Source organism: Populus nigra, chromosome 5 (assembly GCF_951802175.1).
Source record: "Populus nigra chromosome 5, ddPopNigr1.1, whole genome shotgun sequence".
NCBI lineage: Eukaryota > Viridiplantae > Streptophyta > Magnoliopsida > Malpighiales > Salicaceae > Populus > Populus nigra.
Genome location: NC_084856.1, coordinates 3,276,996 through 3,345,642, shown reverse-complemented (window position 1 = coordinate 3,345,642; position 68,647 = coordinate 3,276,996). Strand labels below are relative to the sequence as shown.

At 34.8% G+C, this 68,647-nt stretch overlaps 8 protein-coding genes across 13 annotated transcripts; 2 read left to right on the top strand and 6 right to left on the bottom strand.

The window, feature by feature from the left end:
* Nucleotides 1-5,490: 5,490 nt before the first annotated feature.
* On the bottom strand, nucleotides 5,491-10,457 carry LOC133693642 (type I inositol polyphosphate 5-phosphatase 4-like). Of its 3 annotated transcripts, XM_062114894.1 has the most exons (15): nucleotides 9,720-10,457; nucleotides 9,535-9,622; nucleotides 9,077-9,145; nucleotides 8,818-8,905; nucleotides 8,623-8,727; nucleotides 7,909-8,527; nucleotides 7,628-7,821; nucleotides 7,423-7,531; nucleotides 7,155-7,303; nucleotides 6,658-6,950; nucleotides 6,491-6,549; nucleotides 6,324-6,411; nucleotides 6,117-6,187; nucleotides 5,868-6,018; nucleotides 5,491-5,742 (listed from the first exon to the last, which is right to left on the bottom strand). In XM_062114894.1, the coding sequence occupies exons 1-10, from the start codon at nucleotides 9,747-9,749 to the stop codon at nucleotides 6,725-6,727; spliced, it is 1,677 nt and encodes a 558-aa protein (XP_061970878.1). In that variant the 5' UTR covers nucleotides 9,750-10,457; the 3' UTR covers nucleotides 5,491-5,742; nucleotides 5,868-6,018; nucleotides 6,117-6,187; nucleotides 6,324-6,411; nucleotides 6,491-6,549; nucleotides 6,658-6,724. The 3 variants fall into 3 exon arrangements, with proteins under 3 accessions (XP_061970878.1, XP_061970876.1, XP_061970877.1); XM_062114892.1 differs by lacking the exon at nucleotides 6,324-6,411; XM_062114893.1 differs by lacking the exon at nucleotides 6,324-6,411 and having other exon boundaries at nucleotides 5,878-6,018.
* Nucleotides 10,458-21,201: 10,744 nt separating this feature from the next.
* LOC133694473 (uncharacterized) lies at nucleotides 21,202-23,505 on the bottom strand. Of its 2 annotated transcripts, none has more exons than XM_062115992.1 (7): nucleotides 23,218-23,505; nucleotides 22,932-23,003; nucleotides 22,624-22,737; nucleotides 22,256-22,534; nucleotides 22,032-22,145; nucleotides 21,586-21,658; nucleotides 21,202-21,485 (listed from the first exon to the last, which is right to left on the bottom strand). In XM_062115992.1, the coding sequence occupies exons 2-7, from the start codon at nucleotides 22,995-22,997 to the stop codon at nucleotides 21,448-21,450; spliced, it is 684 nt and encodes a 227-aa protein (XP_061971976.1). In that variant the 5' UTR covers nucleotides 22,998-23,003; nucleotides 23,218-23,505; the 3' UTR covers nucleotides 21,202-21,447. The 2 variants fall into 2 exon arrangements, with proteins under 2 accessions (XP_061971976.1, XP_061971975.1); XM_062115991.1 differs by having other exon boundaries at nucleotides 23,296-23,505.
* A 139-nt stretch (nucleotides 23,506-23,644) lies between these two features.
* Nucleotides 23,645-24,310, bottom strand: LOC133694475 (CST complex subunit STN1). The gene has a single exon (XM_062115994.1). It carries the CDS (start codon nucleotides 24,248-24,250, stop codon nucleotides 23,750-23,752), a length of 501 nt encoding a protein of 166 aa, XP_061971978.1. The 5' UTR covers nucleotides 24,251-24,310; the 3' UTR covers nucleotides 23,645-23,749.
* Nucleotides 24,311-24,426: 116 nt separating this feature from the next.
* Nucleotides 24,427-25,683, top strand: LOC133694474 (uncharacterized). Its single transcript, XM_062115993.1, has 2 exons — nucleotides 24,427-24,633; nucleotides 25,012-25,683. The coding sequence occupies exons 1-2, from the start codon at nucleotides 24,519-24,521 to the stop codon at nucleotides 25,395-25,397; spliced, it is 501 nt and encodes a 166-aa protein (XP_061971977.1). The 5' UTR covers nucleotides 24,427-24,518; the 3' UTR covers nucleotides 25,398-25,683.
* A 63-nt stretch (nucleotides 25,684-25,746) lies between these two features.
* Nucleotides 25,747-30,394, bottom strand: LOC133694472 (homocysteine S-methyltransferase 2-like). Its single transcript, XM_062115990.1, has 7 exons — nucleotides 30,147-30,394; nucleotides 28,689-28,745; nucleotides 28,389-28,615; nucleotides 27,833-27,962; nucleotides 27,473-27,676; nucleotides 26,554-26,625; nucleotides 25,747-26,308 (listed from the first exon to the last, which is right to left on the bottom strand). Exons 1-7 carry the CDS (start codon nucleotides 30,321-30,323, stop codon nucleotides 26,150-26,152), a joined length of 1,026 nt encoding a protein of 341 aa, XP_061971974.1. The 5' UTR covers nucleotides 30,324-30,394; the 3' UTR covers nucleotides 25,747-26,149.
* Nucleotides 30,395-31,276: 882 nt separating this feature from the next.
* Nucleotides 31,277-35,779, bottom strand: LOC133695383 (serine/threonine-protein kinase STY13-like). Its single transcript, XM_062117357.1, has 6 exons — nucleotides 34,919-35,779; nucleotides 33,193-33,314; nucleotides 32,780-32,988; nucleotides 32,528-32,702; nucleotides 32,302-32,436; nucleotides 31,277-31,723 (listed from the first exon to the last, which is right to left on the bottom strand). The coding sequence occupies exons 1-6, from the start codon at nucleotides 35,268-35,270 to the stop codon at nucleotides 31,517-31,519; spliced, it is 1,200 nt and encodes a 399-aa protein (XP_061973341.1). The 5' UTR covers nucleotides 35,271-35,779; the 3' UTR covers nucleotides 31,277-31,516.
* A 4,216-nt stretch (nucleotides 35,780-39,995) lies between these two features.
* Nucleotides 39,996-49,134, bottom strand: LOC133694594 (methylcrotonoyl-CoA carboxylase subunit alpha, mitochondrial). 2 transcript variants are annotated; one of them, XR_009842310.1, is made up of 17 exons: nucleotides 48,598-49,134; nucleotides 47,817-47,938; nucleotides 47,505-47,652; nucleotides 47,031-47,168; nucleotides 46,737-46,832; nucleotides 46,595-46,654; nucleotides 45,601-45,693; nucleotides 45,259-45,370; nucleotides 44,388-44,492; nucleotides 43,896-44,032; nucleotides 43,253-43,487; nucleotides 42,997-43,163; nucleotides 42,786-42,902; nucleotides 42,249-42,491; nucleotides 42,070-42,165; nucleotides 40,799-40,903; nucleotides 39,996-40,420 (listed from the first exon to the last, which is right to left on the bottom strand). XR_009842310.1 is itself a non-coding variant. In XM_062116165.1 (16 exons), the coding sequence occupies exons 1-16, from the start codon at nucleotides 48,937-48,939 to the stop codon at nucleotides 40,895-40,897; spliced, it is 2,220 nt and encodes a 739-aa protein (XP_061972149.1). In that variant the 5' UTR covers nucleotides 48,940-49,134; the 3' UTR covers nucleotides 40,670-40,894. The 2 variants fall into 2 exon arrangements, 1 of the variants encoding a protein (XP_061972149.1); XM_062116165.1 differs by lacking the exon at nucleotides 39,996-40,420 and having other exon boundaries at nucleotides 40,670-40,903.
* A 10,814-nt stretch (nucleotides 49,135-59,948) lies between these two features.
* On the top strand, nucleotides 59,949-68,251 carry LOC133694657 (protein NETWORKED 1D-like). 2 transcript variants are annotated; one of them, XM_062116280.1, is made up of 5 exons: nucleotides 59,949-60,154; nucleotides 60,501-60,576; nucleotides 60,704-60,978; nucleotides 62,168-66,243; nucleotides 66,826-68,251. In XM_062116280.1, the coding sequence occupies exons 3-5, from the start codon at nucleotides 60,876-60,878 to the stop codon at nucleotides 68,005-68,007; spliced, it is 5,361 nt and encodes a 1,786-aa protein (XP_061972264.1). In that variant the 5' UTR covers nucleotides 59,949-60,154; nucleotides 60,501-60,576; nucleotides 60,704-60,875; the 3' UTR covers nucleotides 68,008-68,251. The 2 variants fall into 2 exon arrangements, with proteins under 2 accessions (XP_061972264.1, XP_061972263.1); XM_062116279.1 differs by having other exon boundaries at nucleotides 60,486-60,576.
* The last annotated feature ends 396 nt before the right edge of the window (nucleotides 68,252-68,647 follow it).

Sequence of the window (68,647 nt, the reverse complement as noted above, 5' to 3'; positions counted from 1 at the left end):
GTTCAAAATTAATGGTAGAAGGAACCGGTCAAATGATTTGCTTGATGGATTTTGGGAGGGCGAGCCATATCTTGTATTCCTTTCCTTCCCTTTTCCTTTTGATTTCTTCATGTTTCGACTGCTGAATGCAAAGATCCTTTAAAAGCAGACTGTTAGCTTCAGGAAACAGAAACCAATGTGCCATGCACCCACCACCCCCCATCCCCACTTGGATTTCCTGTCGCCTCCCTTCCTTTTCTTGTTACCATAACCAAGGCTAAAGTTTGCACTTCAAACTACGTCCAAAAGTTCAAATCCAGGAGAAAAACTGGGTCAAATGATGCTCCTAGCAGCTTAAATTAACAATAAACAATCATTTTGACAACCCAATATCTTTTCCCACTTGTTTATTTGGAAGTGGCAGAATTTTCAGGAAATTTGCTATAATATAAGCTTATTTCGATTGGATTTTCTGTTTAATATGAACTATCAATATTCCAGTGGAATTTCTTGATGATAGACATGGTCTCATCATCCATAATCTTTCTGACATAGAAATAGCATAACAATATCTTTAAAACTCACCGGTGTCCAGCGTAATTAATTACCACGGAGGATGGCGACCAGAACTATCAATTAATTGAGTAATAAGTTTTGGTACTATGACGACATAACTTCATACTCTCTTTGAATAATAGAAGTTATCGATCCATGTATCGGTCTTCCAGCTTGATGAAATCATTTCTTAAATGCAGAAAAAATGTGTCCATGCATGTTCCCTTGAACGAAACAATCTCAACTATACACTATTTTGAAATTGATAAAGGGTAATGGAAGATATAAATGTGGATCCTGGATTGGTTTAATCTGGACGAGGCATAAAAGGCCACGAACATCCGTCCATATCCCTGGATTTTCTGCCCAGTACATGATTGATCCTTGGATATATCGTCCAAAAAGTAGCAGATCATACGTGCCACAGTACTTTTTGTTCGTATCCCTTGTCAGCTTGAATTGTATGAATCATTTCCAATCATGAATATGTAATTCTTGCTTTTAGAAAATGAATTTAGGGTTTGACGTATCAAATGAAGAAGATTAAATTTGAGTTTTATATTTAGTAAAGCTTGCCGGATAATTGTGAAGTGGGTTGCACGTATCCTGTTCAGGAGGAAAGCAGATACCAAATATCTAGTGCTTAAAGCAGCAAGAGGGGTGAGGTGGAATGGGAGGCAATGTGGTCAAGTCAGGTCGGTGGTTGGCACAGAATATTTATCCTAGAGGAGCTTCCGGTGCTGTCATTTTGAGTATTATACGACCTTTGATTATTATTTTTTTACTGGTCATCCCCTTTTTTTTTGTTATCACTACATTAATTTACACAAAAAAACGCAGATTAAGAAGAGTAAATGAATTATTAATTATTAATGCATCACTTCACTCATGTACCGGATCATATTAAAATAATATTTCTGTAAATAAAAAGGGAAAAACAGAAGAGAAAAAGAAAGAGAGAGCATGGGAATTTCCGGGTTCCCAAGCAGAAAAAGAGCTTCGCCAAATGTCATGTCTGTCAGCTTCCAGGCTTTATGGGATTCTCATAAATGAACCTGTGAACGTCCAAGCATGTCGTTTTAAATCTTCTCAATTCCTCTGGGATACTAATGCACTTAAACTCTTACCAGCCTTGGAAAAATATTAATCACTGTGCTTTAATTAATATTAATTCGGGTTGTTTAAAGACGTAATAAAAATTATTTTTTATTTGAAAATATATTAAAATAATATTTTTTTATTTTTAAAAATTATTTTTAATATTAACACTTCAAAAAAATCTGAAAACACAAATAAAATTTAATTTAAAATAAAGAAAAAAATAAATAAAATTAAATTTTAATTTTAAAATAATAATTTGAAAATACAAAAATAAATAGAAAAGATTCAATTATAGATCAACATTTTGAATCCCGGGATTCCGAGGAAGAGAAACCTTTTCACAAATTTTCTACAAGACGGACAGGCCCCACGCATCTATCCAGGCAGGGCCCTTTATCATCATCAAATTTGGCTGTGGTTTTTTTAGAGCAGTATACCACCAGATTAAATGATATAATATAGGCAATTAGCATTCAATTTTTTAAAAAAAAAAACATCTTATTATATTCAATAATAACAATATTTAATAAATATTAGACAGCAACATAAAAATATATTATTTCATCGAGTTCCAGTTATATCAACGATTAATTAATTAAAGTATCCGATGTACAGCTCTTGAAAGATGCATCGATCTTCCGCAGCTACTGACAAATGTAGTTTATTATTAATGATTATGTAATTACATTGATTAGTAGCTGTACTTGTTTACTCTTTCTCGTGACTCGTAGACGTGCCATCCATGTTAGTTACTATTCAGCAGGAGCCATGGTTGATGGAGGAGGCAACATGGAAGGCATAAAAACTGTGTATAAAAGAGGAAAACATTCAAATAAATATATAAGATTTGTTATGGAATCACTTCTTGAAAGAATCTCAACTAATTAATTTATGAAATTTATATCCATTCATTTAATCTACGATATTTTACAAGATGTGATTTTAAATTAATTAAAAGAAAATGACATGATTAATTAACATTACTTGATAAATTAATATGATAAAAATTATAATTAATGCAATAAAAGAATTCAAGTATCACAAGTACTCGATAATTAATCAAATATGAAAAAACAATAATTGCTAGTCAGATTAATAATTTATTTTCTAGAGTTACAATGTAAATGTAATATAGAAGGAAGATATGCTAAACTTCTCAATGTTATCATTGCTCCCCTCCTCACAAACTATTGTTTATTGTAATAATATATATTTTTTATTGAATTTATTAAGAATTGAGTTCCATAATTTATTTTAATTTATTTTTCTTGAGGTTATCTCAATCTAATTACCTGAATAGCAGGTTTTTTTGGGTTAACCCATTAAACTAGAATTTTGGTTTTTTAATCTTTTTTTTATTGATTTATTTTTCAATTTCATTTTTCAATATTTGGGTTAATTGGGAATCAATCAAGGTTTTGGTAGGCTAGCCTGGGTTGACTCGGATCTTTTTTTCTTTTTTAATTGATATTTTTTCAATTTCATCTTTCAACATTGAATTGAATGGGATTTGAGTTTCATAATTTATTTTTATTTTCTTTCTATTAAGTTATTATAGTCTCATGATACAGGTTTGACAAGTTGACTTGGATTGAATAAGGTCCTTTTTCTTTATGCTTTTTTAATTGATTTTTTCAATTTTATTCTTCAATATTAGGTTGATTGAAAATTAAGTTACAATATATTTTTTTATTTGCTTTATATAAGGTTATCAGAGTTTCATGATCCAGATTCCAGGTCGTAATTTTTACATGTTAACATGAGTTGATCTGAGTTAATTTAACATATTATCATCTCAATATCTTTTTTTTAAAAAAATATTGTCTTGAATTTTTTTAATCAAACTATTTTTTTCGGTTGTCCATATTGCCTTTGGATTTGTCAAGTTGATCGGGTCAATCACTACATGAGTTTATTTTTTTCCCTCCGTGAAAACATGCAAGCGATACCTGGATTTTTTCTAAGTTTTTTTAAAAATTGATCTATTAAGATCTAATAAATCTGATAGCAAAAATTAAATAAATCATTTTCTAAATATTAAAAGAAGAGCTTGAAATCATAATTATAAGAACTAATCTAGGTTCAACTTAACACAAGGTTTGGATTGCTGGGTGCATTGACACGCTTATTGACAACTCAATTCAAATTAGATTGGAAAAAAAACCTAAAACATTATTTCAGAGGTTTTTTAAATAAAAATGATATCTTTTGAATAAAAATAAATCTAGGTTAGTCAATGAGTCGGTAGATGACCAAACTATTCTTACAAACTTGGTTGAATAGAATCTTATCCTTTTTTCTTACAACTTATCCATTCTTACGGGTTAGTACTTAGTAGGAAATGAATATTCCTCGGTACAATCGGGTCAACCCGTCTAAGTTACTTTAAAATCCATTATGAGAAGAGTGGAACCACGCTCCATGCTCGAGACTGGGATAGCTAGGAAGGTGAAAACGTAAGGCTTGCAGGCACAGAAAACAGCGAGGGATAGAGTGACGGTGACATGTCCTAAAAACGAAAAATAAAAGGATCATCTGGTCTTACGCATTCTGTTTACTGTTTCATTTCGGTTTTCACCCTTTTCACCTCGCCTAGCCTCGCCACCCTTGGCGGCGAAAACTAGTCATATCATGGCAGTGTTTGGTGCTGTATTCGGACTCCATTTAATATTTTTGAATAATTTTAATACATTGATGCTGGAAAAAAAAAACTTAAGCATGCTGCGTTATCAATAAAAAAACCGGGTTAATCATCAAGGCTTTGCACACAGGGGGGAGTTGACTTCAATGTGGGCATTCATGGAAGATCAAAAGAAGAAACCAGAGGGCAGTGGCACGTTGGCCTTATTTTTGCAAGGTTTAATTGCACAAACGTGTTGCCTATTAATGTACACGGGTGACTGTTTGGAAATTGAAGTTTTTCATAAATTTCTTGCTTCTGGCAATCCTGGGCAGGCTGACCAATAAGTTGCACCTACTTGTACAAAACAAGTGGCTAGCAGAGTCGAGGTATCATGGCAGTGTTTGGTGCTGTATTCGGACTCCATTTAATATTTTTGAATAATTTTAATACATTGATGCTGGAAAAAAAAAACTTAAGCATGCTGCGTTATCAATAAAAAAACCGGGTTAATCATCAAGGCTTTGCACACAGGGGGGAGTTGACTTCAATGTGGGCATTCATGGAAGATCAAAAGAAGAAACCAGAGGGCAGTGGCACGTTGGCCTTATTTTTGCAAGGTTTAATTGCACAAACGTGTTGCCTATTAATGTACACGGGTGACTGTTTGGAAATTGAAGTTTTTCATAAATTTCTTGCTTCTGGCAATCCTGGGCAGGCTGACCAATAAGTTGCACCTACTTGTACAAAACAAGTGGCTAGCAGAGTCGAGGTGCCGAGTACGAATGCTTCGACTTTGACCCCTAGCTCGTAGTAAATAGGGCGCAAATAAAAGGACTTTGCATCTAAAAACTTCAACACACTTGACATGTCTTTGACTTCTACCACACCTACAGCTATAGAGCATAAGCTCTCGAAAGCAAAATAGGGAGGACTACTTGTTCGGCTTGTCATGTTGGAGATTAGTAGGGGCAATCTTGTGCACAGAAAAGCTTTGTAGCCCTCACCGAAAGAGAAATACTGCTGGAGAAAATGGTAAAAATATAACCTGCATGCATGATGACTTACTGATAACCAAGCTGACATGCCTACAAGAAAGCACAAAGCTTGTGCTTTTTTACTCTCTTTCATTGTCCTGTTTAGTTTTCAGATGAGATATAAAATAACAATGAGATGATCAGAACGAGTTACTTTTCTTTTTCAGTAAAATCATAAGCTGCAACAGAGAAAGAAGCTTCATAGAAACTCAAGTTCTGCCTCCTTTTTCTTATTTGTAATGAGTGTGCATCACATTACCACTTCTTTTACCATCTTTCCAGAGTAGTATGGGAAGCAAAATGGAAGATAAAAAAAACCATTAACAAGTGACTGTTCTTCTTTTGGTGTGTAAGATTTTTTAATTTCTTGATTTCATTTATGCTTTTTTTCACAAATGAATTGTCAGCGAATTAGACCTCTAAAAAGCTCCAGGACTCAGCAAGTGCATCCTGCAAGACATTATGAAGGAAAATTTACTTAAGCAACTGGGATGTTTCTAGTTCTGTTTTGAAGTTCACAGACCAGGTGGTATAGAAAATACCAGTAAAAGAATGCAACAGCATTAAGAGATTACCTTTTGTTACCTTATTAGTATGACAAGGGTTGTATTGTTTTGAGCTACCAGCGGTTGCATTTGCCAACAAGGAATCGATGATGAGAAAAATATACAAGCTAATAGCAATATCGTGGAGTCAGAGATTATCGACAAAATGCACAAATTGCACCTATTTAGATGAGGAAAAAGGCATGGAGAGAATTAGATTAATAAATTAGGGAAGAAGTACAGCCAAATTGAGAATAGGAAAGAAAGTGAAGGACCAACCTCCATTTGGATTGTAGGTAACAGAATGTCTCCATCACTAGCAAGGCAGAGTTTCATAGCAGAGCGCCCACCTGCCAAAATAAGGAACCAAACCATGAATAAGAATAAGAATAAGAACAAGCAAGAGAGCCTTTTCAACCAAAAACTATAGTTCAGAAGAAGACAATATCTACAAAAATGCTTTCAAAAGTTACGCACAGTACATACTCTATTCATTTGGGTTGGATTCAACTGATCCATGTTTTTATAGGAAAATATCAGCTTTTGGTTTGTCCTAGAGATGGCATATAGTCACCTAATAATCGCACATTTTCGAGTTAATATTCTGTGTTCTTTCCACATGGACAACACAAGAAATCATCAGAGGAACTTACGCTAACTGGGGACGACATTATGGTTACACAAAACATCGAGCTAGAATTGGTACGGATTCCTGCAAATAGAAAATAAAAGCTTAAGTAAATTATAAGGTGAAATAATTCTCGAAAAAGAGGTGAATTTGCAAGAATATACTAGACACCATCTGATTGTTGCAGGTTACCTGGGACAGTGCAGTTAACCTGTTTCCTCAAACATACTAGCAATGCTGGTGACTTGTATATCCATCCTCAAAAGAAATTGAATTCGGTGTATCCATGTAAGTGCGGCAACAGCTCTTCTACCTCAATTCTAGAATTGGAACAACTCATGCTTTTCTTTATTCGGCTACGATTTATAGACTCAACCTCAGCCAAAAATACCCCACAAACTGGTCTGTGATCTGAGAACCTTGACTCCCCACGTACATAAGATAACTGGGTGAGGCCCCTTCCATACCATAATATACGATCACACCTGCATTTGTGTATAGCCTGATTATTTGTATGTCAGAAAATTAAAGCATATTCTATTCACATAGTCCCGTGAAGATGTTACAAAGTTTTTATTTAAATTTTCTCCGTACCAAAAAAAAAAAGTATTTTTTTGCTCACAATTTTCACTGAAAGAAAATTCTCCTTTTTTTTTTCCATGTTCAGAAGCAGAAAAAATGGAGATTACCATGCAGGAGTCCTTCGTTTCTCCTTCGGGTGCCTATCATCCCCTGCATATCTATCTGAGTTATTGGAATACTTGTATGTCGGAGGGAAATATATCTTGCCTTCATTCCATCCATCAAAAACTCGCCCTCGTCCCTGCTCTATCCGAAGCTGAAAGTAAGAATCATCAAAGGGGTCAGATCGAACCACTCTCATTGAAGAACCGCAAAGTATAACAGCACATCAATGCATACGCATCAGAGGAACATCTAAAATTTTAGGCGACATGCCTGGTCATTCTCTAACAACGCCCTCCAATTTTGCATCTCGACAAGAGTTTTCACGGCACGATAAGACAAGGCAATCCGATAATTCAAATCACCAAGCCAAATGATTCGACTGCCAAGGTAATGACGATTTAGACAGCATGTTGATTGGCCCAAAATAAAGAGCAAACGTTCTGAAAATGAACACAGAGAATCAGTAATGCCTTACTCATGCTCTAGAATTGTTTGAGGGGAGTTTTTGTCTCCTCTGGAATGAACTCTAGGAAACCTTGTCTTCCTAAGGATCTCCATAACATCAGAGTTTCTCCGCAGCTCGTCTCCCTCCTTCTGCCCAGATGTCAAATGGGTACAGATGAAGCAAAAGCTTGTTTGGTGCAATGACATGCTAATTGAAATCGAGCCCTGGAAAACCCAAAGAGAATAAGAGTGCAACTTTTTTTCCTAGTTCATCACAATTTTGCTATCAAATTCATAAGAAGGAAAATGTACCTTGTTTCCGAGATAACCCATCAATCCTCTGCCCACACAAGACACTTTGAGATTGCGAACATCATCTCTAAGATCGCTCTTTACCCATACTGTTAGAAACACTCCAACCATTTGCTTACAGGCCACCAAACAGTACCTTGACTGGCCTGTTTGTCTATCTCTATCCTCCATTGACAAGGATCCACTGTAATCAATTGGCGAGTGTTGAGTAGCCAATGGTGAATCCCCTGGTCCATTCTCATCATCAGAGGAACCCCATTGGTAATTGGGATCATAGTCACTCGGTCTATTCCCAAAGACAACCCTGTCACAGACACTAAAACGTCGATCAAGTTTAGGTTGTGGTATCACCATGTCACCATCCATTCTCATGCTGCGGCTCAGGGACTGAAAGGAACGGCGATGGAAGAAAGATGAGGCTTTCTGCCTCGATGATCCCTCAAAGTCTGCATCCAATTCTACAATTGGGTCAGAGACTGGTGAAGGAGTATGGTAACCCCAACTGGTACCAGGAAGGCTATTTAGAGTCTTCCTAATAAGAGCTAGCCATTTCTTGGCCGGTCCATTGTCTTCTGTGCCCAAAACATTTCCAGCATTCAAAGGCACAATTTCTTGAAACCTGAAACCAACGAGATGAAATAGATTAGCTAGTATTACAGCAAAGTTGCTTGCCTTAATCAAATGGGACAAAAAAGAATTGGTTATTTGACAAACCCAAGAACATAAATATCAGCAGGAGGTGAAGTATGAAGCCAATCCTCAAGGTTCAAATGACTTGGAGGAGATTTTCCAGCTACATTCCAAGTTGCTACAAATATCCTGCACTCACATATTAATTGAAACACAATAAAAAACAACTCTTAGCAAGAATCAAATAAAGGCAACGCCATGATTAAGAATTGGCCTTGCCTATAATTGTTCACATCTGTAACTTGTGCAGCATCAAGGTCAATTTTGCCTCGCTGCACTCCACCAGAGTGCCTCCTGTATGATGTCTCTGCGGATCAAAGTGAGGAGGGTTTTATAGGAATTTTTGAAAAATCAAAGGGGTAAGATATATGAAAAGGAACAGCATCCTCATAATTATCACTGTGCCTTTTATCAATACTTTGGAAGTTAAAAGAGGGCTGTGGTCCAGACCAATACTGGGAGGTGTCTGATACTGAACCTGTTTTGCTTTTCTTGATGGTGCATGCTTCTCTCTCTGAGAAGTTGTGCCTCCACTCTTCACCGCCACCTGAAAAAGAAATGCAATAAAGATGTTAAAGCTGTGCTCTTTTCACTGCCAAATGCATCAATCAAATATATTCAAACAGCACAAAAAACAAATACTACATTCTTTGTTATGAAGAAAAACAAAAAAAATGAAATGAAATGAAATTCAGGGGAGGAAAGGAACAAATTGGCAGATCTTGAACTGCAGATGGAAGGAGCCGGACCCCATTAACCCAAAAACATTTTTGTTGTAAAAAAACAAATAGTGATGCAGAAGTAGAAATAATGCAAAGTACTCAGGGTCTAGAAGAATCCAAATCCAAATCCAACTCAGTGGACAAGTTTCTTGGATATAAATGGCCAAGATTCCCCAAATCCAATCCAATAGGAGGATAGAAGACCAATAATCACCTCCGTAAAGGACATCATCTGCTTGAAATTCCTCAGCTTTGCTCTTGATATTGAACCACTTCTTGACCAGTGTCTTAGGCCATGAAAGCTTCACCAACAACAAACACACACATAGAGTTGGCAATTAGAGAGAGCATAAATGCATCGTAAAATCCAAAGATTTTTTTATTGGCATTTTCACAAACCTTGCTCTTCTTCGAGTTCTCATCTCTCATTGTATCACAAATTCATATAGCTCTCCAGATTATATTGCAATACTGGCAAGATATAAGTCCCTCTTTGTTAAACTATGGCTTGATGTTCTGGGTTTGCTTAGAATAGAATATGAATGTTGAAAGAAACGAAATCTCAGGAATTTCAAAGAATCCTGAAACAAGATTTTATTTTCCTTGAAGAATCCAAGAACAAGTTCAAGCTCTTGTTTTTCGCATAAAGGGAGAAGTCCAGTGGTTAAGGCAAAGGAGAAGGGAAAAAAGAGAGGGTAGCGCTCTGTTTCTCTGGTTAAGGAAGAGAATACGAGAGAGTCAACAAAGAAAGTCGCAGCTCCTCTGCATTTTATAGACAGAGAGTGAATAATAACCCAGTTTCCCACTTCCTCTTCTATGTCAGGTCCCAGACAAAAAAATTAAGGGAAGGAAAGAGAAGCAATTAAAACAGACACCAACAAAAGAAACAGGGAAAGAGAGAAGTGATGCGTGGAAGTAAGACTATGAGATTCTGATAGTAGAACAAGACAATGTAGAGAGTAGGGAGAGAGAGAGTGCGTGTGTATTTCTCTCCAATGCAACAAAAAAAGCCTCGTTCCTTCTGGGAGACAGGCAAAGCACCGAACTTGAAGAGAGAATAAAGTGCGAGGTGTTTTAGAGAGTTAAGACTCAAGATCCCTCCGCCCTCTCTTGAGCCTTTTTAAGTGTTTTTTAACTGACCCCAAAAACACTCCAGGTCCAGGGCCAGCCAATTAAGCTTTTAGTTTTGGGACGTGAAGGCAGGAGCCAATTGGAATCAGTCACCTACTCACATTACTAGCAACCAAGAGAACTGCTCCTTCTGTTTTTGCGCATTACTGTCTACGCCTGTGGTCAGTAAAATTAGGTTTGATTTATTCCAGCATGTACGTAAGTTAGTACCGATTCCTCCATTTGGTCATCTCATTAAAAAAGAGTAGTTACAGGAAGAAACAAAGATTAACAGACTGCATGTATTGATAGTTTGTTTTGAGTTTAATGTGTTCCTTTTCTCCTTGTCTTTTTTGTAAATTTTCTTTCAAATCTATTTTTTCAGGCCTATTTGGTTATCCTTTTTAGAGATGGGGGTGTATTTTCCCTTTTTGGTGGTGGGTTTTAGGGGATTTTTCTATTGGTTTGGGCTGTTCCTCCAATGTGGATTTTTGGGCTTTGTATAGGCATGTAGGTTTTTGGTATAGGGGCAATTGCCTTTGGTTACAAGAAAGAGGGGAATTTTTGTGTGAAGAAGTGTTTGCTTCTTCAAATTCTTGGGTTTTGTAGATTTTTATGTATAGGGTTTAGCTTTAGAAGCAGTGTATCTCCTCAAAAAAACCTTCTTTGCTGCTTTTTAGTAGTCATGTGATGGTAATTTTGAGGCCCTTTTTGACTCAATCTAGGCTTGTGTCCAAGAGAAACAAGGCAGTTGTGCCAATTTGAGCCTTCTTTATTTCTTCTAATTTTGTGTCTTCTAAAGTATAAACTCGTTTACATGCATGTGTTAAAGCAAAGTTTTGTGCTTTGGGAGCCCCCTAATGGGATAATAAGGTATATTTGCTTACATAGATGTAGGATCTTAGGGAATTAAGGGTCCCCTCATCACTAGTTCAACTTACTCTACACTTGCCCACGCGATCTCCTAGGGTTAAGCGCAGCAATATGTGTTAAGCTAGCTTGGTACCTTGCCACAACAAAGTAATTTCTTGGTTTAAGCTCTCCAGCCTTGATTTTCTTAATTGACGACTAAGCTTAATCCCACATGCTACATGTAGGAGACTGTGCCTAGGTCTGAGTACCCTTTAGCTTAGTTTTAAGTTTTTTTTTTCATTATTTCGAGGCTCTTAGCAATCAAGTAATGTGCGTGTTCGAGGATATTAAACTAATAGTATATAATATAGTTGACGGCAGATGAGTCCGGTATCTGTATACTTGATTATGTAGTAATGCCTCATTAGTCAAAAACAGGCATGGGACGTGCTATGCCGTGGATTCACTCTTTTTTTTAAAAAAGAAAAATAATGTCTAGATGCTATAAACACTGAGAAAAATTAATTACTCAAATAATATCATATAATAAGTTAGTTTTATTTTAATTAAATAATAAAATAATATACAACAACAGTAAACATGTATTTTTTTTAAAAAAAATCATGATATCTTAAAAAAAATATAAAAGTACATAATTGGATAAAAAATAGATAAAAAAAAGTTTGAGTTAACTCAAAGTAGTACGATGGACATGTAGCCTAGATAATATGGGGCAAGCTAATCATGGTTAACCTGCAAAATTCATAGTCTAGATCACGAGATCAAGATAACCGACAAAAAAAAAACTTAAAGAAAACCACAAAGGCATTTTAAGAAAAAAAAACTAATGTCGAACGATAAAATCAAAGAAAAAGATAAGTAAAAAAAATATCGACCCGTGTTAACATTTCAAATTCATGACCTGAATCATTAGATCGAAAGCATCATATATAGAAAAATAGTAGATCATAATCCCCAACAAATTAAACACTAAAGAATAAAATGAGGAAAAACAATTAACTACATAAAGGATCTAGAATAACATATGGTAATAAAAAAAAATAAAGGTGAAAATCAAAATAAAAAAATTAGACAACTAAATATTTTTTTTATTGGAGGGTTTAATTGTAAGAAAACTAAATCCAACATAAAGAAAAAAATAAAATAATGATGAACAAATTGAAAAAACATAACACGCCATAAACTTGAAAGAATGATGAAATTGAAAATCAATAAAATTTTCATGAAAGGGCTAGGAAAAAAAAACTAGAAATCAAAAGAATAAGGATCATGTTGAAAAAAATAATATATATGGCAATTTAGAATTGAATAATTAAATTGAAAATAAATAAAACTTTTCCAAAAATATAAAACAAAAGGGACAAGAATTTTTGATTGGGTGGTTATATTGAAAATAAAAATAACTTTAACAAAAAGAAAAAAAATAAAAGAATAAGGACCAAGTTAAAAAAATAACAAACCATAAACTTGAATTGAAGGTGAATTTAAAAACCAATAAAATATTTATAAAAGGGCTAAGGAAAAAAATCATAAATCAAAAGGTAAGGACAAACTTAAAAAAAAATAATATATAATTAACAAATTGAAATTGAAGAACTAAATTGAAAATAAATAAAACATTTACAAGAAGGTTAAGGGAAAAAATAAGAAATTAAAATGAACAAGACCAAAATATAAACATAAAAAACAAAGAACACCAATAAATAATTTCTAAGGGAGGAGAGAGAGAAAAAAACACCTCGTAGTGACAAACCGTCAAACCACCACCAACACGCGTTGCCTTGGAAGGAAGAGAACGCGACGTTGCATCCAACAACATGATGGAAGGTCAGGTCCAACATATGGAAGCACCGCATGTGCTACTCGAAGAAAGCAAGTGCCTTTAATGCACTAGTGCATACAAACTATATGCCTTCAACTTTTTAAAATTTAATATTGGTTAAAAGACCATAATGCTCTTGAGAAAACAATGAATAACAAAAAACCAAAAATAAAACCCTTGATCAAAGGTTTTTTTTTTCTTTGACTTTGAGGGGTATATAAGTAATCTAACTGTATATTGAAAAATAAAAATAAAAAACCAAAACAACCTCTAGACACTCGGCATATTTTTTTTTTATGTCTCTAATGGTATTTTAGTATTTTTATTGTTCATAAAAATAAAAAAGATCCCATCACCCCCATCAATCAGACCAAATATTATTTGATTGAGGGGCAAAATCATTATTTTTCTATTGTAATCCACAATAAACAAGTGTAGTGTTATAGTAAAAACACTATTTTGCACTACCTTTTCCTTTTAGTTTATTTTTTTATATGGCTCATAAAAGATATGAGGTCAATGTCATGATGAGTCACAAAACATGCTTTAACATCCAAGATCCAATATAGCTTTCATTCATTTGGGTTTGAGTATACCACATAATTTAGTGTTTTTCTAAAACTAGGATAATTTAACTCTTAAGAAAGTATTATGGCTAAACAAGTTAAAATACCTACCATTAAATTGGGAATTGGTGTCCATGGAGCCTAATAAAACAACATTCCCAGATAGAAAAACTCAAGGAGATCCTATGTAAACCCAAGCTTAGATAGTTAGGACACACCCTGAAGCCACTCGCTCTTTTATGATGCACCATCTATTTGTCAAATCTAATCTACTCGTTGCCAATTACGGAACAAAACATACATGTATTAGATAAAGAACACACAACTTGGCTATATGTTTCTCAAAGATAGATCATGTTATTGTTATCAACATTACACATCCCATAAAATCTAAAATGAATGTAGCTTTTATAGAAGTCTAATGTTACTCTAAACCCTAAAGTAAGTGATATCTCATTCATAATCTTATTCGTAACAAGAAAACTTCATCTTTTTCCTTTTTAAGCTTTGTTCTTTAAGCTTTATTTTATAAATACATACAACACAACCTTCTAATTTTCTTTTTCTTCACCACCAGTGTTAACTTAATCATCGAAAGATTTTCTAAACCTACAAAAAGAGTTTTTTTCCATGTGATTTATTTATCCAAATCCAATATTTTGTCTTTCAACCCATTATAACTTTAAAAAAAACCTATAATCTTTAAAGGATTTTTAGCAACCTCACCAATTACAAACAACCTCACCAATTACAAAATAATCTAAGCAACAACCACACTCTTAACTCAAAATATGGAATTCCTAACTACTACTTTGTACAGCCCCACCACTCTAATGAAGCTTTCACTGACATTATAGTCAATTTGGTTCCAGTAACATGTTGTCGAAGATTATCCTGAGTCATAGTGGTCCAACTAGACTCCTTTTTTTGTATGAACATGGCAACCCATTATCATGTAGACAAGAATATTTTCATTTTGTTCATTACAAGTGCTTAATTATGCATAATCTCAAGATTGGTGGTTGATAGTGGTACTTTCTATTCCATGAATCTCTAACAACATGTTCATGTTTGCTTCTTTTAAGAAGATGTTTAAGTAATAATTTTCATGCTAAACACCAATTAAACACAAAAAGGAACTTAACTTTGTTATAAAAATAATTAAGATTACAACACAAAGAAGCTATTAGATATCCAAAAATATGAGAATTAATAGGTCGGCCTAATAAGGTTTTTTAGCTACTAGTTCCAAACCGGAGATGGAAGGATAACATAATACATTTTGGTATCTAAAATGTTTCTACGGACGGTGTCTTTAAACCTTGCATAACACAACACATCCACACACACACTCACACTCTAGGTAACTATAGGACCATTGATTTTGACAAGTCCTAATCTCCATGATAAATCTCTCCTATTATTGAACAATTTATGTAAATAAAGGAAGATCCTAGTTCTAAATTGAAGACTATAGGGGCTCTATTTTTACATGCTCGTCTAAAGGGCATGAAAGGACGCTACCTAAACGACTTTTCACGTAAAGTTAATTTTTTCTATTTAAAATTAATTTTTTAAAATATTTTTGGATTGTTTTAATGTACTGGTGTCAAAAATTATTTTTACAAAATAAAAAATATTATTTTGATATATTTCTGAGTGAAAAACATTTTGAAAAATAATTGTTACCACGCTACTAAACAGCTCTTGTGTCACACATTACAACTTGAAGATCTTCCTTTTTTTATAATATGTGCAACCTAGCATAATATTTTTTTTATTTTTATTTTTTTAATCAATTTAATATGTGTGTTCATTTTTAATATCATTTGATTGAATAAAAATATTAATGTTAATAAACAAATTCAATAAACATAACCGGATAAATGTTTCGTTTATTAACGCATTTGAATTTTCTAATTTTATTTTTAATTATTGTTAATATATTTTTTTTCGAATATTAATTCATATAGTTATCAATTTATTTGATTACATGTATGCATGAGCCTTTTTAATTTACACTTTAAATTTTTTTATGTAAAAAAATGCATCAAAAAAGCATGCATGTACAATTATTATTTTTTTGTAAAAGAAAAAAATATTTGGCCCGCAGGAGACGCGTCGTCTTATTTACTTTCACAATTTTTTTTTAAAAAAATGGTCATTCAGGTAGGCCTGTGCGTGGGCCCTAACTAATTTTTTTTTTTATATTTAGATTAATATCTGTTCTCTTTTTTTAAGTTGTAGAGACCCTTTGAAAGTCGATCATTTTTTAGTTATGTATTTAATTTTTGAGGAGGTTTTTCTGATTCATCTATAATTTTTTTAATCTTTTGTATAGATGAATTTTATTTTTGAAAAAAAAATTATTTTCAAATAATATATCTAATATATGTAGTTTTGCATATTATTTTTTTCCTTTTATTTTATTCAATCAAATATCATTTGATTGAATAAAAAACATATTTTAATTAACAAATTTAGTAAATACAGTCACGTAAATATCACTTCTTGTAAAATTAAATATCTTGATTTACAATTGTCTCTTGATTTTTCCAGTTTTATTTTTATTTATTATATATATGATTTTTTTTCATTTATTAAATATATAATTTTTTATTTATTTGATTGCATACATGCATAAAAAATTTTATTTGTATTTAGAATTTTTTTAAATACAAAAACATATAAAAAAAATCTCTGTATAAAAATGGTGAATTACGGATGAAGTTTCTAGTGTGTGTGTAGACACAAACATGGTGTCATGCAATAAAGATATGATCGAATTAATTTATGATTCCCCCAATCTTTCTTTCATTACTTGTACCTTATCCCCTTGCAAATTGCCACCTGGGATGTAGAACATCGGCTGTTGGATTATGACATAAATGGATCTAGCCCATGACAACAAGAATTGATGATCTCTCTCCATCTCTACGCACATTTTCCTCTCCACATGTCAAAAATCAGGTCTTGCATGTGCTTCTCCAATAATGAACCTATGCTCCACCATCCGTAACTTTTGGAGCTCTATTACTCTTCCAAACTACGATTGCAAGAAGATGACCTTATTGTTTTTATTTTCTAAAAGCAATTTATTTGTTTGTTCTTTGCGAAAATAATATTACGAGCAATTTATTTACTTCATTTGAAAGTCACTGCCTCATGTTTTACAAGGGAGGATCACTTCTAAATACGAAGGACGTCTATACCAGTTGATAGAGTATTTTTATTTCCTCTTACCAGATGTACTATCCAATGCAACAAAAGACATATCTCAAAGCTGCCCTGCCCTAACGAGGCAGTCAAAGGATGTTCTTGATTTGTACTTTGGGCAAAATATCTCCTCTTGGAAGGAATTTGATTTTCCTTTCTGTTTCTTTTTGCCTTTTCAGCTTTAAAAATACCCCATCTAATTAAACCCATCTTCTCTCCTCTTCTACAGATTTCATCATAAATAATTTGAAGGATTATGTCAATTAGGGCCTTTTCTTCCCCCCCCCCCCCCTTTTTTTTTTTTTTTTTATCTTCTTTGGAATAGGAATAAGATGGGCTTTCTGTCCTTAGTCATTTTCATTACTACCTGCAAAAAGGGAGGTGTATTTCCAAACCACAGTTTCGGTGGTTCCCTGAACATGAATAATGTTATTGATAACTCATTCTCCTTCAATTCTAAAACATGTATTCGCTGTTTTATTATTATTATTATTATTATTATTATTAATGTAGGTGAGTGGATTAATTTGTGAGCATCCCAACTAATCTTATGATTTTTAAAATTAATGATTATGTAAGCCTCCAGTGATCATGAGAGGACTCGAACTCGTAACTATTGGGGAACAAACCCAAAATCTGACCAGTTAAGCTACCCCTCGGGATTATATATTTGGTATATCTTATGTACACATGTCATAGAACAACTATGAGGTCTCAGAAATTGAAGGTTGATTGCCCACCAATAATCCACTTCTGATACCGGCTTGATGAGTTGGTTCAAGACTTAGTTATTAAAAAACTCATGAAAAAAATAAAAAATCAGTTAATCTATTCAAAAACTCAGGTTGAACCGGTCAAAAATCCAGTCATCAATTTATTAGCTTTTTTTTTAGTTTTTTTATTAAAATAATTTTATTTTAAATTTTTAAATAAAAAATTAAATCGACTCTCCCAACCCTATGAATTTCAACTTGCTAGTTTTAAAACCATGCTTTTAAGTCCTTGTTTTCATTTATTGAAAGATTTGACGGGCCTTGAATCATGCAATGGAGTAGAGTTTTTTTTTTTTTTTGAATAAAAACCTAGTTAATGTATTAAAAAATTCAGGTTGAACAGTCATCAAAATTGTTAACTTTATTTTATTTTTTTTATTAAAATAATATTATTTTAAATAAAAAAAATAAATCGACCCTCCCAACCATTTGAACTTCAACTTGCTAGTTTTAAAACCATGCTTTTAAGTACTTGTTTTCATTTATTGAAAGACTTGACGGGCCTTGAATCATGCAATGGAGTAGGCTTCCTGTCCCTCTTAAAATTTGAATTCAAGACTTGCTAGTAGAAACTCCAGATGTGAACAGCTAAACATGCCCTTGTTTGTTGATTGTAGCAAGGATGGTCAAATCAAAGAGATTTTTGTACTGTTTGTTTTACCCTTCTCTGCATAATTGTATGCTAACCTATGGGCCTTTACGAGGGCCACAAGCAGTATCAGCCCATAGAAAGAAGAAGAAGAAGAAGAAGAATTATTGCAGTAATTGTCCTTTAAGCACTACTAGCTCCTACCTTTATCTCAATACTTTACTCAGCACCAACCAGGCTACCACTAACGACATCTCCATTACAGAGCTCTCCAGCTATAGTTGTCCAAACGGGAGATCAAGAACCCTTTTCGTTAGGTCCAAACTAGCGAACAAAAGTAGAGTCAATAATGGACCTAGTTCCAGTTGAAGATTGATGTTCTTCTAGCACGCCAAAAGGAAAATGAAAGGGATGGACTTCTACTTGCTGATGTGAAGGTTTTTACCTTTGGTAGAAACTGAAGAGTTGGGCTGTATTTTCTCCTCATATTTCCTTGGCATTAGCAGCTTTCTTGTCGTTGTCCTGCCTTTCTTGTTTTCCTAACTCTTCAAGTTTGCCATCAAATCACGAAGTCTATCTATATCTCATCAGTTATCTTCCTAATAATAATTCCAAACCAGACAATTATTGGCTTTTCATTGGCTACGTACCCTCCTTCCATCTGTCATGCTCTGGTTAGTAAGTCAATATCACACCATGTTTATAGCTCTAAAACCCAACACGTACTAATCATATTCCCCCCCCCCCCCCCCCCCCATCACACTAACTAGGAGAATGGTAAATGAATTCAAGCAAATACCTTGCTACTACACGGATCGACAGCGTTAAACTCGACCAGACTAGTCTGGTAAGTTTATCCATAAAAAAATAAAATTTAAAACCTATTCTAGGTTGGATTTTTAATTGAATTAAATAAGATATTGATATGGTGATATCGGATTATGCCTAGAGCTAAATCTAATGTCACAGTAAATGTCAAATCTGCGCAACAACTCCAATTCCATGCAAGATTAATGCTGTGTTAAAGACAGCTCCTAAGAGCATAAAGATGATTCATTTGTTAACTTACACTGATTGATTGGCCGAGGAGCATTGATTGCAAAAACCCTGAAATAATCGGTGAAGAAGAGCAGTTCCAATTCAATTGAACCAGTGGTTCCCTCATTGAAAATTGGGTGACCAATCTTGTGTTCAATTGCTAGCTATAATTAAATGCACTAACCTATGGATAAGTGGGCTAACTATACGATTGCGGCTTTGTTCACATGGAACAACAAATTCTTACAATCGACATCATCTAGACAACTACCAATTTGTCATGACTTGTTTTTGTAGTTCTCTGCCTCTTAAATGTCTGGCAGATGGATCCATATTGTTAGGTTAAACATCAGCTTCCGCTTCCAAACTCTCCATAACTAGTGGCATGTTATGCCTTCACTGTCGAAGGACATTAGAGCCATTATTCTCCTTGGCATTAGCAAATAGCAACTTCATACCAAACCAAAAAAAGAAAGAAAAAGAAAAAAAGCAGTTGCATTCGTCCCGTAATAGTCTAGTATTCCTGTCGTATTGTGAGCTCAAGGAATTCTTGTGGGATTTGCAGCCTTGCTGGCGTGAGCTGGGCAGGGATTTTGGCACGTAACAGGTGCATGCGTGTTTGGAACGAAGCTACTCTAAGAAGAAGAGGAGGAACAGGAACTCAGATGTTCTTGGTGTGGCATGTTCAGTGAGTCAGACGAAAAATAGGAGCGCCAATGTAAGGTTTTGTCCACGATGAGATATGGGCCTGAATATGTGGCAACGGACAAGTGATAACCTTAGGCCTAGCACCCATCAGCACTGCATTTGCTCTACTTGGATGAGCTTTCCTGGTGCTGGTGTATTTTTTTTATTTAAAAATATATAAAATAATATTTTTAATTTTTTTAATATTAAAAATATCCAAAAATATCTAAAAAATTAATTTCAAATAAAAAAATTCAAAAAATCACGAAACACTGTTTCAACACCAAAAATACAAACAAACAGCCCCTACAAATGAGGCCCCAGCAACATGACGTGAGGAATGCAGCATAGGAAAACCAATCCAATCATTGTTGAAACTCTTACCCAGAATGTTCTCATCTCTACCAATAAAACACGAAGGAATTATGTGGATTTCTCTGAAGATGAGGTGCGTCTGAAACAATGGGTTCAATTTCCTATCGATCGTTCCAATTTCCAAAGGTGCCTGTAGAAGTGAATAATGCGCGAGGCTTTCTTGGCGTGGTAGTTGGTGATCTCCATTTATGGTTTCCCGAAGGGCCACTATCACTGACCCTTACCGTCACACAAGTTCACGTGCCACATGGGACAAACGGGAAATATGGAATAAGCATGAAGGAAACAGTAACGATTTAAGCAACACATGGAGGAAACAAGGACCACGGTTCTCGACGTCTCAATTCTCACAGTACGAAAACCAAAAGACAAACACACGCAAAGGCATCTGGGCTAAGCCAGAGGAAAGGACTGCGACCTTTTTAATGATACTGAAATTAACGATGATACCTCAAAGGGTAATCATGGCCATAGATAAATAGTCGAACAAATGGTTTGGCTGACGCTGTAATCAGAGATTACGCGGGCACAGCAAACCAAACTCAATTTTGATGTTCATATCAAACAAAATGTGTGCTGTGGCAATAGTTGTGAGGAGTTGTCAGGAAAGAGCTCGTAAGATTTGAACAAATAGGAGGTAGGACAGTAGCACTGCAGAATGCCCCATAACTTCTACTTAAAGCAAAGGTTGTGTGATTCGCATCACAAACCCTCTGAGCAACCTAGTACACGATATGATATGTCGCGTTTGTCGCGTCAATGACCAGCTCAAGTTCAAAGTTTCCACCAGTCAACAGCTCCAACAACAACAACAAAAAAACAACAAAAAAAATAAAGATCACACGTAGCGATAATCATTTAATTTGGATGCCTCAATTCCTCTAACAGTAAACTGTCATGAAAACGAAACTATTGAACCCCTGGCCATACATGAAAACTTGTTTCATGCATCACAACTTGTAGGTCGATCATTACATATGCATAAGAATACAGCAGCAATATAAATTGTCATAATTTTGATCACTTTAACGGACACCTCTTTCTCTTTACCTAATATGGAACAAATAGAGGAAAAAGTTTATCCAATCATGGTGCGCTTTCGACCCCTTTGTCGAACTGTAATAGGTTATAAACAATAACAAAATGAGAATCGTACAAGTAAGAGAAAAAAAAATAGTAGTGGAGAAGTTGATCAATTAGGAGAGCAGGATTGTACCTTGAGCTAGCTTGTTCAACGTAGATGACCACTGCTTTGAGGACTTTCTGTACCCGGCGAGAATGCGGTCCATCTGTACAAGAACGTAGATCATGAGCAAAGTTCTATTTTGCAGGTTTCTATTCAGTTCCATGTTAACTTCGCACGGTAAAAGATAAAACTATAAGAAAGCACTTTAAGAACCAATGTTTCGGCAGTTGCTTTAACAAATTCACTATGACAATTTTGTAGAAACCTGGCTCCTTTTTGCATTTCTATTCCTGTACTAACTAAAAACATCAAACTCGTGCAAATTCTCAATGGTTTTACTGTTCCATGGCAAATTCTCAATTGGTCTCACTCTTTTATTCTCGATGTATTTAAAACTCCTTTTCCTCGCATCTGTCAACAATAAAAAATAGCATACATGAAATTAGGATATGAATAAAAATTTAGTCTTGGCTCACCACATTTCCACATGAAGAATGCATTGAAAGTAAGGCTCGTTCCAGTACATATAAATCAACAGCTTTGTCCTCAGGGAGGGTTGATGTGAAGCTAAGGCCGAAATCAATAAGGACCTGAGAGAAGATAGCTCTGGTCGTGATGCAGAGATATGGTAACAATCAAGTAAACAAACAGAGAAAACAAGGATTTCTTCGCCTCTACTATAACAGATAAAATAGCTCACCAATTGATTGGTACCCATCCGAAGTAGCATATTTGATGTGGTCAAGTCACCATGAATAAGACCACCGTCATGTAGTTTTCCAATTGAATCGCCAATCTGCATTGCGATGTCATCCAACCGTTCTTCCACAATACCATGTAACCCGAATTCAAGGAAGACATCTTTCACAGAAGGACCCTCCACATACTCAAATGTTAGAGAATGCAGAAGTGGATCCACAGCATACAACACAGGAGTAGACACCCCTAGTCGTCTTGCCTTTGTCATACATCTAGCTTCCTGCTCCAAAGTTCACGGAAAACACTCAACACTTGCTTCTGCAATATGTAAAGAAAACCAGTGAAAAAATAAATAAACTTGTGACTCACCGCATTTAAACGCTTGAGAGTAAGTTTAGAATCCAGAGTCGGATGCCTGTACTTCTTCGAGAAACGTTCCTTTACAATAGACCTCCTTCCAACAAAATTTGACTCAAAAACCCTCTGAAAGAGAACAACCCCAAACAAACAAACAAAAGCAATAATAGCGCGGGATATGCAAGAATTCAAACCAGAACAGAACATACTCGATAAAATTTGTGACTGAATATGCTGTGTTGGGGTGTGGGTGAAGTCATAATAAAGGGAAACGCAAATCATGTCGTCTCAGGACATAACAATGTTACAAGAGAACTCACCGCTTCAGCTCCTTGCTTGATCAAAATGAGCGAGCTATCTTTGACCTCTTCAGCATCTATCTCCATAATGTTCTGTACCAACAGAATTTACCCACCCCCACCCATATGTATAAAAATTAGCAACAAAGAATCATAACACACCAAAACACTATTTTCGAGGTTTGAGTTTTTAAATTTATTTATTTTTCTCTTCCAGCGCTGCAAATATCATGAGTGAGTGAACCTAACTTATGGTCAAAGCAAAAGCCCCGAAAGTTTAAAAAGGAAAAGCAACCACATCACTTACAAGAGACGAAATGGTAAAATTGAATTCCTTGCACGAACTCTAGTAGGTTATAGAAAAGAAGAGGAGACTGATACGTACCTTTGTACTGTTTAATAAAGTGAAAGATCAGCCGCCGCCGCCGCCGAGGTAACAGAGAGACAGGCACTGCTTACTGCTTAACCCTCTCGCTTCAACCTTTCCTATCCTTTCTCTCCGATTTTTTTGGGTCAACTTGAGTCTCTCGCTCAACACGATGCCGTTTCTTGCATGAAAGTAAGGAAAATAGATGGGGTCTTTTCGCAAGGACACCTAAAATCCATTTCACACGACGTCGTTTTAACAGCCACCTGTCATTGTTAAACCCTAATTTTAGATCCCAAAACTGCCTTTTAGTTCCAGAAATGGTGATTAATTTTGCAAAATTGGATTTAATTAACCAGATAATTAATTTGCCAACGTTGAAAACCGGAAGCTCTTATTTTTCTTTTTTCAGTCGACAAATACAGAATCACAAAGCACGCCGCTAAATGCATTGCTAATTGGTAATTTGCAATTAAACGGCGCCACCAGCAACCACATTATAACAATTACGGGCCAACCTAATACAATCCAACCAATGAAAAGCCTCCACGTTGGGATCCCTCTCGACCACAACATCAGACACCGTAACCTGCACCGCACCTCTGTATCCTGCAATCCTGCCACGAACTCTAGCCATGACTCCGATTTTAATCTCCGATGCAAAATGAGCAGCCATGTCAGCAATTAATTTAACATTAGCAGGATTACGGCGTGAAAAGTAAGGAGAGGTGAGCTGGTTGAGCCAGAGAACGCAGGTGACGCAGCCAGTGCCGTCGTCAATTGTGAATTTGAGAAATTTGTTTGGTTTTAGCTCGCGGGAGGTGATGACGCCTAGGATTTCGGTGCGGGAGATGATAGTGTTTTTGCGAGTGAAGGTGATCGGGTCGTAGGTGGAGAACGAGGGAGTTTGGGCTAGAGAAAGGAGATCGAAGGCTAAGAGCTTTACGTGTGTGTTTTGCAGTCTCTGATCCATCAGATAAAAGGGGTGAAAAAAATTAAAAAGGAGGAGGAATTAGTAGATATCTATCTAATTCTACGCGTGGTTTACTTAAGGAGAAGGGTATTTTTGTTAATATATTTTGAGTGGAGGGTGTTTTTGTTACTGACAAAACGAAGTCGTGTCGGCAGCAAAAATAAAATCAAGTGTCGGTCGGTCTCCTCCTCTACGAGATAGTTAGAAAGAGTAAGGTAAAAACCCTAACCCCCTTTTTCCCACTTAAAAGTGATTGCGATTTGATACAATGAAGAGGCTAACGCCGTGGAGTGATGAGGAGGAGGATTCCTCGTCGTCTTCGGGTTCAGATTCAGAGGGTGCAGCAGCTGACAAGAAATCATCGAGACAAAAGAAATCTAAAGGTAATAACTATTTCTTGAACTAACAGACCTATTATATTGCATTCTTTAAGAAATATTTAATTTCCTGATAGTCAAATAAAAGCATAATAACGTTAATTCATGTATGATGATTGAATGGAAGGAAGAAAGATGGATGTGTAACGAATGAATTCTGGTCGGTACTAAGGAAAAACCTAGAAAGTCCAGGTTTTTAAAGAGACAGACATGCTAAGAAGAATCTTAATGGGCTGTTTTTGCTCCCTCTGATGCTAGTTGTTGTTTTGTTAATTGTTCCATAACCATTTTGTTAATCATTTTGGTATCCTGTGTTCATTTCTTCTATTCTTGAGATTTGTTTTTGGTTACTATAGAAAGTTTTGAGATTACCCATATGAACAGGCAAGTCTGGAAAGCTCAAGAGTGGTGGTGCTGTGGACTTTGAAGCGTTGAGACAACATGGGTATAAAGGAGGGTTGTCAGTCCTGAGTGTGCCAGCACCAAAAGATGACACGAAACCAGACTGGACTTGGTCTTCTGGCAAAGAGCGTCGTGAAACCACGGATGTTGGAGAATCCTACCAAGAACGACAGAAAACAAGATATGCATTGAGGGATGGAGAGGCTTTGATGAATGTGCAAACTTCAAAAGAGAAGAAAAATATGTCATTCCAGCAGAAAGAGAAGAGGAAACGAGAGCTTGGTCAGGCAAGTAGGGGGAAGAATTATGTTGAAGAAGAGAAGAGGTTGTTAAGGGAAAGCGGTGTCTACTCTGGTTTTGATACGTGATCACTGATGCAGATGCTCCTTCTTATGCAAGGGACTTGAAAATCCTGTTAATTTAGGGACTTTCTTGCACCAATATGACTGGTTTGTACCATGCAATTAGATCTAGTGTGATTTACCGTGTGTTTTTTGATAGATTTTTGTCTGACCGGAAAATCAAAGTGGTAAATTGTTAACTAATATACTGCATTTTCTTGCCCTCAGCCAAGATTTCCTTTTGTGCTACTGGCCAGAGCTGCTTTTCCAGATCGTTTCAATTAAAATCGTGTGCACCTTTAATTTTTCAGCATCTCTATGTATAGTAATTATTCCGAGTAGGCTAAGCTTGTGGGTAAGTTGCCCGAAAAGTCTCTGAAAACTTTAATAGGGTGGAGTATAATCAAATAATCCAGATCAAAATGGTGTACAACTTTTGACTATTCCACTGGGTTATTAGTCTTATTTAACTTGAAATCCTGTCTCACAGCAATGCAGCTAACAAAAATGTAGATCCTCGGGTCAAGAGTCTTACAACAGTACAAAAAACAAGGCTGTCGATCTTCGGGTCAGAATTCAATAGCGGTAGCCTTTCCAAAACTAGTAGCTCATGAAATAGAAACCTCAATCTTCTACAAACTTCTCAGACCTTAATCTTAGATTTGATCAAACACTTCCCTCAATATCAGGGAAAAAATTCCATACCACGCAGGGCCTTTTTCAGCATCCATCTTTGGGTTTGGAATTACATGGACTCCATGGGAAGGCAAGCGTGGTCACTATGAGGAGGGAGCAGGAGATCTACTGGAAAGAGTCCTGTATATGGCTCTGATAGTATTGGGAGTTGTTCTGCAACAGCCTCCAACAAGAGCAGCCCCAATCTCACACCATTTGTTTACATATGATACAAAATCTTGATCTGATATGCCTGTGTTTTGCTGCAACAGAAAGCGGTTTGACACAGTTAATTGGCATATAAAAAAATAGAACCAGCCATGAAGTTGTAAGATACAGACAGAAAATAGTGTTCCGCAAGGCAAATTTGCTTGCAATTACTTTTGGAAGAACTTGAGAGAATCCTTTTCTTGAAATAACAAGGACTTATTGATGCCTTCGAATATTATTAAAAAACAATATGGAAATAATTTCCATGTGCTTTCCACAGCCATCAAAATGAACTCACCACCCATTCCTTTCGCTTGCCATCGTAACTCTCTCCACTGTTTGGATAAATAAGTATTGGTTTTGTAGTCACCTGATAAAATCATAATTTCATTAAGCCAAAGTGCCAGACACCTGTTAACTTTATATATATATATATATATATATATATATATATATATATATATATATATTAAGAACATCAAATCATTCTTGTTTTTTATCCAACAACTATTTTAACATAAAATAGAAACCATGAAGTCAAGGGGCAAGTGTTATAACTGTTGCTGCCATAGAACACCCACCCAAGTCATCTAGTATCAACTATGAAGTGATCTTATAAGCCAACAGCTATCCATTACCACATTCTTTATACCGAGAGTGCACAGTGGAACATAGTGCAAGACCATATTGGACTAAAAAAAGTATAAAACCATCAATATCATCTTAAATCTCTAAAATAGACAAGGAGCTTATCACGATTGTAAGATTCCTAAGTTGTGGTTGATGTTACTTTAGTTCATTCAATTCTTAAATTCAATCACGGTTCTTGACTTTTTAACTTGAGAAAAATAAATGATAATTGTAAGTTCAAACACTGTCGAAGAAATTAGGCTATTGTTAATTTATTGACCAAGAAAAGTTTTAACCCCAGTGTAATCATTGACAACAACTTCGACACAATTTTGTGGACATAGATGGCAAGTATTATTTTTCTGTTCTTCTTGCTTCATTGTTGTTTATATTTCTAGCATGGATAAATAAGTTTATTAACGGAAGAAAGAGTTTTGATGGTCAGTTATCGTACAAATGACATTGGTCTGAATTTGCATCAGGTTGAGACAAGTTATGGCCACCAATAATGAACACTGTAGTTCAGTGCTTCATTAAGAACATTTAAAAACGTCAACAAAAGAATAGCAGGAAGACAAAAAGCATACCTTCTTAATAGACAAAATCAGTCCATGAATAAATCTAGGAGGTGTGCAGTTGATCCCCACTGCAACTACATTCTGGCATGATTCAGCAATTGAAGCACAGTCAAGCAAAGAGTCACCGCTAACCACGTTAACGCCATCCTTAGAGTTAAAAGAGAACCATGCAGGAATCTTTATGTCTTCTTCCTTCAAGAGCTCAACATAAGCCTGAACAAACAGAGACAGAATCAATGGGAAAATAAGCACCAAAACGAAATGTAGCACCAGTATTAACTTCGTTTCCTATTCCTAGATTTGATCATGACTTTCCTCTATGAGAAAAAAATTAAAATGTTATGATATGAAAAAGGACCTGATCAATACCTGAGCTTCTACTTTATTTGGAACTGTTTCAAATGCTATGAGGTCAGCACCTGATTCTGCAAGAATCTGTACCCTTCTGCGATGAAAATCTTTCAAGGTTTCAAGGGTAATTGCATCGCCATAGTTCCCACTGTAAAGGGAGAACAACAATAAGAGGTAAAGAAAGAATAATTAGAAGTTTACTTTCTATTAAGGATAGTAGGACACCCTCTTTCTGAAAGGATATCAAACCACATTCTGATGCCATCAAGCTTAAGGCCATGTTCATTTTCTCAGATTCAATAAAAAAAATGAGGTGTAAGTCTCCACAATGCTTTTAAAACATGACTGTTAATTGGTGTTTGATAGTGAACCACATTCTGAAACCATCAAGCTTAGACCGTGTTCATTTTCTCAGATCCCATAAGAACTCTAAGTATTAAGTTCTCCACAAAGCTTTTAAAATTAAAATTAAGAGCACTAAGAGATATGACAGTTGATTGGCGCATGATAGTGATATAAATAGATATGTGCAGTGATGCAGCTCATGCAATTACTTGACTAGAGGTTGACTCACCTGTACTCGGATCCATCAGCTAAATAAGCTCCATAACTTCCAATGGAAGCTGCAACTAAAATAGGTCGTTGTTTCAGAACCCTACCATTATTGCTATCAGGAGAACCTTTTTGGCATCTATCATAATAAATATCCCTTGCCTCACATGCAATTTCCACGCTTTTCCTGAGCAAGGATTCACTTTCTTCACCAGAGAAACCTTTTGCCTCAAATCCCTGGATGGTGGCCTGTCCATATTCAAGTGAAACTGAGTGTAAATTCCGCGCATCCGCACATATAGAAAGAGATCATTGTTATTACCTGATAAGATGCTGTGATGATAATATCTGCACCAGCTTCAAGATAGTCAAGGTGTACCTGCTCGGTCAAGAAACTCATTAACCAATGGAAAGATACCACATATCAACATTTCATACGGTTTCATGTATAACCAAAACTTATATAAAAAAAAAAGATTGTGAGATAGAAAAAGATGGCAGCAATTCCTAAAATGGCATTTATTTATCTATTAGCAGTCTTGATAACAAATGAATCTATACATCAATTGCATTTGGTTTTCCACATTAGTACTTTTACCACTGGAATCAATAAAATATTGTTGCCAGAAAGACAAAAAAAAAAACTTGCAGTTATATGGCATTTTTCCTAAGATGAATGTTATTGTGATTTCTGAAAATTAAACTTGCTTTTCATGACACTAGTTTCTTTTCCTTTTTTTTATATGGTTGATTATATTTCTCATGCATAAAGTTTTACCGACGTATTTTTCTTGGCTAAACTGAAGAATTTAAGAAAGATGCAAGAATTTTAAGAATAAATATCAATGTAGGTTAATCAAATGTTTTATGTGCTTAATGTTTGTCTTTGTAACGCATATCAGTTTCTGTAATATGAGACAAATCTAGTTGATATATCTGTATCTATTTCTACTTAATGTTCTGAGGAAATACTTTACAACCCCCCACCCAAAAAACAAACCCTAACGCAAAAGGAAAAAATTATTAATAATTACAATTGCATGCTTGTCCAAGTTCAACCTCCAATCCTCAACCAATAACAGAGTGGTCCCGTTTCATTTAAAAAACCCATTGTTCAATAAGAAAGCAGAACGGCCCAAATCAAATACAATATACTATATGAAATACTCTGAAGTCCCTGCAGATTTTCAACCAACACAAAACAGCATAGCTGAGTTTTGACAAGTAAGCTCGAAAACGTGATGACCACATCTACATGGGCCATGGTCATGGGGGTGAGTCTATCCAGATTCCAACTTTTATAGTTCAAATTTGAGTTTTTGCACTACCAATCAAGAAACAAATCTATAAAGTTGATTCAAGAACACAAACACACACCCAATCATAGATAGATAGAACTGAAAACAGCCCACAAGGCCGTCCATACTCTTCACCAATTTAATTTACCACTGTCCTTCTCTGTTGTAAGCTAATGCCACTCATATACGCTCAAAATTTCCAATTGACCTCACGCACCCACCCCCTTTCTCTCAAAAGGGTTTGCGTGACATGAATTCGAAATTTCTGTCAGCGAAAAATGACACAGATTTCTTCCTACTTTATAAGTCTTGGCTTTTTTTTTTTTCAAGTTCTTGCGTTATAAAAAAGATTCAAGGGTCTAAAGGCACCATTTGCTCCACATTTAAAAGAGAAAAGAAACTCGAAAATCAAAGCAGAGACAGCAACAGAAACACATTATATATATATATATATAGAGAGAGAGAGAGAAAGGGGGGGGCACCTCACGAACGAGATGAGGAGAAGTAAGAAGACACTTGGCACTCCAGAGAGGATCATTGAGGTCAGCGCCGTGTCGTTCGAGCTCCGTCGCGAGACCACCGTCGATAATGGCGACGCCGCCTGATTGGCGGAGGAAATCAGTCATAAAGGACGAGGTCTCGGCGGCTGGATGTCCCATCTTAAAACTTGTGTCTTTCCTTTCCAGCAGAGGGTTTTTGTGTTTGAAAAGTTTCTTTCCTTCCCAGTTTATGTCAGTTGCGCTTTGGTTTGATTAGAGTATTTATAGAGTACAAAGGTTGTGGAGAAGGGCACCCATAAGTTGTCCAATCTTTGCAATAATATCCTTTCTACTTTGAATGTTTACTTTCCAACCCCTCATGTTTTTCAATTTTTGTATCCAATCCTTCGACAATCATTTAATTTAACAAAATAATGGTTTCGTCTTGATAATTGGTTATTAGCTTAGCTATATTGTTGAGGAGCTGCCTCTACTGTAATTACTCAAAAGGATTTTCCTTCCTTTTACCAATAAAAGTTTTCCATGTTTTCAGAAGAAGAAAGAAAATCGCCTCATCTGTCATGGTGTGCAGCACAAGAAGTCTCTTAATTCTTCACAGTAAACCCCAAATGGGGCAACAAGAAGAGTAATCTCTGATGCAATCCGTACACCACCACCTGCTAATCCAATAATATCACCATCAAAATAGCACAGGCAAAGATCCCAGGTGATTATCTTAGGCTGGTTTGGTTGCTGTCATATATACTTTGGCATCCTTTTGATTCTCATCTTCCTGGCCAAACTATTTTACAGTACTAATGATTTTCTTCAAATGCTTTAGTTTTCGCATAAACTCAGATGACTGCAAGCAATTTATTTTCAAAATCTGCATGGTTTGAGAAACAAAATCTTCTAACTTCTGTTTGGACGCAGAATATTACTAAAGAACGGCAGGTGTTTTCTGTCTAAGATTCAAAATATTCCGTGGATAATATTACATTTATTGAAATGAAAACTTTTGATTTCTTTTTTTTATCCACATAAACTCCTGATTTCTAGCTTCCATCCATCTCGATTTCCATAATTTATAGGCAAAACTACTCTCTGAATCACAACTATCTCACGAAATGATATACAAAATAAGCATGGAGCTCCAACATTTCCAAATATTATAATTCTGTGCAAGATAATAATTACAGAGATAAAAAAGCTAACTTTTAATACACTGAAACATTTAGTGAATCAACTAGAAGCAGAAATTCTCTTGCTTCTAAAGTTCTTTGTTCATATGGTTGAGAAAACTGTGATCTAGTGAATTGCTTCAATACTATATGAGTATATATGACCGGCGGAAGGTGGAAGGCGAAGGTGAGTTACGGACCACGAGCTGGGGTGAAACACAAGCAGCCAGTTGATTGATCTTCGGGTAACATGCCACCCCCTTTGCTTGTATCTATTGCTTCGAGCAGCCTAACTACCTCATCCATCTCAGGCCGCTTCTCTGAATTTGCATCCCAACATTTCCGCATGACACTTGCCAATGAACTTGGGCAACATCTAGGAATTTCTGGCCTCAAATGCTGTAAAGATTATTTTCAACATTGAAATTATCAACATAAGATGGCACGTTAAAACCACAAACAAGCTAGATTATAAAAAGGCAATGTCCAGTACAGCCAAATTAACAACATAAGATGTAAGTCCAACCGGGGTTGAAAAAAGTTGACACCAATCAGGTCACCTGGTCCGATGGACCAACATTATGAGAGCAGTGAAACGAACACAGCTTTAATGCCTTCGCTCATACAAATATTTACACTTCGCTCAGCATCAATTATCTAGTCATGTGAGTTAACCTTTGGGTCTACAATCTCAAGAGAACAGGAGATACCATTCATGCCTTTGCTCATTCAAACATCAGTACTTTCACTTTGCACAATAGCAATTATCTAGTCACATGAGTAGATATTTAGGTTCAACTCTGTAGCACATATCATAATATATTATGCGTCATATAATACCATATGTAGGTATTTTCCTCAGAATGTACTCTGAGACCTTATTGCAACTGCAGGGATCAAACTATGGGGCATTCCATATTATAAGAAATAAAAATGGGTTTCCCGCTACAGTTATCAAAATATAAAAGCAAACAAACCTGTCGAACAACTGCAGATGAAACTTCTGCAAAACTAAGATCTGGATAAGGCATGTCACAGCAATAGGTTTCCCACAAGCATATACCAAAGCTGTATACATCGCATTTCCTGTTGTAAGGCTTACCATCCAGGACCTAGACAATTACTTAGTTAAAATCTATTATCAAGATTTCAGATAAAGGGAAAAACTATAGCAAGAGAAAAGAAAGAACAGGGAGCAGGTACCTCAGGGGCCATGTATCCAAGAGTGCCAGTTTCCCCAGTCATGTCCCTTGGGTTCTGAGCCTCAACTCGAGCAACACCAAAATCAGCAATTTTCAAAGTTCTAGTAGCATCTAACAGCATATTTTCTGTCTTAACATCACGATGTACAATCTTTTTGGAGTGCAGGTAGCTCAAACTGCAAAAGTGGATCAAAGCAAAAATCTATAAGTAAACATCAAATAACAAACATTCTAATTGAAAATATTTACTTACCCCCTAGATAAGTCCAAAGCAAGTTGAATCACAATCTTAAAGGCAAGTTTCTTTCTCCTATTTCTGATTAAAAATTTCTTTAGCGTCCCACCTGGAAGGTACTCAACAACAACACAACACGCCCTAGCAGGAGGAGAATTGACGCTTTCACTTGAAGAACTTTTGGAAGGGATCTTAAGATTGGAAGTTCCCATTGAAGCTCCAACAAACTGTAATGGATGATTATAGTTATAGATTTTAATACTAGGATACAATGGTGATGCATCTACAAAGCTTGTGATGGAAACCTAAGGAACAGAAACTATCACAATAAAAAAACGCAAAAAATAACTTGGAGAGAACTTTTTTGTTTATCAATGGAAGGTAACTGAAGAAGACATCAAGCCATTGATGGATGATGGTGTACCCTTTACCTTCGTAACGTTAGGATGGTCAAGCTTATGCCAAACAGCAACCTCTTGCTTGAATGATGCCCGGAGAGCAGCCGTTTCAGCAGCAGTGGCAATGCCATCCTCTCCCCAGTCCAATACCTTCACTGTAATTTTTAATAGTTGGCAGTGAGGACTTTGCCAAGACAAATAATTATTGCACATATGTAGTGATTTTTGATGTTTTAGGCAGTTTTAATGGGTTGGGTGGCGAAGAAGACAATTCACAGTGTCATCATGCTTTTACATATACACAAACAAGCTTGAAAAATACCAGAAAACATAGTAATTTCTTATAATTGGACTAATTATAACAACAATTCTATCAAACAATTAGTGGTTAAAAAAACTTAACATAATGACACCTATAAACCACACAGCAACATCTATAACAAAGGAATCACACCCAGTCTTTTTCTCGTTAATTTGAAATAAGATTACGCATGTCTTGCTAGAAATGAGAGAAGATTTTGGAGGCTTGCAGGGAAACCTCACAAATGTACCAGTTTTTAATAAAAAGATACATGTCATCCAATACAAATAATCTGCTGTAAGTACAGCGTACATCATTGCACCTCTACAGAGCAGCATAATCGATGACTTAGCATGTAACCAAAGTTTTCAATGGCCGAGGAATGAACTTGGAGAATTTGAGAGTGGGAAGGAATCAGAAAGACATCCTTTCCTTCAGCAAAACATTGAGAACTTGAACAAATATACAAGTAGTCCAAAACTTCTTCATAGAAGAACCTCAGCCATTTACGTGACATCCTAAAACATGAGCAGGTGCTCTTACCATGACTCACTCAAGTGATACCTATAGTTATCTCATTCCAATCAATGATGCACAACCAAAAAAGACAAGAAAAGAAATTAACCAAAGTATTTACTCAGATAAAAAATCAAAAGAGATAAAAAGATAATTTAAGCAAAGATGTTTAGAAATGTTAATAATTGGTTCAATGAATCTGTGTCAAAGCTCAAGCCTTACTGTTTAATCTTAAATTTTACGTTCATCTTATCTAAAAAAGATATGAACTAAAGTCAGCTTTCCTATTAGCCAATGACGCTTCTGCATATTTTTAAGCTTCTTTGCCAAGCACTATGTATTGACAATGAATTTTATAAGCTCTCAAAAACAAAATCCAGACCAAAAGAAACCCTGAAAACATATGCAATAAGACACACACTATCGTGGTTGTAAACCAACATAACGTGCATGCACAGTAAATAACCATGTGTTCATAAAGTTATAGCCTCAAAATGCAATCATTAATACTAGATCTCTTAAGGCCATGCCTCAAAGTGATGAAATCACTAGGTGTATAATACATGCAGTTAAAGGCCATACCTTCCAACTAACATGTGAACCTTTTACTCTGTCTCATCACATAAGTGTTTAAAGCGTGTTATCAGACTTGACATAAGAAATTCCTTTACGACCTCTATACTTAACTGCGTACGAAGAGATTTATAGCTACCTATTATCTATCAAACACGAATAAAATATTTCTCAACTTCATTCAAATAAGGAATTCATTCATAATTATACTACAAACAGATCGCAGAGCTAATCTCACAGATTATTGAAATTTCTATAAGTCAGTGCTTCGGGAAAAAAAATATAAAAGAAAAGAACTTGAATTCCAAAATTGAATAAACATTTCAAAGGAAGCAGGAACAGGAGAATAATAAATAAAAACTGCAATACCAGCAACATCTTGGCCGTCATAATTGCCTCTATACACAGTCCCATAAGTCCCATAAGAAATAACATGCCTTATATCCAATTTTCCCAAATCAATCTCCCACTCTTCCTTTCTTGTTGGTTGCACTTCCCTATCCCTTGACCAAGCACGGCTTAAATGATTCTCTAGCTGAATATCCCAGCTCTTGAAATCTATTTTATCTGCTCTAAAGTACAGTTCTTTATTGCTCGCACTGCCCACTTTTGAGCCCAATTTCTTTTCTTTAGCAGTTGAGGCAGTTTCTGCTTCTTGATGGGTATTGCTTTTCTGTCCCTTCATTGCCCCTTCTGCTTCCTTTAAATTGCTTGATTCCATTTTTTTTTCCTTTTAAAATTATAAAGCAGAAAACTTTACTGTTATACAGTTTGCTTTTTTGAAACTATCAGAACAAAGGATCAAAATAACAATTAATCTAGCAAACCTCCAAAATCATTTAAATCATGGAAATAATTAACAAAAAATTACTACCCTTTATTTTTGAAATCCCAGTTCACAATTATGACATTCGAAAGGTTCGAAAATTAAGGAAAACTAGAGATTTTCAAAAAAATTGACAAATAAATAGAAGAACGAAGCAAAGCCCCTAAAAAAACAAAACAAAAAAATTATTGCAAAAACGAGAAGGGGCAGAGAGAGATAAAGAGGGAATTAGACAAGTAGGGTTTTGTGGAGGAGACTTTAAGAAGGGAAGGGAAAGGTCAAAGGAGCCAATCAAAGAATAATTCCCCCGTGTATATATATATATTGGAGAGAAAAAAACGAAAGGGAAGGGAAGGATTGATATTTGATAGTGACCTAAAATAGCTTCGTGACTGTTTCAAAAATCAAACACTTTTCAGCCTCTTTTCTTTGTTTATTACTTTGGCTGTTTTCTTACCTGTTTCTTTTTTTAACGGACTTACCGGTATTTTTAAGGATTTGCTTCGACTTCCATGCTTTTTTTTACTCTAAATTGGATAGCCAATTTGCTATATTTTATCTTTACTTTTGTTTCTGTTTCTATTACCCTTCAACATGTTGGAAGGAGGGAGGCAGGTGAGATGAATATGGTGTTTTATATGCTAACCAAGTTGATAAGCAATTAATATATATATATATATATACACACACATACATGGAGATAACGTAATCTACTAAAATATGCATAACTAACGCAGTTTAATTAATTGTGAAAGTCAAATATGCATAACTTGACGCGCGCAGATATTACAGCACGCTGCATCTCGTATGCATTTTTTTGCGTGTTAGATGCATGACAAAAACAATTTTTGTCAAGCCTGTGTGCCACACGCGACACACAAGAAATTTTGTTTTGCCAATCACCTGCCACATGCACCATTTAAAAAAAAACAAATGTTGTGAGAGGCGCTTGTGCTGCACCAGGAATTTTTTTGTGTCAGATACATGCGACACGCGCTAGCACAAAAGGATTTGTGTGTGAAAAGTGTAGTCTATTCATGTGTTACACGCGCTAACAGGGAGTATGTTGTTGTTTTTAAACAATATACTGAAAGTTTCAAAGTTAGGTTTTTTTTTATATATTTATAAATTTATTTTGTTGATATTTTTTTAATAGTAGTATGGGTGTCATTATTATTATGGAATTTTTTTCTAAGAAATGATGGAATAATCTTCTAAAAACAAAAAAGAAATAGATATTTTTTGCTCAGCTCAAATAAAGAAGTTTTTTTTTGCAAAAAAAACAAGTGAGATGATAAAAATAATAATAATGAACTGAATTTAACTAAATATAGAAATTTAGGGACCAAAAGCATTTTAAATAGAGAAGAAAGAAGAATAAATGGTCAAATAATAATAATAATATGGAACACACAGGTGATATCTGCATCTAGTCAAAACTATACTAGCTTGGAAATTATTTTTCAAAATGTACGAATTTCGAAGAGATAAAAGAGTGAATGCGTTGAATTCTATGATATCCGACGTAAGGATTGACTTGTTTAGGCGAGTAAAAAAACACAAAAACAGAAAGTCAAAGAAAGATAAAAAAAAAAAAAAAAAGCAACGGCGTCCTCAACACCACCTGTTGAGCCGTAATTGGAAAAGACACCGTTTCATGCCTCTCGTATCCATCCATGCCTAGTAGTATTTCTTTTTCTTTTTTTTTTGGCAGCCTGATATTTTGATTGCATTGCGCTTCCATTATGAGCAAATTGACATCCCTAATCCTCCACCCACTACAAGTTAGAACAGTCTCCGATTGCAAGACGGAAAAAAATAGCATTGTTGACATTTCAAATGCCGGTCCTGTAGAGCTATTGAAAAAATTGTGGCGGGGGGGTGTTATACACTGCATGTACCCCACGTCGAGGAAAAGCTGGGGGAATTCAGGCAAGGTGTTCGTCGGAGCTTTGACAATATTGGAGGCATTATTAGGGTGATATCGTATATAAGAATCTTATGAAAAAGATTTGATGAGTACCCATAATAATTAATCAACACGACACCCTTTAGCCAGCCCTATCGGCCGGAAAAAGATTGGTAATGTGTGTGATGTGAATCGTGATTATTATACCCCCCATCAACATCCATTTTTTCGGCCACCGGGAAGGAATTTTCTTGGAGAATATATAATGGATCTTTGACTGTTTGTACACGCGTTCTCAGAAGCAACTTAACATCAGAATTTACGCTTATTATAAAATTCTTGGTATCAGTACAATGTTTTTTAAAAATATTTTTTATTAAAATATTATTTTTTATTTTTAATATTAACAAATCAATATTATAAAAGAAAAATCAATTTAATATTTAAAAAACAGAAGCCGGCACTTACAGGTGGCCACCTGCCTATTACGGCTGCTTACGGATATGCGATGGGTTCATGGTTCATGCATGACAGTAGATGCAACGGGGAAGCCTTACTTAATGGAAATTTCTAGCTTAGTTCACGTTTCATTAATTAAATGAAATAAATTGACGGATTAGGAATATCTTAGGAGTTAAATTATGGGTTTAAACCCTCTTTTTTTTCCTAACTTTTTCAAGTCCTGACATGCATGAATCAGCCAAGAAAAGTCACCTAATAATCGCAGGCACATCTTGTATTTCTCGCGGCTTTTAGGAAATTCTATCTCTTAACTGAAACATTAAATATTTACCAAGCAACCATTTCTCACCATCACCTCAAATTCTATCCCAAAATCTAGTATATGTTACATATTATTATTTGAAATTTAAATAATGATTAATCAAACTATTTATATAATTACTTCTCTTCTTAGCTTAAAAAATATCAAATTAATAATAAAAATCTTAGTACCCATAAAAATAGTTAGTGAAACTTAAAGATTCTTCGATAATAAAATCAATAACTTTTTTGAGAAAAACAATAAATAAAATAATCTTAAATTATAAAAACAAAAGTGTTTGTTCTTGTTTTCATGGGTGATTAATGCTCTAAAATATATAAGTTTTCATAGTAAAAAAAGTTATAAACTTTTTATCTAGATTATTTAAATGATATTTATACTCCTTGAATCTTATCGTTTTAATAAAAACAAGAGAGCCTAAATGTCAGCTCCGCTTGGTTACATTAATAAGGGATAATGATTTCTTATAAATCATTAATGAGGAATAAATATTTTTTACATATCATTAATAAGATGAAAAATATAGTAAGTCATTTAAAATTGTCTATAATATAAGTAGATCATGTTATTAATCTATAATAAAGCTCTGTGGTCCGAATTTCTAAGAACAATAGGACTTTACATGTAACCAAACTAAGATAAAAAGGATGTGGATGTTCTTAAAAAAATTGTAATATCTTGGGTTTAGTGGATTTTCAAATCCAAGTACATTGAATCTGATATCTTGTCAAACCCACGTTGCATAGAATTCAGCTAACAATTGAACCCAAATATATTGGATATAATAACTTATCAGACTTACGATGCGTTAGATTCAGCTAACAACTGAATCCAAATGTATTAAATCTGACAACTTATTAAACTCAGGTTACTTTGAGTTCAGTCGTAACCAAGTGTATTGAGTTTAACAACTTACCAAACCCATATTATCTTGGGCTCTTTTAATGCAAAAATATTGAGTCAAAACAGCGGACTCATCAATTGGATTACTAGATTAATAAGACTATAAAACACATTGAATCAACACTAACCAGCATCTTCAATATTTATCAATTGCTAGTATTACAATGGAAGCAACAATATCCTAGTTTGACTGGCATTCAGGAGATTTGCTAGACAAGTAAAAAACCACAAAACAAAGTGAAGTACTTAAACACAGCCACCAATAGGCAGGAGAAAATACAAGGGAATAATTAACGGGTTGACCTGTCTAACCGTGTACCTATTGGATCCAAGAACAATTGTTAAAATCCCTATTTTGAACGAGTAAAGGTTCTATCTAGTATCATTATAAATTTCTTCAGCACATATCAAGTAGTTTAGAAAACCAATCTAACAGGTTCGATATAGTAATATATAATATAATGATTGCCTTCTGATGTCCGTAACAGTCATGCAAATGAGAAGCCACTACATGACAATTAAAATATATACAATAAAACTCAAAGTGGTATAGCTCAACTCGTAAGACTCTAATTTGTTCTCTAAAGATCACGAGTTCGAGTTCCACAAATCTCAGAGTTACTGAAAGTTTATATGGTTATGACATTTGCAAGCTGATCCGGACATCCTAGTTAATATATATATATATATATATATATATATATATATATATATATATATGGACAAACACATACACCAAGCATCTTTTGTTTAGATTAGAGCATATGCGTTGGGCCCTCCATCGAATACATAAAGGCTCAAATCTGATTTGAAAACGTACAAATCTTCAATGCCACAATAGTACAACGTGATGTCAAGCACTGGTAATTGACCATTTTAGAAATAATTTAGTTTCAATGTGAAAAAACCTAATCCAAGATGCTTTTATCCATTAAAAAGAAAAATATATTCAATGGGCACAAACTCGTCTGACAAGGCCATTTTAAAATTGATGCAAGCAAGCACACCATCAACAATGTAAGCATATCAAAAAATAGTAATTTTTTTATTCTTAAGAGAGAAGAAATTTATTTATAAACCATAGCGCAAGGCTATTCAGCTCTTTTTTTTCACTAAAAAGTAAGGCAATTCAACTTTGCATGTTAACACAACACGAAAAGGTAAGGTACAAACGCTACATGTTTGATATGTCAATATTTTGACTAGAAAGTTATCCAACATCTTCATATTTATTATTCACAAAATTGCATTACTTTTAGGCAATCCAATCGTCAAACTCAGAATTCAGGCTATGTATTTGTTGGAGCTCTGAGAGTGCCGGCAATTGTGTGACATCGTAACCCAGAAAGACTAGAAAAGTAAAACATTAACGGGCTGACCTGCCAATCCGTGGATTCCATGCTCATCACATCTGCTCAAGAAGATGTTTTCGTTTCCAAACCTTTGCAACTTGCAACATGATGACAAAGTTGAGCGACATCAAAAAGACAAAGTAATTTCCATATATCTGATGTTTAGCTAGTTGCTAACAGTCAAGTACCATTTAGCAATGATGACTTGTGTAACATTTCTACTTGCCTTGTTTTTTTTATCATGATTTATCTTTACCTATTTTATTCTCCATCAACATTCTTCCTCCTTTAGTGGTATGTGAGTGTGTGCATGAAAAATATAATCCACCATGAGGTTAAACTGTGATTGAGATAATTAGAAAATATTATTGACTTTACAACAGTTTCTGGATTACATGTACGGAGATGGGGAAGTTTCATTCTATGAACTAACTAATACACAAACAAGGCACTTATTACAAATTAATTTTCTTACCATTGAACCCACAGCTCAGGAAACTCCTGTAGATCTGTTTACGCCGCCATTTGTTCAAGCAGTTTCCTCATGTAAGGAAAACTTCACTCTGAGATTCTATTCACCCTGGCCAGGGAAATGATCCCATTCAACACTGGTTTTAGGAAACTTCATGAAATGGAAAATTAAAACTCATCTATCATGATGAATCAATGAATTTAAAGGTCACCAGCAAGTTAGCATTGCACAAGTTGAACAAGCAAACATGCCTATTTCTGAAAATTCCCATTTTGGATGACTAAAAAAATAGTGAGATATCTTTACAATCCCTTCTTCAGCACGCATCAAGTGGTTGGCTAGACCAACCCACCACATTAGATAATTGCCTGGTAAATATATTGACCCTTCACGATGTCCATAATTACATCATGGACTAGCAGATGAGAAGCCAATACCAAAGTAGTTAAAGCTGGGAGTATGTGCTATAAATGTTAGGAGATTACAGCAGCATTCAGTTCAACACATGGAAACTAGTATGCTAGCTTTCATGGTGAATAGAGCAGCGAGTCGCAGAGTATGAGCCAGGAAACTGCAAGAAACCAAATTATCATGGCACAGTAGCCTCCTCACCTTTTGTCTTACTTATGGGATACAGGTAACCTTGTAAACAATTTATGAAGAGAACAAAGAACCTCTAAAGGAGGTCAATGCCAATTCACTTTCTCAATTCTGAAATTGTTTGACGAAAATTCAATGGAGATAATAGGTTAATAAATTCTGTCTTCAATTTCAGTAGGGGAACTAGAACTCATTTCACATATATTCAAACTCCTGAGATGAATCTTTTATCTGATCATTTAGTACAAACTATAAAGCCATAATTGCCAATATGCAAGTATATCTAGTCAAATAATTGGCACAACAATGAAAATGAAAAGTGTAATGGAACATGATTATAAAGTAAAGTCGATAGGACAAATTGTCATGTAATATGAGGACAGATGTTTCCATGCATTTTGCAATGATATCATGTTCTGCTAATGAATGGAAATTCTGTTGATATTTGTACCAGTAGCACTGCACTGGTCTAGGTTTTAAATGATTTAACATGATTATAAAGTAAAGTCGATAGGACAAATTGTCATGTAATATGAGGACAGATGTTTCCATGCATTTTGCAATGATATCATGTTCTGCTAATGAATGGAAATTCTGTTGATATTTGTACCAGTAGCACTGCACTGGTCTAGGTTTTAAATGATTTCGACTTTATTCAAACAGCATTAACTAACCTTGACACTGAAGAGGGGACTGCTATCAGAAACCTGTTGGCCAGCTGTCACTTGAAGCCCATGAACATGCCCAGTAAATGGAGCCTTCACAACATGCTATTAAAATTAAAGAAAATATCATGAAATGTTCTAGCACATCAAATAAATTGACTAAGATTTTTGTGAAATTTACAACAAACCTCCATCTTCATTGCTTCAAGTACTAATATAGGCTGCCCTTCTTCTACCTTTGTTCCATCCGTCACCAGAACCTTGACTACTAAACCAGCCATGGGAGCCACCACAGTTCCTGGAGGGTGCAATGCAGTCTCAAAATTGGTCTTCTGTTGTATTTCATTATCATCAGACAAGTCAAGCTCTAACTTTTGTCTGAAATGATAATGATGTGATCCGTGCCATAAATGAATGTGCTTTATTTTGTCCTGCCACCAAGTACCAGGTTTAACATCAATACCACAGGCAAATGCTCTTCCATTCTTGACTGAGGAATGCTGAATTACTAGAGCATGCTAGCTTTTCTTAATAAAAACTGGTAAATGACATTTTATTAAATGAAACAAGAAGCTCATCAGACTCTTCAAAAATAAAAGCATCCCTAAAAAAATCGCACATGGTGGTAGGGAATGCTACAAGGTAGGTTAAGAAAGCTGCAATCAAGAATGCGCATAAATTAATCTACATAGCACTTCAAGGTTTTTATATAGGCACACAATTACCTTGGAATATGCAGATAAACTAACATCCATGCTCACACCATCAGTTTCAACTCTAAAATCTTGGTCATGCAGGAGTGTTGCCTTGACTTCCAAACCAGGGGAATTGACTTCTTCTGTCTGTGTTTATATGAAACAATAATCGATCATAATTCTGGATACAGAAACAAAACATCTAGACATTAATTGGAATTCATTACAAACACATAAACACCTCAATAAGATAGTTCCCATCTGACTGATAAGTGATGGAGAAGGTAAAAAATTTGGAGCTGCTTCCATCATATTCATTCTCCCATTCAAGCTCCATGGTACAACTAGCTTGATAATGGGCTCGAAAAGGGGGATGAGAATACCATATGGGGAGCAACCCATTGGTCCCTGCATTTGCAGAAATATATTATGACTTAAGAGGAATCCAAAGGAACAAGTAACATGCAATGGAAAGTTGGAATGGTCCTTCAACCTACCAGGGAGACTGGACTTTATAGCAGAATGCTCCTTCTCACAAAGACATGCAGCTACCAGGGTTGCGCTGAATCTAGCATTATCATATGTTTCCTTTGCACGTGTTAAATTGTTAGGATCAGTAAAGAGGTCATCTTTATAATGTTCAATAAAGTGGGTCTCCACATTGCCATTTTCAAATGCTCTATGGTCAGCAAGTTTTTGAAGAAAATTGATATTAGTTGGCACACCTGCAACCTGACAAGCATCAAGTCCATAATATGAGTACAATGATCTCAAAGTATTATAAAGATAAATAGGTGAATCAAAGAGATAGAAAACAAACTGCATTCCCAAAGAAACCAGAGGGAAGCAGGACCATAATATACATATGGAACTAGTTTCTGTTGACAATCAAAACATTTTATTTATCTGTCTCAAAGCATAGGTACAGAATATCCATGGGGTCCTGGCCATGTGGACCGTCAATTATCTTTCAAACAAACCATCAAAAATTTTTACTTTGTAACCAAATAATTTAATTTGACTTCATAGTTCATACATAGAACTACTCTTCCAGGTCGATGCCTAGCATTGTGATTGTAATAATATGCAAAGTTCATAAATGAGAACTGCAGCTAAAACATGATTGCCGCTAAGATGTACCTGAAATTGGGATAAGCAATCCTTCAGTTTGACTAGTGCTGCAGCACGGTTTTCTCCTGAGACAACAAGCTTTGCAATCATTGGATCGTAGTGCATGCTAACAGTATCCCCCTGCTCAACTCCAGTCTCAACCCGAACTGATAATTAAAACACATCCAGTATAAGCCAAAAAAGAGGAATGCAAAAGGCTAAAATAATCAATAAAAACACGCTGCAACAAAGAAAACCCATTCACTCAAAGCTGGTGGTAGACTTAAACCATTACAAGGACACATAGACTGTTCCATCCTCACTGTTTTTAAATATCAAAGAGAGCAGTGGTTGCAAAACAGGAAACCTAATTGAATAGTAGCTTCATAAGGAAACTTTGGCCCATCAATATTGTGAAAGAAAATCAGCAAAAAGTCAGGGAAAATACCAATCACCAACAACGAAACAAGGATTCATATTCAGCATACATAAGTAACATGATTATTTTGTTGCAATTACCACCTGTTGGTGAAACTGGAACGGGACGATAATGGTGAAGAACTCCAGTTGCAGGAAGAAATCCTTTTGGAACATTTTCAGCATATATTCGGGCTTCAAAGGCATGCCCTGTCAAGTCATAGTGATCATTATCAGGTAAACTAACAAGGAACTCGTAAGAGTAGAGAAACTCTTCATGCTTAACATGATAAAGATATCATATTAAACGTGGTCTAAGAAATCTGAAGAACAGAAAGTTTTCCACATGACATCAGATCTTAAAACAAAGGGCAATCCAACAATTTATTTCAACCTTGGTAGACCAAAACTGACACGAAACATTGAATTTGCACTTCTTTTTTCTTGTTTAGCCTTTTATTTTATCTGTGATAAATTGGAACACTTTTATTTTTTGCATAAAACAAGAATATTTTATTTGAAGAAAGAAGTGCAGATAGAAGAGGGAGGATAAGACATCTTTTGCAGAAAGAAGACGAGAAGAGAACAGTTTTGGTCTTATTATACTGAACAAGTGTATGCCACCTGTTATGCTACTACCTGATTTTTTGGAGAGTGGGGACAGAATTATGCTACTGGTCTACTAGTAAATCAAAAGGTGAAAATGTAATTTCACAGCAAAGAGAAATTAACTTTTTACTAGTTGGAATTGTGATAGTAAATTTTGACCACTCTATTGCAGTTCCAATCTACTAACCAACAAAAGGAATAGAAGGATGGACATAGTCAATGCCATGTAGAGAAAAGTGAAAGGAGGTGCAAGTATCATATTTCAGAAGTTGAGTACCAAGCAATATATGAGACCAAGGAGCAGAGCAGGAAAGTAATATAACACAGACATCACACGCATAAATCATTTCCGGGGGAAAGAATTTACCCAATAAAGGCACCTGTGACTGATTAATAGGTAGTGGTTCTCCATTTGCAACAGATATTTGCCACTCTACAAGATCTTGGCCAACAATCATCTCAGTCACAGGATGCTCAACCTACATAAGAATATCACAGCTCCCTGTCAGATTTATGCTAGGCTTGTGGGACTGGCGGAGAACCATTTATCTAGTTTTGTTTACTTTATCGTTATCTTACTTCTATTTTATTGTTATCTTTGCAAACTTATCATTCTACCTGGTGGATCTCTATGCTAATAAACTAAACTAGATAAATGGTTCTCCATCAGAAACTAAAGCAAGAAGACAGAAATGAGCAAAACAAGTACCTGAAGGCGGGTGTTCATCTCCATGAAATAGAACTGGCCTGAGACAGTGTCAACTATAAACTCCACAGTGCCAGCATTGTGGTAACCAACTGCCTTTTAATATGCAAGAGGGACTATACATTAGCAAATATAATGAATAAAGTTAAAGAACAATGACTGCAGTTAAAAGGGATGTGAAATGTTAGAGCTAAATAAGAGAGCTCGTTAGGTAGCACAACTATGATGGTCTCAAGTTCCAAAATTAATAGCACAATTATGCAAGACAAAGGGGTAGATTCCTTAAAAATAGTGGCCTACATATTGCAAGCAAACAAAATTCAGAACTTCCTAAAACTCCATTTTCCATTGTAAGGCACTGGGATGTAGGATCACGGACAAAGGAGAAAATAACTTGTATAGTCTTAATAGAAATGTGAATAAGCTCAACAACTATAATATGGTAGATTTAGGACACAAAAGGGTAGTCAACAATTTTCCAACTTTATAACCACCAATTCGAGAAGAAAACATATGCCCATAGGGATTCAATGATCTCACGAAGGAAGATAGAACAAAACAAGTTTCTAGTAAACAAACATGACTCCAAGGGATCCCATTTGGCGTAGGAAACTGTTGTCGGGAGAAGGATCCCTTTCTAATGTACTAAGTATCAATTTGCAATTTGGCTATTACAACGTGATCAAAAGATTTCAAATCAAAACATTCTTTGTTCATACTCCATAAAAATTCATTGAACTACTTAAACCATCAAAAGAAGAAAAAGCAGGTGCATTTGATTTGCATGGTGAGGCCCATCAAAAAAGTATTTTAAGGCTTCAAAAAGTCCGTCCATAACATGAAACACTGTATGTTATGTATAGCATGTTAAATCACAAGCTCAGGCTAGAATTCAACCCAAATGGTGCACGCCAAACATGGAAATTACTTGCCTAAGAATTTGTATTTTACTGAAAATATTGATAATGTTCAGCGAGTTCAACTGACAGGACATTACCTTGGCTGCAGATACAGCAGCCTGGCCCAAGTGGGAGCGGAAGTCGTTCATGACATTTGGCTGCATCAACCGATTTTCTATTACATTTTCTATAAATCTACAACAAGAAACCTGATTGAAAACTATAGAAACTGAACATTACAGCTGGAGCTTCTTCAATTATCTTCTGATGTCTTCTCTGTACGCTGCAGTCCCTTTCATATAAATGTAGTACATTGCCATGTTTGTCCCCAAATATCTATGAATTTGAGAAAAAAGATCTTACAAAAAATTCAATTACAAATGATTTATTTCATTACATGGACAAGTACGTGACATAATTTGAAATTGAAATATAAGAATTCAAGAACATGTAAGCAAAAAATTGAGACGTAATTTTGTAAATATAAGAACTAGGAAAGAATGCTGAAAGATTATTACATCCAATACCCCATACCTGAACTTCTATGTGTCTTGGCTTTGTGATATATTTCTCTAGCAGAATTGTGTTTATACCAAATGAAGCAGCTGCTTCACGTTGTGCTCCCAAAAAAGAGTCGACAAATTCATTTGGACTTTGAACTATCCTCATACCCTAAAATCTGCACATTGTGAGAGCCTCATCCAAAAAAATAAATAAAAATCCAACATAGTAAAACAAATCATGCATATACCTTTCTTACATTTGAATGAATTTCATGTTTCTTTTCACAAGAAAAGAACTCGAAGATTTTAATTTTCATTCATCAAATGAGAGTTAACGCCAAGCATGTGCTGGACTACTGATGCATATTCCAATCAGAACTTGGTGAGTTACCATACATCCATATCTCATAAATTGATGTCTTGTATACATGCATCGTCAATTATATTAAGCAACTCAGATTCCTAATGTTACAGGGTAGCAATTAAAAGAATAAAATTGGCACACCTTTCCACCACCTCCATGCGTCGGCTTTATTAAGATAGGGTATCCAATCTTATCTGCTTCTGACTTCATAAGTTCAATATCTTGTTCACTGCCATGATAACCTGGCACAAGCGGCACCCCTGCTGCACCCATTATCCTCTTTGATGCACTGTTGAAATTAAAACACTGATAAAAAATTTTACAGAATTTTCTGAATAATCGAAAGCATAATATTAGCTTATACAGAGAAAATGAAGGGCCAACACACTCAAACATGCATGTACAGATTGAGAGAAACATGAAATTAATTAAAAAACAGAGGTCTTATCATACCTTTTATCACCCATGTCCCGGATTGCCGATGCTGGTGGTCCGACAAAAGTCAGACCTTTGTCTTCACATAGTGTAGCGAAATCAGAACTCTCGGATAAGAAACCATAACCCGGGTGAATAGCCTGACATTCAAAAGTAGATATCCACTTTGAAAAACAAGTCCTTGCATTTTCTTAAAAAAAGAAAAAAAATCATCTACCTCACTGTATAACTCACAAAAAAAAGGAAATTATATGTTTAGGATAACTTTTCTCTCTTTTAATGAATGTGATCAGGGTTACTAGAAGCATTGTAAACTCAAAATAATAAGCTATTCTACTATCTTCCAAAATACAAAGTGCAAAAGGCCAACTCTTATGCACAGTGACCAGCCATGGCCCAAGAGCTTAAAACTTTAGAGGTAAAACAAAAAAAAATGATTTAAAAAAGCTCACTTTGCTAACACCATGTAAAGAGAAAAAATAAAAGTAGGAATTAACAAACGCTTCAATTTCTAAATGGAAATTATACACAAATAATAACCAAAAGAAAAGGGCTTAAGCAGTCAAACATTAATGATGGTCAACGCTAAAGACTACACGGTGAAATCACCTAATGGAAGTATTGACACAGCAATTGCAAGTCATAAATAATTACCGAAAGTCCTTTGAAATTTGAGATTGAAAAAAAAAAAGGAGTAATTCATATCATAGGAAACTTAATTATAAGCACGATTTTAAGTAAAATTCATATAACGTTCACTAATTTCTCAGAAACCAAAACGCAGCGTTTGGATACTAACCTGTGCACCAGTACGAATCGCGGCCTCGACAATCGCCGAGCCATTCAAATAACTCAACCGAGCCGGAGGCGGACCGATATGGACAGCCTCGTCAGCCGATTTCACGTGGAGCGAGTCTCTATCCGCGTCACTGTAAACCGCGACGGTTCGAATCCCTAGGCGTTTCGCGGTCCGCATGATCCTGCAAGCTATTTCGCCTCTGTTTGCAATCAATATTTTCTCTATGCGCGGTGTAGTTTTGGTGTCATGAGAGGAAGATTCGAGGGAGAAGAGTCGTGTTTGGATAAGGAAATGTCTGTTATCGTGGAGTTTTCGACGGAGGATGGTTGCCATTGACGCCATGGTTAAAATTTCTCGTGGAGATGATGATTGATTGAGGGAAGTAGATTGGTAACGTGAAAGAAAATGGCAGTAAGTGGAGGGAGTGTGTTTTTGGTCATTAAAAATACGAGAAAGGGGTAGTTTTGGAAAGAGAAGTGTCTGGTATAGTGAGATGGGATATGGATCTGATGCGGTGCTTAGCTGGGACCGTGTAACCTTATCTTGATTGATGATCTTGATCGGGGTCGATGCATGTTTTATGTTATAAAGCATTGTTTGGTGGTGAGATAAAGATTATTTTTTAAAGTATTATTTATTTTAAAATATATTAAAATAATATTTTTATTTTTAATATTAGTATATTAAAATAATAAAAATTATTAATTTAAAACTCTTAAAAAATTCAAAAAATTTAAAAATCGTGGTTGTACGGCAGTGTGAATACATATCCCAAAGCAAATAAACAATCATTTTGCATTTCTCCTCTTTTCAAGTTTTAGCTGTCTTTTATAAAAAAATCAACGTATGATGAATTTTATTTTTTATATTTTTTGTAAAAACCAGTTCAGGTTGTCATTTAAAAAATTAAGGTTAAATGAATTATCAGCAAAACTCCAAAAACTAAACATTTTGAATCAGAAGCAGGCACAATCCATATAAACCAATTGAAAAATTATGGTGGTTCGCCAAGCCTTGGGTTGGTGATCTTGATTAGCCTTGCCTTGTGTTTTATCATGTCAAGACTTGGTGATGGATGAAGTAAACCGATGGTCCAATCTTGGGCCCAGTCCTACATCCATAGTCAAGGCATTTGGTTTGGACTTTAAAGTGGGTATTAAGTCTAGGCCCGTCAAGTGTTGTTTTCTTTTTTTTGGAAAAAAAAAACAATGTCGTTGAACTCTGCTTTGTTCATGTTGATTCCAAATCATGTTATTGATCTTTTTCATGAAATGATGCAATGGTATTTTCCATAGCCGATTAACCGTATTTATCAAATTTTGACTCCGAAATAATTCATTGTTTTATATGAATATGTATGGTATTGACGCATAAACAATGATTATTCAGTAGTTCATTTGTACCTTTTCTTTTTTAAGAAAATGACAAGTTGAAGTAAATAGAACAGGAGAACAAGCCGGCCTGATTGGTTTTCCTCCTGTTGATTTTGGTATTGTAATTTAACTATATTTTTTAAAACATTATTTTTTATACATATTTTTAATTGTTCTGATATTAAAATAATTTTTTAAAAAATAATTTTTGATGAGGTGTCTAGGACTCAAGCCCAACCACATGGAAATCAGGCCTAAACACCATGGAAATTAGGCCTAAACACCTAGACAATGAACCCCTACAAATAACGAAGATGAAATCCAATTTTTTTGATTTATTTTCTAGAGGTCATCAATTTGAATTCTACAAGTTTCAGGACCATTGAAGGCTTACATGGTCGTTAACTTCAGGATTTTTAGGATTAGTCGAGATGCGCGCAAATTAGTCCGGACATCCACGTTAATAAAAAAAATTCAAACTTTTTTTTTCTCATCGAGAATGAAGTGACATCCAATCTCACCCGTAACCAACCAAATGGGCAAAATTCACACCAAATATGCATAATTCACCAAAAACTAGTATAGATTCGGTCGATGTGGGTTGAGAAATATTACTGGCTAGCTCAATGAACATTGGTCGGCATGCATGAACACAACCATGCACGTTGGCTCTGGATGAATAATTACGAGTTCCCATCACGGCGATCATCCATCCATGCACAAAATGTCAAACGATACAAAACACGTCCGAAAATGGCATACAAAACACGATAATTGCCTACCCCATGTAACATATATAATGTCCATGTAGATTCTTCTATGCTTCTATGACCATCACGCATAAAAACAAGTCAAAGAGTTGTTAAGAATTGGCATGGAGCATGGCCACCTTTTTCAACATGCATGCCGTCGAGAAATGCAGCTCATGTAGAGGCATACGTACGGTGTGTTCTAAGATAAGCACATGGCACGTTGGAAACCATTCATGATAGTTGGGGAGGGCCCCCTGGGGTGCTTCTCCACAGTTATTTGCTCTTTACCAAACAAAATCATGGCAATTATAGCAGGTTAATTTTGCTTTTCAGGGTTTTCAATAAAATGGGTGTGTGCAGTGGTTGCTGCTCCGTGGCAGCTGAGATCAAAATCTGTATTCACCTGATGGTTTTAGATCTGATCATTTTTTATTTGATTTTTATTTATAAAAATAATTAAATTTAAATTTTTTTAAAAATATATATATATATATATAATCTAAACCGGTTTCAACCGACTGGTTTCGGTTTGATTTGATTATTTTATGTTAAAATTGAAAATTATATTGTTTTTTGGGCTTTTTGAACTTTCTAATGAGTTATTTTCGGTTCGGTTCGGTTCATTTATTAACTAAACTGGTTCGATTTGGTTTTTGTATTTTAGATTTATAAAACCGAAACCGAACCAAATGGAATTTTTAAAAATATTTTAATCGGTTTAATCGAGTTTTTTTCATGATTTGATTTTTTCAGTTATTTTTTTTTAATTTTCTCAATTTAATCAATTTATCGGTTTTTTTATTTACCTCTAACTGATCTTTTATCTCTTTTTAGATGTAATATTTGGAAAGATATCCCAAAGTAACGGGGAATGAGATGGGCGAGGGAATGCACGAGTGACAGCATTTTAGTAGATGGATTTGTCTGCTAATTTTTTGGATTTTGAGTCTCCTAGAAGCTCCAAGAACAAGAGAGTTCCCATTTGCCTTTCCTGCATTCATTCAGAACCATGATTTCTTCTTTTCCAATTTTTGCAGGGAGGAAGAAAGTGTTGAGGTCAAGAGAGCTGGCAAAGCAGTGGGGTTCAGAGCGGGTCACTGGGCCTCCAGTTTGAATCAAATAGCATGTGAACATACCAAGATATTAGTAATAAAAAAAACAATTGCTGTTCTTTATTTCGAGAATTTGGAACCATCCAGTGGTGGAGAAGTTTACAAAAACCGACCATGAAGAAGGGTGCAAATCTTGATTGAGTAGCTGTTAGTTTTTAAAATGTATTTTGTTTGAAAATATATTAAAATAATATTTTTTTATTTTTTATAAATTATTTTTAATATTAGTATATGATTTGAAAACATTAAATAATATTTTATGATTATTAAAGCAAGTTAATAAACAATCTCAAAATAATATGTTCATATTTTGTATAATTAACAGCTAAAAAATCATAAATATTATAAAACCATGTTTAAAATCTATTTATAAATCTTAATAAAAAAAATCAATCTCAATTGAATTTTCATGAACAATTTATTATTAGTATTATTATTTTAAAATTATTAAAATTCAAATAAAAACTTACACTAGTATTTAAGAACTATATAAAAATTAAAAAATAAGTGAATATAATAGAAAAAATTTAGAGTGCCAAAAAAAATATTTTTTAAAAAAAGTTTGGAGTATAAAAAAAACAACAAAGGATCATGCTCAGCACCTGACCCGCTAGTAGCAGGCTAGGTGCGCGCTCAACCCAACTTTATTTTTTTCTTGTATTATTTGTAAAAACAAATGTGACAGGCAAGTTGTTGATCACAGATCGTTAAATATTCACGCCCAAACAGGAATTAAACCCGCAACCTCAACTAATTTCTATTTTTTTATTAATAATTTATTTATTTATTTTAATTTTTTTTTGCACTTCATCAAGGACGTTTTAGTTTGAATTTGGTTGTTTATTGTTTATTTATTTATTTTCAAAGATAAGAAATTTCATTAATATTCGTGAAAAAAAATCCATTGGCTCTCCATTAAAGAAGACTCCTCGTTATAGTTTTTAAATCTCCCCTCTGTGCAGCTAATTGAACATGGCTAATGATTCGGTGCTGAAGGTAATCGTAAATTCCATGGAAAAGTCAATAATAGTGTTTTCTTTTTTCTTTTTCTTTTTCTTTTTCTTTTTCTTTTTCTTCGCAGAAAAGCCAATGATAGTTAGCTTCCACGGTGAGGCAAGACCAACATCAATGACATGCAAGGGACCAGGTAAAGTCTTAGAAGTCACCTTAGCTATTCTGGCCCCTCTCCCTCTCGACGATGGCTACATTTCCCTTTCTTCTTTATTTTCCATCATTGTTCTCCATCAAATGAAAAGCTTTGGCCCTTTCCACCTTGTTTTTTTAAAAAAAATCTGGCTCCAATTTTGTTTTCTAACTAAGGAATTTCATGTATTTTGTAGAATAGTATAAGATGTTTTTTAAAATTATTTTTTATTTAAAAATATATCAAAATAATTTTATTTTAATTTTTTTTTATTTTTAACATTAGTATACCAAAATTATCTAAAAATATTAAAAATATATATATTAAATTAATATTTTTTTCAAATTAAACACGATTCAAAACATAAAAACAAACAAACAATGTAAAATTCATCCCTTGCTCAATAATTTGATTTTAATCAATGTCTTTTCAAAGAACAATGCTTCCTAATACTATATTTCTCCCCTTGCATAAAAAAATATATATATATATAGCACAGCTGAGTGTGCAATTCCTGCCTTTTTCCTAATCTTTTTTGTCCTAAATTCTCCACGATAACATGCGGGGTATAAATAATTTATATTCACAATAATGTGCTTGAAATCGTGGGAAAATAAAATAAAAAAACAAGAAAGAAATTTGGGCTAATGAATATTATTGTGAGTATTGTTTTTTTTAGATTGTAATATTATAAATTTTATATTGCTCCACTAATTATTATAGGTGGCTAGGAATATAAATTTCTCTAAATACATGTTTCCTTCTTCTTCTTCTTCTTTTCCCTTTTTTATAATGGGCATTTTTAATCCTGAAAAAAAGTTCATAGGTATTAGTTTTCTAATGGAATTGTTGTGTTTGACTTTTTATAAATATTAAGAGTGTTATTATTTGATATTTGATTATTTTTTATTCATATTTTTTAAAGTATCCTTTTTAACAGCTGGTCTTTGCAAAATAAGTTTTAATTAGAAATAAAATTTTATATTTTGACTGAACAATCATTTTGAATAAACTAAAATAGAAGGTCAACAATCTTTTATTTTTTTTTATTATTATTAATATGGATATTCAGGTCAACTTGTCTATATCTTGATTAATCTCACAGTTTCTAAAGTTAATAACTATATAAATTTTTTATGACTCTAAAATTTATAGGACTCGAACTGATAATTTTTAAAAAATAAACTTAAAATCTAACCAGTTGAATGATACACTCTGTATTCCCATCTTTTACCTTTAAGAAACCAAAGAAGTATGCTATCCAATTCAAACTTCCCATGCATTGCATAAACACATATTATTATTATTATTATTATTATTATTATTATTATTATTGTAATAAGACGGGAATTAATTAATTGTTGACGATGTTTCTGTTCAAGGCCATGTAATTTTATGAATCGTACTTTCGGCCGGTTTTTATTCCTTTCTTGATTTTAGCTGGGCCGAATTCAAATTTCTGCTTACTGATGGGGGGCCCACATTCAAATTAAATTAGTTAGGCAAACTATTATCATGGAACCATATGGATCAATCATAACACATCACCGGCTAGATGCCTTTTTCCACACACCCGAGAAGTGGTATGATTAAGACCGTGCATGTTTGCTCTTCCACATTCATACCTCCACGAACTTTTGATAGACTCCCACAGAAATGGACCTGCTGACTCGTTGCTGCGTGCTGCAGCACTCCCTGCGTCTTATGATGATTAACAAGAGTGCACTGTATTCTTATAGTAAAAGCACTGTATTCGTATAGTAAAAGCAAAAGGTAAATAAATAAATATAAGAATATTATTAAAAAAAAAACAACTAAGAGGGTTTGAAATGACATCATTCTTTTTTATTTACATTATTTTTTTTAATTTTATTATTTAATATTAAATTTGTTAAAAATTAAACTTTGTGATTTTCTGTGTTTTTCTTTCTATGAGATTGTCTTAATCTCATGATATGAGTTGTAGGTTTGATGGGTTAGCCTGAGTTGATTTAATTATTTTTTGTTATTTTTCTTGAGACATAATGTTTTTTTAGATTTTGTCATTTGATATTTTATTTATTTGATAATTAAGTTTTATAATTTTTTTATGTTTTGCTTTCTATTATGTTATTTTATTTATATGATCTTACTTACAGGATTTAATGGACTTGCCTAATTTTATGGTGCTTTATTTTCTTGGAGTTCTTTTAATTACGGCTTAAGAAATCCAAGTCAATCATTTGATCTTTTTGTATCAACTTCTAATTCTAAAAAAATGCATATTCTATTAACATAATCAATTTGCAAAAAAGTGTTTTAGTTGTAATAGTTGTGAGATCATGTTGGAAATCTGATTTGAAAACGAATTAGATTATTAAGATATTAAATCAACCTAGAAATTATTGAGTCAATTTAAATTAATCAAATGTTCAATTTATTTTTAAAAAAAAATCATTAGAGTTTGACTTGAGTAGGTTTGAATTGAGCTTAATTCAATCAATCATATCACTGAAAATCCAATTAGATCAAATTATATTTTACTAGGTAAATATTTTTTTTTATTCAACTTAAAATCCTATTCGGTGTAGACTTTGAATTGTAGAATTTTCAATTTAACCTACTAAATCTGGCCAAATATAGCAATCATGTCATGAAGTGTTAGAAAATAATATAAATTACATATTGAGACCTCACCTAACAGCTTAAGATTTAGGGTTGAGATGGTTCTCTGACATAATATCAGAATCTTGATAACCAAACAGTCACGAGTTTAAATCTCATTGCCCTCGTTCTAATTAATAAAAAAAAATAAGCACAATGTAATGTGAGTCTGTGCAAATTTCAAACCCAAATAGCTTTCATTTAAGAGGGTGTGTTAGATAACAATATAAATCATATTTTATGACCTCACTCCTCGCCTAATATCTTAAAATTTTAGGTTGAGATAATTATTTGACATAAAAAGCAATAAACATATAAAATAGTGGTTGAAGTAAAAGAGCATCTAAACTAGCCCAACTATCTATCTTATTAATTTCTTTTCATTTTAATAATGGGTTACGCTTAATAAAACACACACACACACACACACACACACACACACTTTCTCTCTCTCTTTATATATATATGCCTAATTTTATGATAATTTTGTTAAAATTTGTTGAGGATACACTTTTTTTTTTAAAAAAAAGAGATTAAAAAGTAAAACAAGAAGAAACAACTTGTCCAATTTAAAATTAAGCAAAAAAAAAATTTTTCACTCTCTTACTTTTCTCCTTTCCCCCCTACAATCTTTATATTTCTTGATAATTCAATCTTGATCTGAAAGTTTATTTTTTGAATATTTTAGTCCTTAAATTAAAAAGATGAGAGAGGAAATCACTTGAAAATGATAAGGAGAAAGATAATGGTCAGTTTGACAACTTTTTAACAAAGAAAATTACAAATTTTTTTTATCTAACCAACAATATAGCACATGAAATAACCTTATATGCTCTTATTTCATGTTAGACTTGGACATATCTTTCATTCTAAAAAATTACCTTGCTACTATAAAAAAAATTGTTTTTTTTACTTTGTCAAAACTAGTCCATTCGAAGACCCTAATCTCTAGTTACTAAATCTAAGATAAATAACATGCCACCTTGCAACCTTGTTATTGTATAATAGTTCAAATCCTTTTTTTCTGGTCATCTTCCTCTCGACAAACCTTTTCAAAGCCAACCAAAAAAGCCTACAAAGACCATAGTTATGACTTGCAAAGTGTTGAGTTTTTCGAAACACATATACGCAACAGAAATAATAAATTTAATATTTTTTTAGGAGTCTCAATAATCCCATTAAATAGATCTAGAGTTGTTTAAGGTTTACACAAAAATTACCTGAAGATTAGATGTTCTTTCAACCTTGAATAATTGCTTCAATGTTAGATTATCGAAAACCACAAGTCGTCTAAATGTCTGGCTTTTAACGATAATTCACACAAACCACTGGTGAGAAATTTCTTAAACCTTTTTAGGAGGGAGGGGTTGTTGTACCTTAGAGTGTTAGCTCTTTTCTTTTGTATTTTAGGTGTTTGCATATTGCACTTTACTCACACTTTATATCATTTAGAAAATAAAATGCATAATATTATATTATAGGGAAAGCTAAAAACCTTATAAATAGAAAAAAAAATCAGTTTTCCCCTTCAATAATATTATATATATTGTTTTAAGTTAATTTTAGATATTTATTCAATCAAGTCCTTACTTGATTGTTTCTAGATCTTGAATTGTAATCCTCTGTATTAATTACATTCTAGCCCTCAATTTCTAAAATTTATTTACAATCAAGTCACACTTGATTAATTATCATATTTTAGTTTTTGACCAGCGGTTCTTATACGTGTGATCCATCAGGTTTTTTGATAAGTTTGTCCAAATATAAATCATAATTTTAAATAAAATAAGATTAAATTAATTAATTTATTATCGATTCAACAATTAATTGATTTATATTTGAAGATCAAATACAACATTTAGTAGCTTGTCATGATCCTTCAAATATTAAGAAAGTCATAAGTGGTTTGACTTAACCTTTCAACAACCAGTTTTTCAGTGTAATTATTATTCCTTCATCAACAATGTTCTGATTTAGACATTACAGCATGAAGTATGTTAACTGTGTTAAGTCATATTTTTTTCCCAAATATCATAGTCATTGCTTCTTTGAATAAAATTTAAAACTCTTTTCAATTCTTATTCCATCTTACGCAAGGATTTATAATCAGTACTATTTAAGAGTAGAGGGAACATTTTTCCTGATTCACCAGGAGTGATGAATTCTCTATTGTTTACTTAAATACCTGCATATAGTTTATGTTATACCCAATATCTGTCTAGTTGTTACCCTTGATTAGGATAACGTGTAGCAATATCAGAATATAATACTTTCTATATAAGATAACTTAATGATCTCATGTCTTATGATTACTTACACAATTATCATGTGAGCATTTCCATAAGCATAAGTGATCTCTCCATATAAAATTCTCACATGGGTCAATTCAATGTACATATCATCTGACAAGCACCTGCATATTAGTTTTAGATGTCTCTCATACCCCAATTTATAAGAATAATTACTTTCTTTTATAAAAAAATAACATAATATATATCAATTTCAACATCTCTAATTAATGCCCAGTCTTAATAAAGTATTGACAAAGAACATGCATATTTCAAGCTTTAGTTTTTTATTTTTTTTTAATTTCATCATTTAACATTTGCTTGATTTTGAATTTGTCTTCATAAATTATTTCTGATTTGTTTTCTCTAATGTTATTATAATTTTAAATAAACATCTTAACATATGATTTGTACTTAATTTTATAAATATTTATTTCTATTATCATGTACTTAAATAAAAAATAATTCTAAAAAAACAACGTTATAACCAGTGGAATCTATCACCCGTATCGCGGATTTAACGAGTTAAGTTGCGAAGCCCAAGTCGATCCACATGTTGCCTTCTTAATATTAAAAAATAAGGTAATTTTGAATTTTTTTAAGTTATACAACTCTTTTTAACACTCATTCAAGTTATTTATTAGTTCACCGAGTCAAATGAGTCACATTATAATAATTTTCAGATAATTTAATTTTAAACTTGAGTTAGATAAAAAATTATTTTTTAAAATTTTAAACTCGATTTATTAAGCTATATTTAATAATAATGTCTAATAATTTTTTATATTTGAATATTTTTTTTCCTTTCAAATTTTTTATTTATTTAAGCTGCTGCGTAACACGCCAAAACTACTGATAAAGAAGATATGTATATTATTATATATAATCATGAAAAAAACAAGGTAGGTAAATTATACTCATGGGCCACATACACGTGGTCGTAATTGTACACGGAGGGATTTCTATGGCGACCGTCCTCCGCCACCGCCCATGACGCGCACTCGGCCCCACTTCTTAAAGCGCTGCCTCACGCCGGGCCATACCCAACCCACGAAGATTCTCGCTAATCCAAATTACCATTACGCCCTCTTGCTTTTTTTTCCACACTAACCTACCACGTTGATAGGATTTAATTGCTAACTGGTCCTCATATTTACATCAAGCATTAATGCCCACTCTGAAACCAACGGTTACTGCAGTGATTTAAGGGCTCGAAAATCTGATTTTATCGTGGGAATTATTTTGGAGGCCTCCAAAATTGTTTTAAGGGCCAAATCTGTCAAGTGCACAGCATTATTTTTCTCTAAATCTAACGTTAGTGTTATCAACAAAATCAATCAAGTTTTTATTTTTCAATTAAGAGCATTTCTTCGTATTTTGAAATTATCCTAATTTAATTGCTTGATGTATTTCAAGATGATTTTAGAAAATACATCAAAATAATAAAAAGTATCTAATGTAATGTATGCTTTTAAAAAATACATTTTCATATATATTTTTTTATTTTAATATCAACATTTTAAAACAATAAAAAAACATAAAAAACAATTCAATTTAATATTTTTTAAACGAAAAATAATTTAAAAAACATAAAGTAATACTAGATGTTTAATGTATTGAAATAAAAAAAATCTTTACAATCCAATAAAAAATAAAGAATTTATTTTTCATAATCTTATTTGAAGCTTCGAATCTTTATAGAATAAATCACTTCAATTTCAATGATCATACCAAATCAACATAACTTTTAAAATGCACTAATCTTGTTTTCTTTTTACCCCAGGAATAAAGAAGCACCCGTCAAACATGGCAACACAATCTTCATTGAAAAAATGGATACCAATTTTCTATTTAATTAAAATTTCAAGATACAGCAAAATCTCTCTAAAATCCCAAAAAAATAGCAGTACAATACAAGAGAATCAGGTAGAATTATAAAAAAATTGCCTGTAGTTGCCAACTCTAATTCGATAGGAATAAATGGTACTTCCGATGCATTTTATCATTTGCCAACTTTATTATTAATTTTTTAATGTACGACAGTTCTCAAGAGGACCAAACAACAGCATAAGAAGCAAGCAACGACAGCAGGAGAGAGAAAAACAAACAAATAAAGAGTTACACACAGAGGCACAGAGGGATCTAACAAACATGGGGTGATACCCGATAACAAATACAGCGGAAGCAGCCGTACTTGTTTTTCTTGTAGCTGCTAATCAGATTAATCTCGAAAAGCTTCCTTTTGGTGAGTTCTTCTTTTTTGTTTGATCTTTCAACTGTCGCCGTCGTCTATAGTTACATCGTCCTTTGTTCAGTGCATGTCAACGGTCAATGGACCGTGTTTTTCTGCTCTTTTCGTGCTTGATTATGCTGTTCTTGTTTTTTCTTCCGATTGCTTCTTCTGTTTTTTCTTTTAGAGTTTCATGCTTTAACCTGCTGTGTATGATCGCGCAGTCTTCTTCTTCTTCTTCCTCTTTTTTATTTAAATGAATAAATAAATTGATTCGTGATTCTTTGGAGAATATTTTTATATTTCTTTATTTTATCAGATTCTAATACCTGGCTCTTTTTTTTAGTGTTCTTTCGATCAGGTTTGTCATAAATAGAGAGCAGTTGCTCATTCGTATACTGAATACTTTCTGGACTTGAAAAAGCTCTACTGATCAGGTATTTTTTGTTTTTAGTCTGGATTTATTTGTTTCAAGTTGTGAAGGATCTGATCTTATAAATTGTCAGTGTTGTTAACATTGAAATTGAATTACGCATGTTTTGTTTGTTGATTTTGTTGACATAGGTACAAGGAGTGAAATACAAAGCTCAGTATTGAGAATCAGTGCTGGTTTGACTGGTTGTTGGTCGTATTTATATCTGGTTTTGGACTGGATCATCACTTACTGCTTCAAGGATCGAATTTTTTCGTGTCTGCGATCGGAATTGGAAAGTGGTAGTGATTATTGGATTCAATTATGGCTGCCAGTTCGCAAGCAGATTCTAAACGGAAGTATTCATGGTGGTGGAACAGCCACATCAGCCCAAAAAACTCAAAATGGCTTCAAGAGAATCTTACAGGTATTGGTTTGTTTCTTAGGAATTTAGTTTGGATTTTTGTTTAGTGTGCAAGTGGGGTGTACTTAACTGTTTAATCATTTTTTCATATATCAAGTGAGTGAGCTGGCTATTTGGAAGACATGGTAACCAAGACATTACAATGAATGGCACCAACATTTTGCCTCAGCTGACTGTCAACTTTTTGAAGAATAGCTTTTATTAACCATCTTCCTTCTTAGGAAATAAACAAATTGAACTAATTTTAATGAAGATCGACACCTCATGTTAATTGTTGCTGCGTAGTTCTACGTATGCCCGCGTGATGTGGATCTCTGATCTCCTAACATCTCTACTGCAACCGGGGCCGAAAGGAAACTAATTAAAGAATTCAAAACAAATGAATGGAATCAGTTAAAACTCTTGAAATGTATGCACAAAATAAAAAAAAGTTGGAAGGTATTTAGCTTGCATTTACTTTTGGTGTGAGCCTTAGTTGCACCTGGCTGCATTTGATCATCGCAAACATCTCTGCATTTACTTGCTGCTGTATAGTCGATAACTTAAGTGATAAACTGGGTACTAAAATCTAAGAATCGGATGATAATTACTGCCAATGTGATTTTCGTGGTTGCAAAGATATAGCGAAATTTGGTCTCATGCTTGTGTCTTTGCTTTTCATTTTCCTTACAATTGATAGGTTTATCCAAGGGTTCAATCTATAAGCTTTTTCTATTATGGCATGAAATTACATCACCTCTCTGATATCTTTGATCTCCTTATTTTTGTGAATTGATTGTCCTATTTCTTGGGTAAAGAAACCAAATTTTTGGAGAAACATTCTCCTTGGTTTGCTACACTATATCACTGCATAGTATTTAACAAAGAGTATCAGTTAACGAACTCTTTATGTCAATCCACACCCTGACTCTCCTTGGATGGTTTGTAATTCTGCTTGTAGTTTAATTTGGTGATTTGTGGTTAATAAAACTGCAGTTACTCTTTTAATCAGAAGGTGGAACCGAAGGATATATTTTATTGCTAATTACTTGTAGACCACCACAGTTTCTTGTACTTATTCAAAGTATATACTGAATTTGAGTTTTATCTTCTTTATTACTTCTTTCAATCTGTAGGTTTTGTGCTAGACTTACAGCAGCATTTGCTATCTATCGGCATTTAACTGTTCAACAATTCTCTTTTCTATGAACAGGTATGGATTTCAAAGTCAAACAAATGATCAAACTCCTTGAAGAAGACGCAGATTCCTTTGCAAGGAGGGCAGAGATGTACTATAAGAAACGCCCAGAGCTTATGAAATTAGTTGAAGAGTTTTATAGAGCATATCGTGCATTGGCTGAAAGATATGATCATGCCACCGGGGCCCTTCGCCAGGCTCATCGAACAATGGCAGAAGCATTCCCCAACCAAGTCCCCCTTATGCTTGGCGATGATTCTCCTGCAGGTTCTGCTACTGATGGTGATCCCCGTACACCTGATATGCCACCAATACGTGCACCTTTTGACCCTGATGAGCTGCAAAAGGATGCTTTGGGTGTTTCACCATCTCATAGGAATGGAGCTTTTACTGAAGAATCAGATTCTGTTCCTGGAAGAAAGGGTTTGAAACAGCTCAATGATCTTTTTGAGTCTGGAGATGGGGTGAACCATCCTAAATTTTCAGAAGGGAGGGCAAGAAAAGGCCTCAGTTTCCATGATCCAGAGGAGAAAGAGCAAGGTGTGTGGAATGACAGTAGCCATGATCTCAAGGCTCGAATCCCATCCCAGTCTGAACGAGTGAGTCAAGCCGAGCTAGAAATTTTAACTTTAAAGAATGCGCTTGCTAAACTAGAAGCTGAAAAAGAAGCTGACCTGCTTCGGTATGAGAATAGTTTGGAAAGATTGTCTAATCTGGAGTCAGAAGTCTCTCGTGCAACAGAGGATTCCAGGGGACTTAATGAACGAGCCAGCAAATCTGAAGCTGAAGTTCTAACTTTGAAGGAAGCCCTTGCCGAGTTAGAGGCTGAAAAGAAATCTAGTTTTCTTCAATACCAGAATTGTTTGGAAAAAATATCTAATCTGGAGAACAGTATATCTCATGTCCAAAAGGATGCAGGAGAACAAAATGAGCGAGCTGGCAAGGCTGAAATTGAAGCTCAATCTCTAAAGCAAGACCTGGCTAGATTAGAAGCTGAAAAAAATGTTGTGCTGGTTCAGTACAAACAATGTTTGGAGAAGATATCTGATCTAGAAGACCAATTACTGAATGCACTGGAAGATGCCAGGAGGTTCAGTGAGCGTGCAGGTGATGCTGAAAGGGAAATTGATGCCTTGAAGCAAGCTTTGACCAAGCTAACTGAAGAGAAGGAAGCTGCTGTCACTCAGTACCAGCAGTGCTTGGCAACAATTGTCAGCCTGGAGCATAAAATTACTTGTTTTGAGGAGGAAGCCCGAAGGCTTAACTCAGAGATAGATGATGGGAATGTGAAGCTAAAGGATGCTGAAGAGAGGTGTATTCTGTTGGTAAAATCAAATCAAACCATGCAGTCTGAGTTAGAGTCATTGGTGCAGAAAGTGGCAGCTCAAAGCGAAGAAGTTACGGAGAAGAAGAAGGAGTTGGGGAGACTTTGGACTTGTGTACAAGAAGAGCGATTGAGATTCATGGAGGCCGAGACTGCTTTTCAAACTCTACAGCATCTGCACTCTCAATCTCAGGAAGAACTGAGATCTATGGCGGCTCAGCTTCAGAACAGGTCTCAAATTTTGGACGAACTGGAAGCCCGTAATCAGAGTTTAAAAGATGAAGTGGAGCATGTCAAGGTGAAGAACAAGAGCGTAAGTGAAGTCAACTTATCCTCAGCTCTGACTATACAGAATCTGCAAGATGAGATTTCAAGCTTAAGGGAGACCATAACAAAACTTGAATCAGAGGTTGAGCTTCGAGTGGACCAAAGAAATGCTCTTCAGCAAGAAATTTACTGTCTGAAGGAGGAGTTAAATGACCTTAACCAGAAGCATCAGGCAATCATGGGGCAGGTGGAATCAGTTGGTTTCAGCCCAGAGTCCTTTGGGTTGTCTGTGAAGGATTTGCAAGATGCCAACATAAAGCTAAAGGAGGTTTGTGAGCAAGACAGAAGTGAAAAGGTAGCTCTTTTGGAAAAGTTGGAGATCATGGACAAACTTATTGAAAAAAATGCTCTCCTGGAGAATTCTTTATCAGATTTGAATGTTGAGCTAGAAGGGGTTAGAGAGAAGGTAAAGGAACTGGAAGAATCCTGTCAATCTCTTTTGGGAGAGAAATCCATTCTTGTTTCTGAGAAGGCTTTGCTGGCCTCTGAGTTGCAATTTGTGACTGATAATTTGGAGAAACTTACAGAGAAGAACAGCGTTCTGGAGAATTTCCTCATTGCTGCCAATGCTGAACTTGAGGGGCAGAGAGTAAAATCAAAGAGCTTAGAAGATTTATGCCTGCTGCATGAGAATGAGAAGTCTGACCTGGCCTCTATGAAAGGAAGTTTAACTTCTCAGTTGGACATCACTGAGAAAAGCCTGAAGGATTTGGAGAAAAATTATAAAGAATTAGAAGAGAAATATTCCCTTCTGGAGAAAGAGAGAGAATCCACACTTCATGAAGTAGAAGAATTACAGGTTTCTTTAGATGCCAAAAAGCAAGAACATGCTAATCTAGCCAAGTTGAGTGAGTCCCAATTGGCTGGTATGGCATCACAGATCTGCTTTCTACAAGAAGAAGGTCAGTGCAGAAAGAAAGAATATGAAGAGGAGCTGGACAAAGCTGTGAATGCGGAGATTGAGATCTTTATCTTGCAGAAAAGTGCACAAGAACTGGAAGAAAAGAATTTTTCCCTCTTGCTTGAGCATCAGAAGCTCCTGGAGGCATCTAAACTTTCAGAGGAACAGATCTCTGATCTGAAACATGAAAATTGTGGACAACAAGTAGAGTTGAAATGCATCTCTGATCAAATTAACAATTTGAGAGTGGGACTTTATCAGGTGTTGAAGGCTCTTGAACTTGATGCAAACCAGTGTGAAAATAAAATGGAGCAAGACCAAAAACTTGTGAACCATGTACTCAACAAACTTCAAGAAACACAAGAGTTTCTCTTCAAGATGCAAGATGAAAATCAACAGTTGGTCATCGAGAACTCTGTTCTAGTTACACTGCTTGGGCAACTTCAACTAGAGGTGGAAAATCTTGTGATGACTAAAAATATCCTTGATCAGGAGTTGACAACCAGGTCTGAGCAGTTCTTGGTTTTGAAGAATGAGAGCCAAAAGCTTTCAGGGATAAATGAAGTGATGAAATTGAAGTTAATAGAGGGAGACCACAAAGAGGAGGCTTTGAAGGTTGAACTAAGCAATCTTCACGGGCAGCTGTCAGACTTGCAAGGTGCTCACCAGAACCTACAGGAATTGAACTGCAAGGTGCTTGATGAGCAGAGGTCCTTGATGAAATCATTTTCTGACGTGCTGATGGAGAAATGTAAACTAGAAGAGGAAAACTGCTGCATTCTTTATGAAACTGTATCTCAAAGTACCCTTTCTCTAATTTTCAGGGATATCATCTGCGAAAAATCTGTGGAAACAAAAGGCCTTGGTGAAAATCTAGATAAACTGTATCATGACAACAATGGCCTTAATGAGAAGGTGAAGATATTGCAGAAGGAGTTAGATAAGCTCAGTTCCTTAGAGGATGAGAAGAGAGAGTTGTGTGAAATGGTGGAGGATCTTAAGTGCAAGTATGATGAGGTCGGGATGATACAATCAGATCAAGAAATGCAGATCATCAAACTATCTGGAGATTATGATCAGAAAAGTAAGGAGGCTGAAAAGTTTTGTGAAGTAAATCAGAAATTGGAGTCTGAAATGAGGAAATTGCATGAAGAATTTCAAGAAGTTAAAGGCAGGGAGGAAAATTTGAGTAATGAACTGGTAAAGGGAAGAAATGAGATTGAATTACTAGAGTCTCAGGCTGTTGCATTGTTCGGTGAACTACAGATATCTGCTGTGCGAGAAGCCTTGTTTGAAGGAAAGATTCATGAGCTCCTTGAATTATGTGAGAGACTTGAAGATGGAAATTGCTCAAAAGACGTGGAGACCAACCAGCTGAAAGAAAGAGTTGGTACTTTGGAAGGCAGAAATGCAGACCTCAAAGCTCTGATGGCTGCATATTTTCCAGCTTTCATGTCTTTGAGGGATTGTGTAACATCACTGGAGAAGCACACTCTTTCAGATGTGGCATTTAATGAAGTTGACAACAAGGAACCAAAGGTAATTTCTATTTTATCTGATTTTGAATCGTTCCGTTATTGCAACTTTACTTGGCCTGGTTCTACAAGTGACATGATCAAAATCCCATCCATTAATTGTCTAATCATACTCTGTGGGGTTTGTAAAATTTATCACATCAATCACTCCTTGAGACTTTACCTGTATTAACGTTTATAAGCTCTCATGCTCCATTCAAACCCAGAGTTGATGTGCCCAGACATTACTTCTATACTATTGTCATTGAGTTTTTGTTTTGTTTTTGTTTGATAACTTGTCAGCTTCTTATCTGCAAAATTGGGGTTTATCAATGGTTATTCTTCCACTTCTTCCCCGTTCCCATTTAAACAAAGGCCCTAGTTACATATTTCTTCAAATCTTTTTTGTAGTACGTTGTCATTTCTGAACCCTGTATTAAAGTAAGCTGGTTCTCATTTTCAATGCTGTTGGACAGGATTTATATAAGCTTCCTTGTGATGCACCGAATAATTTCAGTTGTCAATTATTCATAAGCTGCAAATACATATTGTTTTGTATATCAAGTTCATGGTTTTGGATATTTTGCTTATATTCCACTTGTTGCAGGATGCTGCAATGGTGGTGCATGCCGAAAGCTGTCAACAAATGAGTGAAGGACAGAGTAGCGTGGTACCAGGTGGAACTTTGGACTTCCAGGAATTGCAAATGAGGGTTATAGCCATTGAGAAGGCAGTCATTGAGAAGGAGAGACTTGTTATGGTGGAAAACTTGAGTTCTCATTCCAAACTCGATGCTGCAATGAGGCAGATTGAGGAGTTGAAATCTGGAAGCAGCTTGCATCTAGCAGGTATTGAAACAAGGAAGTATGCCAAGCCAAATCCTGAGCAAGAGGAACTGAGGGCCGTGCTCAGTGATGATCTCAGGCAGCAGAAACAAACACGTGAAATCTCCGAGGATGGGAGTGAAGTGATGACAAAAGACATAATGCTTGATCAGATATCTGAATGTTCATCTTATAGAATAAGCAGAAGAGAAACTATGGAGGCTGATTATCAGATGCTTGAAATATGGGAAACTGCTGACCGGAATGACAGCAATGACCTGACTGTTGGAAAAACTCAGAAGGTGATTGCTTCACAGGCGGAGAAAAAACACACCAGGCAGCATCCCTCCACAGAATCAATGATTGAGAAGGAGGTGGGTGTGGACAAATTAGAGATCTCAAAGACATTATCAGGGTCTCGTCAAGAAGGAAATAAGAGGAAAATTCTAGAAAGACTTGATTCTGATGCTCAAAAGTTGACAAATCTTCAAATAACAGTTCAAGATTTGAAGAGTAAGGTGGAGATTACAGAGAAGAGCAAAAAGGGAAAGGGTATTGAATATGATAATGTGAAGGAGCAGCTGGAAGAATCCGAGGAGGCCATCATGGAGCTGTTAGAAGTTAATCGCAAATTAATGAAGACTGTTGAAGACGAGCCACTGTACTTTGATGAGAAGTCCGCACTAATACCAGATGAGAGTGGCACTGTCAGGAGAGTAAAAATTTTAGAACAGGCAAGAAGAGGATCAGAGAACATTGGGCGTTTGCAGTTGGAGGTGCAGAAATTGCAGTTCCTTTTGCTGAAACTCGATGGCGAAAACAGCAGTAGAGGAAAAACAAAAATCACAGAGCGAAAAACAAGAGTTTTACTGCGGGACTATCTGTATGGTGGAACAAGAACAAGCCAGAAGCAGAAGAAAGGGCGCTTTTGTTCATGTGTGCAACCTCCAACTAAAGGAGATTGAGGCGGTTACATTTTACGGAAAATAATCGGTGTAGTTCAATTTTTTTATTGAGACATTAGTTGCTTTGTGCATAAACTTTCCTTGCTAGATATGGTGTTATATAGAGGGCTAAACTCCTTTTTTTTTATGACCTTGCTTGCTTTGAGAGGACCCGGTCTTCTTTTAGTTTAGAGATCCTGCTGTACATGTCAGGCCCCGTCTAATCAGAAGAAGCTGCTCTATTAGAGCTTTGTTTTCCCCTTCATTTTGCGTGCCTGTTGGAATACTTTTTCATAGCTCATAAATTTAATTAGTTTCATTAATAATTGCGAATTCAAATGGCACCGGATTACTTGCCCACAGCACTGTTGAGATTTTTCTTCAAAACAGATTTCTAATTGTTATGCTGCGAGTGTTTTCCAAGGTCTTGCCTCGCGATTTTCCCCAAGGGGATCAACTTGCTTGCAACATTGTTCTCCATGACCAGAGCAACATCAGGATGCAATTCATCTCTACAAATCCATTACAATATTGTAGAGTAAATAGCATACCAGGATAATACTTTGCAGTTTCCGCATATCAGGTCTCCACATAAACTCGCTGAGGATTCTCCAGCTGCCCATTAACTGCAAGAACGACCTCACTGCAATCAACCTTGCAG

Coding starts and splice junctions, on each gene's coding strand:
- LOC133693642 (XM_062114894.1), bottom strand. CDS start 9,749: ATGAGAGATGAGAACTCGAAGAAGAGCAAG. Junction 9,146..9,534: donor AGATGATGTCCTTTACGGAG/GTGATTATTGGT, acceptor TTTCTTTTTCAG/GTGGCGGTGAAGAGTGGAGG. Junction 7,822..7,908: donor TGGGTTATCTCGGAAACAAG/GTACATTTTCCT, acceptor TGGGTTTTCCAG/GGCTCGATTTCAATTAGCAT.
- LOC133694473 (XM_062115992.1), bottom strand. CDS start 22,997: ATGGAGATAGATGCTGAAGAGGTCAAAGATAGCTCGCTCATTTTGATC. Junction 22,535..22,623: donor CTCTCAAGCGTTTAAATGCG/GTGAGTCACAAG, acceptor ACTTTGGAGCAG/GAAGCTAGATGTATGACAAA. Junction 21,486..21,585: donor GTTGAACAAGCTAGCTCAAG/GTACAATCCTGC, acceptor AACCTATTACAG/TTCGACAAAGGGGTCGAAAG.
- LOC133694475 (XM_062115994.1), bottom strand. CDS start 24,250: ATGGATCAGAGACTGCAAAACACACACGTAAAGCTCTTAGCCTTCGAT.
- LOC133694474 (XM_062115993.1), top strand. CDS start 24,519: ATGAAGAGGCTAACGCCGTGGAGTGATGAGGAGGAGGATTCCTCGTCG. Junction 24,634..25,011: donor GAGACAAAAGAAATCTAAAG/GTAATAACTATT, acceptor CCATATGAACAG/GCAAGTCTGGAAAGCTCAAG.
- LOC133694472 (XM_062115990.1), bottom strand. CDS start 30,323: ATGGGACATCCAGCCGCCGAGACCTCGTCCTTTATGACTGATTTCCTC. Junction 28,616..28,688: donor TCATCACAGCATCTTATCAG/GTAATAACAATG, acceptor GAATATGGACAG/GCCACCATCCAGGGATTTGA. Junction 27,963..28,388: donor GCTGATGGATCCGAGTACAG/GTGAGTCAACCT, acceptor CTCCCTTTACAG/TGGGAACTATGGCGATGCAA.
- LOC133695383 (XM_062117357.1), bottom strand. CDS start 35,270: ATGGAATCAAGCAATTTAAAGGAAGCAGAAGGGGCAATGAAGGGACAG. Junction 32,437..32,527: donor TTGGATACATGGCCCCTGAG/GTACCTGCTCCC, acceptor GTAATTGTCTAG/GTCCTGGATGGTAAGCCTTA. Junction 31,724..32,301: donor CATCTGCAGTTGTTCGACAG/GTTTGTTTGCTT, acceptor TAATCTTTACAG/CATTTGAGGCCAGAAATTCC.
- LOC133694594 (XM_062116165.1), bottom strand. CDS start 48,939: ATGGCGTCAATGGCAACCATCCTCCGTCGAAAACTCCACGATAACAGA. Junction 46,833..47,030: donor CAAGACACATAGAAGTTCAG/GTATGGGGTATT, acceptor TCAAATTCATAG/ATATTTGGGGACAAACATGG. Junction 45,694..46,594: donor CTGCTGTATCTGCAGCCAAG/GTAATGTCCTGT, acceptor GCATATTAAAAG/GCAGTTGGTTACCACAATGC.
- LOC133694657 (XM_062116280.1), top strand. CDS start 60,876: ATGGCTGCCAGTTCGCAAGCAGATTCTAAACGGAAGTATTCATGGTGG. Junction 60,979..62,167: donor GCTTCAAGAGAATCTTACAG/GTATTGGTTTGT, acceptor TTCTATGAACAG/GTATGGATTTCAAAGTCAAA. Junction 66,244..66,825: donor TTGACAACAAGGAACCAAAG/GTAATTTCTATT, acceptor CACTTGTTGCAG/GATGCTGCAATGGTGGTGCA.